At 42.6% G+C, this 72,089-nt stretch overlaps 1 protein-coding gene across 1 annotated transcript; it reads left to right on the forward strand.

The window, feature by feature from the left end:
* Positions 1 to 25,357: 25,357 nt before the first annotated feature.
* ST3GAL1 (ST3 beta-galactoside alpha-2,3-sialyltransferase 1) lies at positions 25,358 to 48,168 on the forward strand. The gene is made up of 6 exons (XM_010223929.2): positions 25,358 to 25,854; positions 34,737 to 34,933; positions 37,695 to 37,874; positions 43,612 to 43,657; positions 45,607 to 45,726; positions 47,419 to 48,168. Exons 1-6 carry the CDS (start codon positions 25,543 to 25,545, stop codon positions 47,590 to 47,592), a joined length of 1,029 nt encoding a protein of 342 aa, XP_010222231.2. The 5' UTR covers positions 25,358 to 25,542; the 3' UTR covers positions 47,593 to 48,168.
* Positions 48,169 to 72,089: the final 23,921 nt, after the last annotated feature.

The raw sequence follows: 72,089 nt of genomic DNA on the forward strand, positions 1-72,089 counted from the left end.
CCTGTGTTTTTTTCCATGTGAAAAAAATAAAATGCCTTAAATGTGGGGGGGGAGTTATGTGTGTATATATATATATATTTTTTAAACCTTGCTTAAAAGGTTCCTGTAAACCCTTTGTTCTCTTCTAGACTCTCTCTAGAAGCTCCACATCCCTCTTGTACTGGGGAGCCCAGACCTGCACCCAATACTCCAGGTGCAGCCTCACCAGAGCTGAGCAGAGGGGCAGGATCACCTCCCTTGACCTGCTGGCAACATCCTCCTGCTGCAGCCAGGATCCCATTGGCCTTCTTGGCCACGAGGGCACATTGCTGCCTCATGGTTAACTTGTTGTCAACCAGGACTCCCAAATCCCTCTCCACAGAGCTGCTTTCCAGCAGGTCAGCTCTTAAGGCTGGGGTTGTTGTTATATCTTAACAGGTTGGCCTTTATTTTGATAGTCTCATTGCTGTTGCATGGATTCAGTGTCACTGAAACAAAAACAAAAAAAAAAAAAACAATTCTTATAGGCTTTTCTTAAGAAGGAAGAGGAAATGCAGAAATGATACTTCTGAAAAAGAGAAACACAATTTCTGATCTACGTCAATAAGATTGATTATTTTGCATGTTTAGTTAAAGTTGGTTCTTCAGTATAGGGAAATGACCACTGCCTTAATGCAGCTGTTGGATGGGGAAAGATGATTCTTGTTCTGAAGACTTTGGATTGCAATTCTGCATCGCACCTCTGCCATTTGAAGCACCGTGTTGTGTGCGTCTGTGCAGTTGGCTTGATGATGCTGAAAGTATTTGTGACAAGCTGAGTTAGCTATAGCCTTAAACATGATGTGATCTAAAACACTGGGGCAGTGAGATAGTTGGAGGTGGGGGACGATGTGGCTAAAAAGCATGTGACTTAACTGGAAAGTCTGACCATAGGAAGCTGAAATGTCTATTAAACCATTTACCTCACTACTTAATTTTGAGCAATTAAGACACTTTGTTTTTTTGTTTTTTTTTAAACTAGTGGGCAGATCATCTGAGGTTCTTCTGTGATAGATCAGCCACAGACTTCCAAAAGACAGATGCTTTCAGGAGAGGGGGGGGAAAAAAAGAAGAAAAAAGGCTAGATGCTATTTTAACAGGCTTTTTTAATCTCTTAAATCAAATTCAGTGGCATTTCAGGTTGCTGTGATTGATGTCTGCTTCACAGTGATGTTTTCCTTATTTCAGAGGCTTATTTTGAACCTTTTGTGAGTATCTGGTGTCTCCCCATTCCCCAAACTCGTATATGCTCATGCACATCTTTGCACAGGCGTCAGTCTTTAGTGCTCTGTGCGCAGCTGTTTCTCAAAGCCAGATTTTGGGGACTGACAACTTCCCAGCACAAAGTGTAATTCTACCTTTGTGTTTCTGTATTCTGAGGTTCTTTTCTGTTTTGTCCATGTCTGCCCCCCTTCCCCGCCCAAAAAAAGCTGCTGCTGACGATTTCAAATCTGTGCCCTAATGTGTATCCTCTGCCAGCCTGAAATCACATGTACAGGAAGCATCTGGTTGTTCCTGTGCTGCACGGGGAATTCTTTTAGAGGATTATCTCTGTTTCATTCTGCCTGTTCTGGTGCAAAGCCCTGGAAGGAGTCATTTGACTAAACCAAGTTCCCAGCAGATCTGGATTGCCCATCTCTTGCCAGGTAAATAGCTGCTGTGTCCACCTGCTTGTTGCAACGGATGTGCAAAATTCTTCTCCCCTTCTCATGATTTCAGCCTTGGTATCTCCCAGAAGAGGAACCGTAAGTCACTCGGAGACGATGAATCAAAATATGTTAAACTTCAGGAAACAGCTTGGGAAGGCATTTTAAAATGTTGTTTCACTAGTTGCAACTGGCAGGTGGATTTCCCCCCCCCCCCCCCAAGCCTCTGTATTTGCAGGCTTTCCTTTGAAGAAAAGTTAGATTCAGTTTTGCAGGTATAAGAGAAAGCAAGCATCCTGTATCTTCCTTCTGATTTTTGCACTGATTTTTGTTTATTGCTTTGACACCACAGCTCTGCACAGCCTTGGCAATCCTTGTCTGTCTGTGCTTTCTTTTGTTGAGTCAAGAGTAAATCTAGCCAGGGGAAAGCAGCTTAGTGGTCTTATAGCAATCACCTAGCCAACAGCTTGGGGAAAACATCCCCTTCCCTCCAACCTGGGTAGCTCCTGTATTCACCTCCTCTCTTCCCTTAGGGTTTGGTGTTTGCATATGCAGGTGGAAGAAAATTGCCAGGTATAGGGTGGGTTGCATGTGCAGAGGCAAGAAGTGTTCAGAAACCAATGGGTTTGCAGTTCCACACCAAAATACCTGTCTGGTACAGCCTTTATATGTGAGTCTGGGCATCTTTTACTTGGGGTGTAGTTACTTTCACTTGGGTAAAAATATTCTGCTCTGTTTTGGACAAATGGGTTTCATTCTGACTTTGGAGCTGCAGCTTGTAGACTTGGAGGTTTTAAGCTCTGTGTGGCTCATGACTGTATTGAGTAGATTATTGTGGTTATCTTATTGGTGTTCTTGCAAAAAGCCACCTTTGAGGTTGGGTAGAAATGTGGGACTGTCTTCCTTTTGCACTTTAACTCATTTTTTTACTTTTTCTGTTAACACTAAGTGTGACTCCAAAAGGTAAGCTAGTCTGTCTATACAAAGAACACAAAATGTAGTGATATCTGAGGCCTGAGTGAAGGGTATTTAATAGCTGGAGCTGTGGATGCACCAGGCCTGTCAGTGCGTGTCCGCAAGGAACAAAAGCCTGTGAGAGACTTGCTCATTACTATGTGTAGTCATACATTAGGAACCTTAAGGTTTGCTTGAAGCGTGGGTGACAGGGACTGCATTTATGCTCTGCTTGGCTCTTAATCATTATGATTATTTATTATACCTCATCTCAAAAAGCAAGCAAAAACCAAGTAAAGCAAGACCTCCTGTTGGGCTGCTGCTGTGATCTGCCCACTAAAAACAGCTTTGGGTTCATTTTAATTTTTTTAAGTGAAGTTGTTATTTACTTACTATAGACCATGCAATTACCTAAGACTATCTTTTTTTTTTTTTTCCTTTTACTTCCTTTTCCGCTTGATGCGGAATCATCCCAAAGCCTGCAAATGAGGTCTTGGAGCTTAGCAGCATTTTTATAATTAGTGCTCTTGTGCTGCCCTGGAAGCAGTGATCATTAGTGAGATGCCAAGGGTCTCCTGGCAGTTTACGGAGGGGCTGTGTAGCATCCCAGTGACTGTGCTGTGCTTGGCAGGCTAGAGATTCTGAAGGGAGTGAGGATAACACCCCAACTTCTATGGAAAACTTATGTCTCCTGACAAGATCTCCTCCTCTGCTCCACCGCTTCAAACAGATCTATTTCTATCTGACTGGAGCCATTGAGTTACTTAAACAGATTGACCTGACTTACCAATTTCTTTAATGAGATATCCCTGGCAACCTCGTCTTGGCTTTCAGATGTTGCTCCTATTAAAGTTTATTTTGATATCTCTTTGTTCCAGGTAGAATTGCAGACAGCCATATGACTGACTTTTTCCCCCTAATAATGCTTTATTTTAGTTTTTAAATCATGAGAAATGGAAAGCAAAGACACTGATAAATTACTCTGCTTGCACACAGAGGATTTGGAAAGTATTTAACTCTACCTGAACAGCAGGGATGCTGAAAGCCCTGCTTTTGTCTGGCTTCATGGAAATAATCCCAGAGAACAGAAGGGAGGTCCAAGATTAAGATGCCTCATCTTGAAACCTGGATGAGATTCCTTCTCCTGGTAGCCTTTTAAAGTCACAAAAGCGACAGATTCTATCTGTCTTAGAGGTTAGAAAGCTCCTGCTGCAGACCTTCAGGTACCAAATGGGGGATATCTGTGATGTCTCACCCAAGTCATTATGAATACACAGAGAAACCAGTGTGCATCTCAGCTACAGATATACATCAAGAATGACTGAAGTAACCCAGATTTACCCCTGTTAAACTGTGTTTTTCCCCAGAGCGTGTCTCTGTCCTCCGGTCTTTCCTCTGGGCATTAGCAGTGTACCCTGTAAAACCTTTCAGTTGGCTACTGTTAGGTTTTGTCTTCCTTTCTTTAAACCAATGCCTATCTTTTATTTATATATATATATATATAAAATGTATATTGTATATTGCAGATCAGCCAGAACTCCTTCAAAGGGCCTGCCTACACCTGAAGTTCTGGCTTTTGAAGACCCATTGAAAGCTATCATTTCTGTGCTCCAGACCTTGAACCTTTATCCAGATGGGACCTCAGCCTCTCCTCCTCTCCCCAGTAAAAAGCATGGAAAGTATCCCTTGGCATTTTCTTCACAGGCATGGCAAATTAATCTGGCAAGTGGGATATCCTGATGAAAATACCCTCAGGTGGAGGAGGAGATTGCCTGGACAAGTGCTGCTGTGAGCAGAGCACTTATGGGGTGGGAAGGGAGAAGTTCCTTAGACCCAAAGAAACTGTTGCAGGAGGGAGTATCCCAGGTGCAGCAAAGTATCAGCTTGCTCATTTATCCTGATAGAAATAAAGCCAACAATACCAACTTGCAGTAGAACAAAGGCCTTCTGCTCTGGGAAATAAAACCCTTCTGTCACTACTGCTTGAGACACCCAGCAGATACCCAAACAATGTTTTCATCTGAATTGTGTGGTTTGATGAGTCTCTAGGGCTTCCCAGCCCCAAATCTTGCATAGTACATGTTTTCTATATAGAAATGCTTCTTATTTCCAGCCCAATCGAGGAGGAAGAGGAGAGAGTGTGTGTGGCTCTTGGCCCAGTTCTGCACTACAAGGGAGTAGAGAAAATGAGCTGAATGCAGGAAAAGAGACCATCCTATGGCAAATGTCCCTGAAAAGGAGGATATTGTATCACACCTACACAGCAGCATATAGCCCAGTCTTCTGACTTGGGAGGAGAGATTACTATTGGGTGCTACAACATTTATTACTGCCTGCTATTGGATTTTTATAGACCTGATTCAGCAGAGCATTCTCATCTGCATTATTTAAGTGAGTGAGAAACCACTCTGTCTTTATAAAGTTAGATGTGTGCTTAAGTGTCTTGCTGAGCTGGGATTAATTTACAGAAAATAAATAGCTGCTGCTTGGCTTGCCTAGCAGGCGGTCTGGGGCCAATGTTAGCAGCCTGGCTAGATTTAGGATGTTTCATCTTGAGTACCTAACTTGAGATACCTCAGTGCACAAGTTTATCAGAAAATACAAGTACCTCAAGGGAAGCCAAGAGCCTTTGCTGCATCAAGCCTGGCTCAGAAACCTGAGAGTTGATTTACAGTGTCTTCTGAAGCGCGTGGTCCAAACAGATAATGAATGTAAAGCTATCTAGAGGGCAGTGTATACTGGCTATTGCAAGACAGGGTTATTGAGTTGTGGTCAAAGTGACCACTGATAGACCTGTTTTCACTCAAAAAAAAAAAAAAAAAAAACATGTGTGAGCCTTTGTGAGAGCCAAAATACATATAATACAGTGAACACTTTCTCCAAAGTATTTTTGCTTGTGCCAGGTGTCTCTGACCCTGTACTGCTATGCCAAAGTCTGAGAAGTCTCCCATTAAAATCAAAGTTTTTTGAATGAATAAGGAGCATAGACTTTATCACTGTGGATTTTAGTTTCTTCTGTTCATCTTCCTTTGAAGTACAATGCTTCATTTTTTTGCCCACTATAATATTTTATTAAAGGCACAATTGTAGCTAATAACGTTTATGAAGAGGCGGCTTTGAGTGAAGCTACATCTGAATGTCACTTAAATAATGAATGGGAATGCCATATATTCATTAAAATTTGAACAATGAAAACTGTATGTCTCTTAGAGTCCCCCTTTTGATGGATGTGGCCAGCAGCCATTAAAATACAGTGGGAATTCTTGTTTGTAGGCTCAGAATGGCTGATAATAACACTCTTGATAAGTATTTGCAGCTCAAGACACTGAATTTACAAAAGGGATTCATCACATCTAACGGGCTGTGAAGACTGAAATGTTACCATCATTTAGCTCTTCTTTTTCTGTTCTTTCTTTTTTGTGTGTGTAAAGAAAAGATTTCACTTCACTGCCAGTCTGTAGAGTTTCTTTATTTTCTGCACACCCCTAGAAGAAGCAACTCTCTGAACTTAAAACCTTGTCCCAGATCCCCAGCTGCTGCAGACTGGCCTAAACCCCATGACCTGCAAGGACTGGTGGTGCTGCAGTCCATGAAGGTGTGGAGCTTGTGGGAAGGACATTGTGGTGGTGTCTCAAGTGACTTGACATACAATTTTGGACCATTGGGACTAACATGGTCCTCTTAATAAACCATCCAACAGACCTTTAAAATGTGACTGTCCTTGCTCTAAGGACACAATTGTGTTTAGCATCCTATCCTGTGCATGTTCTTGCTAGGTAGATGGGACATGCGTAGTTATTTGTGGCCCTCTCAGCTTCTAGCATAGCACAGATTTAAAGGAAAATCTGCTTATTATCCTGTTTTTCAACTAGAGAATTTGTGGAATTTGGAAGTGCAAGTAACTTATGGGGTCATAAAATCCATTTTCTATACCTCTCCATTCTTTCTTCCAAGTGTTGGAGTTTCTGGGCTTTTTAATGTTCACAAATGCAGTGTTTCCTGCTGCTGCCTCAGCTCAGTGATGTCTGGGTGTCACACATCTTTAAGGAGACTGGTTCAACACTTTGAAGTTAGGGGAAATTATAGTAAAATCTTAATAGCGTCTATCCCAGAAAGTGACTTTTCTTACATCACAGTAAATACAAGGTTCTTAAAATCTATTAACTGTAGAGTTGTGTAGATCTTTGCTTAGACCTTCAGAGCTGACCCCATAGAGGCAGTGTAGTACAGCAGCAAAGATTTCTGGCAGGAAGCTGGGAGACTTATATTCCTCATTTTGACCTTGAAAAAAGTCATTTAATAAAGCTCTTCTACCCTTGTCCATTCTGTAGGACAAGGTTTATTGCTGAAAAAATGCTTACTAAGCCTCAGTACAGCACCTGCTGTGCCAGGACTGCATCTAATAAAAATAAGCAACAGATCTTTAAATGAATATTTGGGGGATTGTTTGTTTCTTTATTTTTATATAGAGCACTGGACTTAAGGATTTGGCAAGCCATTTGAATTTATTTTTTCATGTATTTGGGTCAAAGATAGTCTTTTTGCCATACTGTTTTTTTTTCTCCCTCGTTCATATATTAGTTCCGATTCGGCAGCAGGAACTGGAAGGCTTACATCCTTGTGCATTAAACAGGATGCATTTCCTAATTATCTTGATTAAATTTTGTGATTAAGTGTTCCATAATTGCCTGTAGGCTCAGACTTTTCAAGATATTACTCTGTGTTGAGTTGACTGATCATTTGGACAGGGTCGAGGTGGCACTGCATTGATTAAATCTTGCTTTCAGGAGGAAATGGTACACATCGCTACATGCACTTTAGCTTGCTGCAATTTCGTTATATTTCCCTTTGCTAAGCAATATGTTAGAAGTTTATCAAGTCCAAGGCTAGCTAAATAATAAATGTTGAAAAGCTGTCTACAGAGGTATTAATGATCTCTTGTTTTATTTCAAAAAAATGATCTCTTGTTTTATTTCAAAAAAACAAACTAGTTTCATGATAAATTGTCAAAATATGCACCAAAGCCAAGGAAAATAAATATATGATAGTAGCCTAACTTCCCCTTGATGACAAAAGCTACAGAAGAATTTTTAAAGATTTTTTTTTTTTTTAGAGCGAGAGAAGAAGCAATTTTAGGTGCAATTAAATTGAATTCTCTGCCTTTCTCTGTCTTTTCAGACAATTTAAATTTTGTTCCTTTAATATGCTGTGGCACATTGATAAATTGAAAAGAGCAATGCTCATTGTAATAAGGAATAGGTAGTCTGGAAGTCAAATATTGTTTTTCAAGCAGCTTAGACTTAAAAACTTGAATACTGCCCAGTAATAACAGCATGGAGATGAAATCCACTTGTATAAAAAGTACAGAGCAATGCAACTTGACAGACTGAGTCCTAAAGGGCAGCCGTCTTGGATCCAATAGTTTTTCTCATTCTGAGTAATTGCTGTGCAAAATGAAATCAAACCTTTATTGCTGAGTACAGGCACATTTGCTCTCCCTGGTGGCCTTCTATAAGCAAATGCACCATACGATTTTATTACGAGTAGTACATTTCACACCAGCTGTTTGCTTTTCAGAATTAAATAAACCTGGACAAAGGACAGTCAATACTATTGTTTTGCCTTCTTAAATTTAAGTGTGGTGTCCTAGACTCTTCAATAAGAAGCTGGGAGAGAGAACATGTTCTTTCCAAATAATTCACTTAGAGAAACTCACCTTTGGGGGAAAAGCACCCAACATTCCCAAAATCAAGGGTTATTACCTCTCCTTAGACCAGCAATGAATTCAGACTTGCTTTCATCTAACTGGATCGTTTCCATTGATGGCTGGGAAGGATTAGGTTGAGTGGAGAACTCTCAGCAGAAAACTCATTTCCAAGTGGGAAGAACCAAGCAGTAGGGAAGCTTTGATTTTACTGCCAATGCTGCAGTTGCAGAGTGAGACCATATTTGTGGTTGTGGCTGAAAGGGCTTCTGGGAGACATTTGAACCCATGCTATAAGTTTATGAACTAGAAACATCTTTTAGTGCGCAAGGAGATGCCATCTCGGAGTAACGCTGGCCTTGGGAAAGACTTGTCTTTAGGCAGATCGTGCAATAGGCCAGTTATCTTTTCAATTCTGTTTAAAATAAAGGCATCTGGCTACTTGCTTGTCACAGTGACAGCACCACCTGCTTTCGTGGAAGGACATTTGGAGCTACCTAAAGTGCCAACTAGTGCCTTATTTTTTGTGCTAATGTATTCCTGCACTGTTGACTTTTCCCTTGCTGGGACAAATCTAAACTAAGCAGAGTCAGAGAGGTTAATGTGTTTGGTCTTTTAACTTGGTTGTGCTCATAAGAGGGCTAAGACATCCCTAAGCGTTCTGTTTTGTCTCAATGCAATCTTGAAAACTGTGTAGACAGCAAGATTCTCCAAGTCACCCTTAACTGTTTAACTTGTTCCTACTCATTTATAGGCTGACTTTTCCTCTCTCCCCCCATCACTGTGCTTTATATAATGGTAAGGTTGAATCACGGACAATAATTTTGTGTGTGTGTGTATGCAGCTGTGTGTGTATGTATGTACATTTACATGTATATACAGAGAGATATTTACTAATTGATTATGATCAGTCAATGATATCCAGTAACTGGATTTTTATGAGTCTTGGACTATGTGATATAAATGCTGGAGGAGTGACACAGTGGGACTAGCTTTCAGACTTGAGGTTATTCTTTCCTATTACTTCAGAGACAGTGCAGAAAAAGAGAGAGAAGCAGTCAAAATGTTGAGACATTCTCAGCTGCTGCTTCTTCCTTGTTAGCACAGACAAAAGACATCCTAAGGGTTGAGCTCTCATGTGGGTCCAAGCTGGATCAGGAATTTTGGGGGCATTTGTCCTTTGCACTGACCAGAATGAAGCCTCCCAGGAGCAGAATTTGAGCAGAGTGCAGGAGGATGGCCATCATGGACCATTTTCTGAGAGTTTGGCATGGGTCTGGGCATTGGTTGAGTGTGTGGTTTTGTCCTGAGCGAAGGAAGGAGGGAAGAGCTGTGCACTGTCAACTTCTTGGGTGTGTGATCTGAAAGAAAAGCTTTTTTTTTTTTTTTTTTAGCCAAATTATTCTTTGTAGTTATTCATGAGATAAGTAAAAAGAAGAAATCACACATAGACAAAAGAAATGGAAGCTGCTTAAGGAGAATATACGTGGAATTTTCTTTAGTGAATTTGGGTAATTTGTGATGTAGACTGTCAAGACAGAACTGTTGGCACACGACTTTGATCTCTGAAGATATTGCTGCTTTAGTCAGTCAAGAGCTCCTGGATCTTGCCAACTCAGTAAAGCGCTATTGGGACAGGTAGAAAGAACTGTTTTCCAGTGGTAAGCAGATATTATCCAATAAACTTAGCTATGCTAATAAATAAGAGACAGATGTGCTACTTATTTTTCTGTTTTCAGATCCCAGTAAACAGCCATACTGATCATTACTGAATTTTTCTTCTTGTATAGGAAATCACATATAGGGAAGGTAAAAACTCAATATTTAAAGCTCTACTTTTGGTTCCTGTATTGCAGTTGGTAAATTGATGCCAGATCCTGGTATATGCTGTTGGAAACTTTTCTATGGACTTTGGGCTTTGAACCAGTTTGAGCAGTCAAACTATGAGTCATTTACAGAAGCGCTGCTCTGGCTGTATTAAGATTAAAATTGCTTCTGGAGCTCTCACTAAAGTAAATGGATTAGATCTCGGTCCTCACACTATTACTTAGTAATTTTTTGTCCTGATTCCATAGAACATTTGAAGCACGTAATATCCATTTCTTAAATAGGATGAATTCTCAAAATTCTCCTCGAATATGAAAAAAAGGGACCTTTGGATGAAGCAGCTCACTGAAGTCAACTGGAAGGCTCAGTTGGCTTAACTCAAACTGGATCAGGCTCAGAATAGACAGACAAGTCCCAAAGGAAAAAACCTCATCTGCGTTTATTGTTGATATATCCCTCCCCTGCACTCCGGTTTATTCACTCTGCCTACTTTTCAGCACTTAATCTTGACATCCAAATTTGGAGGCTACATAGATTTGAAGGCCAGGCAACTTGTATTATCAAGGCATGCAACAACCCCCTGCCCTGCAGTCACACAGTGGAAGGATTGAAGTGTGCCAGCAGCGCAGTCAGGAGCACCATGGTGCTGGAGGTACTGCTTCCTTTTTTTATCATTTTCCTTTTTTTTTCTTCTTCTGTCTTTTTCACCCTTTTTTCCTTTTTTCCCCCTTTTTCCTCTCTCTGTTTTAGCAGCTGACGCTGGAGCACTTCCACCTTTTTGCCAGCCTTTTCTGCTTCCCAACTCTTGTCCTGCCAGGGGCAGACAAAGTCCTTGGGAGCAGCCGCTGGAACAGCATCCTGCTCCTGCCCTCTCCTCGCCTTGCCCGTGTCGCCTGTGCCAAGCGCGGGCTGGCACGGCCGCCCGTGCTGAATTACCGCGGCGAGAGCCAGATGAAGTGGCGTCGTGTTACCCTCTTCAGGGACCGGCTGCTCCAACCTGCCTTCCCCTCACTAATCACAGTGACAGGAGCCATTGTTCAGTCTTCTCCCCTCCTTGTCTTCCTTGTTTTCTGCTAAATTAGAGCAGGCAGGCAAGGCATCTATCAGTCTGCAACTGCTGCAGCATGTTTTACTTTATTATTTGTGTGTGTGTGCGCTGAATAACTGCATTTTATTGCTATTTACACATTGGGTTTAATGGGCAATAAAATGCAAACTGCGGTGCCCAATGCTTTTTCTTTTTTTGTGCAGCATATTGTGGCAGGATTAAGCAGCAGCATGTAAATTCACTCGGTTATCTTAGTAGGTCTAAAATTTATTTATAATTAATGTCAGGGATGTTAGCCAGTAATACCAATTTCCTTTTTTTAAAAAAAAAAGAAAGAAAAAGAAAAGTTTGTTGTTTATTATTACTACCCCAGCAACACTATCAAGCTGCAGTGAGCTCCCATGGCAGAGGGTGCAGTGCTTTTCACATGTATGCACGGTTATTAGGCATTGGACTGGAGAATCCATAAAAATACCTTCACCTACTTAGTCACCTGTTCGCATGCACACGTGGCTGTTAGCATAGCTAGCCATGCGTTTACAAACCAAATCCCCTTATCGGGAGCTGCGGCACGGCTCTCGCTTCTCTCGGAGCGCTGCTGCTGCCCAACGTGCCGGCAAGTTTGCCGAAGGTGGCGTCACACTTGGCAAAGCACCGCCGGGATGGGACGGGAGCCAAGCTCGTCCTCAACTGGCTCTGCACCCTGCCAGGGACGGCTGCTTCCAAGTGCTTGGAGGAGCCAGGGTGAAGCCGGAGCGTGCGGAGGACAGATGCTGCTTTTCTGTTGCAGCTCTGCCTCCTGACTTGTGATCTGCCCCCGAGCTGCTGCGAAGCTGGCAGGAGGTGAAATGGAAAGGAAAGGGAAACTCGGAGTTTAAATCCTTTTCTACGCTGCCTTTCCAAAGTGCTTTGCACGCGGTCACCGAGCCTTGTGGATGTTCTGGGGAAGGTGTGTCTGTGTAGCAGATGTGGGAGCAGATGCTGTGAGAGCCAAACCAGATGTTGCTGGAAACGCTGTGAAAAGGGGAGACTCGATTTGTGCAATGACAATCTGGAGAGACTCTGGATGGACTTCTTGGGGGCAGTGAGGAGCTCAAGCTGTCGAAATCAGTCTGGCAGCAGACGATCAACATCTCCAGAAACTCAAGCCTCAGACAACTCGAGTTGAGTTTTATCAGTGCCTTCAAATAAAAGCAGTGTGTGTGTCTTCCAGAGTTCCTTGTTTGTGATCACATGGCCAAAAATACAACTCAGTTTTTCTGCCCTCAAGTGTAGAGTTTTTCAGTGCTCTTTTCTTTTTCTTTCTTTCTTTCTTTTTTCTTCCTTTTTTGCACTTGCTCATCGACACAGCAGTTCTATTTTCACTTCCTAAATAGCTGAGTGTTTCTACAAGTCATTTGCAAATGTCTGGCTGACTTAAAATAATGTGCAACACTTGTCAAGTCCTGGACTTTCCACATCAGGGCTAGAGAGCCTGGAGACAGGACCACCCATGCATATTGCATGTGCACTTAAGTGCACTCACCTTTGACCACCAGCATTAGCGCCTTGCTAGAGCGGGTGGCCCGGGCTCCCACCGGTCTTGTTGCTTCTGGCCACGCTTCTCAGCTGGTTTTCCATCGAGCAGAGCATGGAGCAGGTTGTGGACTAGGTCCCTGTGCAAGGGTCCTGCAAGGTTACCCTAAGGCCAAAATAATGATGCTATCTGAGGGGACGCAGGGACTGCTTCACCCTGCTTCATCCTTCACTCTCTTGGCTATGAAGATGCTGTGAGGTTCAGCCACCAAAGATGCCGTTGGCCTTAAAGTTCTCTTTCTTGGGTGTTTCCGAAACCAAAATTACCCTGCTGGAGTTGAGCCTGTTGAGCTGCCAGTTATTTTTCTCCTCACTGCCACCCCAGCTCTGCTCTGCTCTGCTCTTGGTCCTGTTAATATAAGGCAAGAAGAGGGAGACAGGCCATTTCCCTCTCCTTTGCTTCAGCCCTTGCTGTGCAAGAGTTTTTTTTTTTTTTTTTTTATCAGTCTCTGTGGCAGCCGTTTGCACTGTGACAGATCCTCCTGTGGCCTCCGTTCCTGTCAGCAGGGCTGTCAACCTGCTCCTGCCCTTCCCCGCTAATCCAGCAAATCCTCTTCCTGTGTTCTTTCTCCTCTTTCCTCCACCCCCTTGGGCTGAAGAGATGGGAGGGCCGAGGAGGGTTATGAGAACCGCCTTTACCATTTTGGTACATGCATGAAAGCAAAACCTGTCTGCCACGGGTGCCTGTCTCCATGGACCCGGGCTGGTGGTGAGCACACCGGGGTCCTCCTCACTCTGCTGCCTGGGCCCGGGCAGCCCAGGGAATGTCCCTATGGATCCCAGCACAGTTCCATGTCCTCCCTGACACTTGAGGGAAGGGGTAGAGTGCTGAAAGTCTATCCTAGGATGCCTGTGGGTGGAAGGAGGAGGGATGTTGATACTGCTTGCTGCTCTGCGTTGCCATGCATGTTGGGGCATAGTTTCACCTGTAGGCTGATGCTCCCACAAGCAATGCATGGTAGGGATGTTACTCAAGCCTTGTATTTCCTAATCATTCAGGGTGGAAAGGTTCCCAGCATAGTCTGAACAGTGGAATTGTTTCCATTTCTTTCTGTGAAAGTGAAAAGTTTTTTTTTTTTTTTTCCCCTTCTATTGTCTAAACTGATGGTAATTTTGTATTGATTAAAAAAAAAAAAACCTACTCAGAGAGACAGGGGAATTTCCTCTGCTTGGTGTTTTCAGGGCAAGTTGAACAAACATCTGTTCAAATGGTTTCACGTCACTGTTTGATGCTGCCTTTGCCTGGGAGGATCCTCTGAGGACCTCACCCAGCTTGTGTCACGTCTCCTATGCTTTGATGAGCAAATGTTCACAGTTCAAGGCCAAAGCTCTCCATTCTAGACGTCCTAGGGATGTCACATGGGAACTATCTCCAAGCGGCCGCAAGAGGAAAGTGGTTCTCCTGGTCTGCTTTTTCTGGGGATAGCTGCGTGAGCAAGAGTGACCGTAGGTATTCTTCAGACTTAAGCAAGATGATTATATAAATACCTGAGGGGAGAATGTAAAGAAGATGGGGCCAAACTCTTCTTGGTGGTGGCCAGTGAGAGGACAAGGGATAATGAGTATAAATTAAAACACATCAAGTTCTATATCCATATGAGGAAGAATTTCTTAACAGTGAGGGTGACAGAGCCCTGGAACAGGCTGCCCAGAGGGCCTGTGGAGTCTCCTTCCCTGGAGATCTTCAAAACCCGCTTGGATGCAGTCCTGTGCCACGTGCTCTGGGTGTCCCTGCTGGAGCAGGGGGGTTGGACTAGATGATCTCTAGAGGTCCCTTCCAACCTCAACCATTCCGTGATTCTGTGTGTGATTCAGTGATTGTGCTTTGGTGTCCTGGGTGCTTAGTTTTCACTCTGAGCCCCATAGCTGTCTCTTTTCTACCCTCTTCTCATGGTTTCTCACTCAAATCTGGGCATGTAAACTGGACCAGGGTCAATGAAATGCAAAAGTAAAAAATACAGGGGGATGGGTGAAAAGATAAGTTTTTACATCGACTGTGGATTTGTAAACATCTCTGTAGTAGTGATGCTGGCCATGGGAAAGCTCATTTTTTACATAAATATCTACAATCTACAATATCTGACAATCTGTGGTCAGAGCAGACTCTTCCACTCTTCCCTCATAGTCACCGTTTCTGCTGAAGAATGGAAATGCCCCAGGGGCATCTATCACTTCCTGGCTGGTGCCCTTGGAGCTGAGCGTGGGAAGCCAGCAGGATGAAACTTCCAGTGCTGATGACTCTTACTACCCCTTTTTCTTCCCCATAGAGCAACTTAAAAACAATGATGCCCTTTAGTGGTTGCTACATCTCCTTCACAAAAAGTCATAGGTCAATTCCCCTCTGAGGCTCTTTAAACTCTGTTTGTAATGACTTCCTTTTGTATGCAGCCATTATTTTTCAGCATTCACCTTTTTACTTTTTTCTCTCTCCTTTTTTTTTTTCTGAGAGAGAGAGGGAAAGCAAGGTAAAAAAAAGAGATTAAAAACTCATCTTTCTCAGTTCAAAAGACAAACCAAGCAGAATAGCGTATTTTCAAGAGTTCTTGCAATACAGTTCCCAGCAAATCCATGAGATATTTTAATTAAAGGTGAAATAACTTTTCTTTTTCTTTTTTCACTTGCTTAATTGAGACCACACAGAGAAAAATCCTGCAACTCCCACTTGCAAAACAAACTTTTCCACCTGAATCAGTCATTCATTTAAAAGGAAACCCAGTGTTCCAGGGTTCTGCTGCATGTGCTTGTTAGGATTGTTTGTATACTGTGCCCATTAGACCTTATCAGGATGTTTAATGCTGGATCAATGGTGATGGTTTTCCTAGTGGTAAACCCTGTCTTCAAAGTTACTGTGCAACTTTTCATGAGTGAGAACAGGAGCCCTGAGATCCCAAATTCATTGCAATTTCCTTCTCTGATATGAGACACTTGTCCGTTTTGGTGTGATTTGATAGCTTTTTGCTTTCTGTTGCAAGCTAATTTGTGTGGTTGTAATGCCTGTGCACACTGCTGAATGGTTTCTGTGTTGCATCCCAGATGGGGGCTGCTTTGAAGGCATCTTCAAAATGGTATCTATGTGTTTGCCAGCTCCTGAAAATCATTCAGGAAGGAGGACACTTGAATAGGCAACGACAAGATTTAGCACCAAGTCTGGAAGTATTAATCCTCATTAACCAGATGGCCCTTTTGGAGGTTGTGGGTATGTAATATTGCTACTTGGAGGAATTTTTCTGCTGGCTTTCACCTGTGAGACATGCTTTTGAACCTGAAGATAGGGTTCATCTTGAAGCATCATTCCTCTGCTGCGTGCGTACTGACATGGTGCAAATAGGATTACACTCAGTTCTCCATAGTTACCCCTAGCTTCAAGCTGAGGTTTCTGAACATCACCAAACCAGCCCTTGCAGAAATGTGCTTATTGTTGTTCGAAGCAGGAAAGGAAAGTCTTGTTTTTCTAATGAACTAATTGGGTAGATGTCAGTAGTCATTCCTGGGGAAGAGTAAGCAGTGTGGGCTTTCCAGTCTTCGTTTGGTCGTCACTGTCCTAAGGACAGAGCTCTTCCCTCTTCCACCCAAACTCAGAAGAAAAGAGTAAATTCAGGCTGGTGTTTCACTAGTTGGGCTACTACAACTTCATTTCTAGGTAGGATGCCGTTGACGTCACCTCGTTCCCCATGTGGCGTTGACATCATATGGCATGAAAAAGCTTTCATGCCATAGGTGCAACACGCAATTGGTCACACTGTGATAAACTTTCTGCTTTCACAAAAATTGATGGTATGCCACCATTTTAAATTTGAAAGTTGTAGTATATATAGCATAATAGAATAAAATAGAGTAGAATAAATATTCAAATAGTATGGGCTACCTTGGGACTCTCTTTTTTATGTTTTAGCCACATAAGACAAATGGAAAAGATGCTCTAGTTCTTTTCATGTCTCTCTGCGTTTCCCTAGGATTCAATTATCAGCCACCACATAATTCAGTATTAACATTTTTAATGCACTTTACGATGCCCAGGCAAGTTGCTGTATATGCCGCTCTGATGTATGCAAATCCATTTGGTATGCAGCTCTTGACACATTTCCATATTCAGGATTATGGGAAGCCCTGTCTGTGCCACTCTGATGTATGCTAATCTTTGTTTCCCTAAAAACACTTAAAAGGTCTGGACTGAAAGCCATAAATTCTCCTTCCCTGAAATCCTGCAGTTCTTATATGTATCAAGCAGCCACATAACCCAAAGGAGAGCTTCCACTGATGGAGCACAGCAGCAAGAAACTGTTTGGGCTGTAATCAGATCGCCTGGTCATTCAGCTGCTTCTCTCCATCAGGGATTAGAGACAACCCAAGATATGACAGTCATATGAACAAGAAATAGTCAAACTTACTCATTGCTTTCTTAAATGTCTCAATGACATTGTAGCTGTAGGACCAAAGTTGGAGTGGGAACAACACCATATGTATAGAGGCTTCAGGGTGCTCATGCTGGGAAGAAGAATGATCAGTGCATTTGGATCCAAATAGGTCAAGTGCTCCTATTAAGGATGTGTAAATGGTTGATCAATGAAAGTATCTACCTAATGGCTTTGCGATTCTGGCTTGTAACACAGTAGATTACGTATTGCACACATTACTCCTAACTGTGATGTGTTACTGAAATATTATTTATTGACTCCTTATAGACTTCCTATGACAGCTGAACTCTCAAAAATGTGCACAAGAAGTGAGAAACTGGAGGTACTATGTTGTGCTTGCTGTAGCTTGCTGTGGCTGCTGGAAGATGCAGATGCTCATGAATTTCAGTGTGGGCAGTTCAAAGGCTATGCCTTTGTAGCATGAAAAAGACCAACCTCAGTACCGATTTTTCAAGATTTTTGACAATATCAGTGTCATAATTTTCTAACCTTTCTCTAGAATTATAATTATAATACTATAAAGGCCCATGCAGTGTGTTAATGCCTTTCATAATATAAGGAATCAGGGCTCCTTGTGATGTATTCCTTGCTGTCTCTTCTACATGAATTTGTAGTTGCATACACGTTTCTGGAGTTTTAAACATGACATAGGTTGCTGCATTTTGTTAGGCTGGAGGCTGATTGACAGGGTAGCAAAACACCTGCTGTCAGTTTCATTGAGTTATACCTTTAGTTTTCGTTGTCCTGTAATATGAAATAATCCTGTATCCTCTCCTATAATCCTGTAAAACGGAAACTAATGCATGTACAGGAGGTCTGCTCTATAATACTTTGGACTTGTCACTAATTTCATGACTGCTGTGGCCACTGTTAATTTGTCATCCAAAATTTGGATTACCTGAAAGTAGTGTTCTTACTGACTCTAAGGGATTAGCAAGCTTTAAAATATATACATAAAGTCAGCCCAATATGAATTAAAACTGAAAGGAAGAGGTGAACCTTTTTGAGCCTTCTCCTAGGAAAAATGGAAATAAAGCTATTTTCGGTTTTGATCTTCTACATGTTTTGCTTTAATTACCATAAACTGAGTGTTTTTTTGTAAAATAAGTTTTTTTTTCTTTCAAAATGAAAAATAGATTTTTTCATTTCAAATCTGAAAATTTTCCCAAGCTTTCTTTCCCCTTACTGCCTGAAAAATGTCCTGGAAAACTCCTTGCCATCAAAGGTTGCCAATCAAACAGCAGTTTTTATATGTACAGCTCTTGGCTTGGATGCTTTTAAAGAGGTGTTGGAAATACAGCTTTCACAGAGACTACATACTGTGATGGAATATTAATTGAGGATTTTCACTGTAGAGTTGTTGTAGTTATTACCAACAGCTTTAGGCTCTCAAAGTGCCAGACTATATAAAGACAGCATAAAACGTCCCTTCCAAACCCATCGATAGATACTGGTCCACAGCAGGAAAGCTGTAATATTCCAGCAGGTCAATCCTATTTGTCTGTCCAGCATTGCCTGGGAAACTGCAGGATGAGGAAGGCAACAAGCACTTTTTAAGAGCTTATAGAGCCATATTTGTATTTAAAACATGAGTGTGTCTGTGAGGAAGAGGATTTGGAATAGATGGAAGAAAACGTGGTACCGCAACAGGAGAGGAACCATTTCTTGGAGCACATCAAGTACGTGCAGAATCATTAGGGTTTTTGATCCAAAAATCTCCTAGCAAGGCAAGGTCTGTAAAAGATGTAACCTGCAGCTTATTTTTCTACTATTCTGTTTTCAGCCCATTACTGATGAGCTGTGGCAGCCTTCTCCCTCTAGGCTGTAATGTCTACTGGGGTGGATGGTGACCTGTACCAAAGTAGTAGATAGGTGAGGGTAGAGATTTGAGGACCTGAAGGACGGATCAAGACATCTTTCATGTCACTTCCAACCAAATTTGTGAAAATCCAGACAAAAAATTCCTGTTGGCCTGGAGAGATAAGCAGGAGCTCTAGCCTGTGCAGGGCAGCACAGCAGATCCCTGATGGCAACGCTGCAAATTCTCCAAACAAACCACTCCTAGGGGGAGTTGACTGCTGGTATGCAAGGGAGGGAGAAACTTTTGCCACGCCAGCTCTTTTGCCACTCTGGGGGACAAAACACCTTCAGTGCCAGGCAGGAGGATTGCAACATCATGCCCCAGTGTGCACCCTTTCCATAACCCTTTCCAACGTGACCATTAGCCCTTTCTGCGGTAGAGATGTCCCTTCCAGACCTTCCTGTGACATGCCTGACAAGGTCTGCCAAAACAGATTTATTTATTTCAGCTTCCCCACCCAAGTTTCTGTTAACACTATACACATCTTGCACAAAAATGTGTTTGCTTTACCCTGACTGCACAGACCTGTTATCCACGTTACTAGGGAGGGCTGTAGCAGAGTGCTTGCTATGGAGATCCCCTATCACCTAGCCAGCCTGAGTCTGCCAGCAAACCTGATAAGACACGAAGAAGTAATGATTTATTCATCTGAAATGTCATGCACTTACATTCCATAAACCACTTACCTATTTTCTGCTCACTGTGATGGATGAAACAGTGCCCAATAGCTGGCTCCAAACTGAAGAAACATGGTGAAGAAACATGCATATCTGAAGGAACTGCTTCCTTCTGATATGTCTAAAATGACTTTCTCTCGTAGCTTAAATCCCCTCACATAGCTTTGTTTCCTAGGCAGTGTTGGTGTGGTTGGATGGAGTTGGTCAGCATGAGCATGTTGATAGATCTAAGGGGGGGATATACCAGCCAGCTAGCCTGACTTGGGTGTTGTGACCCCATTTGACAGTGGCAGTCAGATGAATTGATTTCTATAGTGAAGGCAGGAATGGGGCAGAAGATATACAAATAATTTTCTCAGTGATTAAAAGGAAGGCTGAACTAGGAGCTGCTTTACCATGACTGTGGACACACACGACAACAGCATTTTTGTCTTCTTCCATGACAAGCCAGATTCGAGAAGAAGAGAAGGAGAGGGGAGCTGGTTATCTCTGCAGAACACAATCCACTCAGGTTTTAATGAAGTTATAAGTGGAAAAGAGGCAGGTTATGTGGCAGCTGGTCACACAATTTTCTGAAATTGCATGCTTTGGTGGCTTTTGGTGTCTAAGAAGGACAGAGCTCTATGTGGTCACTGACACCTGGGAGGTCACCCCATGAAAAGGCAAAAATGCTAGAGACAGCTGCCTACACTGGGTAGGGATGTACACATAGCATCCCCTCGTGTCTACAGGCATCTCGTAGGGCTCAAGAGCCTGTGAGACTGATAACCTGCAGCCAGAGGAGCTGGACCAAAGGCTTTCCAGGGACTCCCAGCAGAGTCTGGCTCAGGAAGATTCGTGTCCCTGCTCTGTGTTTAACTCTGAAGGGTTGTCGCTGTGTCTCATAATTGCGCAATTTATCTCATGTAGTGAGACTCTTACGCTCAGAGGTCTTTGGCAAGGTGTCAGACCAGTGAAGCATTTCTTTTAAATGTCAGCCAGCTACTGCATGGGATGAGGAGTGAAAAGTAGGCAGCAATGAGCCAAAGCAGGGCAGACAAGCTTGTGGTTTTGAGTAAAACAGTCCCGGCCGTTGTGCCTCTCCAGACCCAAGCACAGAACCAAGGTAGAAATTTATGCATGCTTTTGCAGGGGTGGACTTTTTTGTCACCCCACTGGGGTGACATCTTCCAAGACTGCTCTGGACCTTCAACGGGTGCAGTAAAAACAAGATTTAATATCCTGTGCTCTCAGTGCGTCACTGGCCAGAGCTGTGTGACCCAGTGTTGCTCAAGGAGTTACTCACCAGGAATGTGTATGGGAGGGAGTCTCAGTAGGAACAAGACACTTTCACCCTTGAGGAAATACAGTTTGTTTATCCTCAAGATTTTATAACGACAAATCTGGTGTTTGCTCAAATGGTTTAGCTAAACTAGAAAACTAGTCAGTATATTTGGGGGTTGTGGGGTTGAGTCAAGCTAGCCAAGTCATGCTTCTAGCACTGGGCATTTACGGTAATGCCACAGAGGTCTCTAGCACAGCACGGTCTGCTGAAGGAAAATTACAGCAGATCTCCTCTTCTCCTTGACACATATACATTTTGCGCGTGCAAAATACCGTGGGTTGTGTGGTGATCACTGTCTGTAGTGAGTGTGTGAGTGAGCTGCAGTTGGGTCGTCCCACACTGGTCTTCAGTGGGGTGATATGCACAGAGGAGGATGGGGAAGCAGTGTAAAGCACTTTGGAAATGAATGTTGAATTACTCTAGCGTTTCAATCGGTGGAATGCTAGAGATACCTCCATAAGGGGCATGCTGGTCCCTGTTGCCCATGTGCTGGTCTGTCCCATCTACTGGGTCTGCAAAATGTTCAACTAGAGGAACAACAGTTCAACAACTGATGTTGAGGAATGTGTTTTACCCCTGGGTTTTACTATGTGTAGCAAATGCAAAGCCAGCAGCAGTGGTGGGATCCTGAGCAGTCAGCATCTAGCAAAAGCTAGCGAGTTTCTCCTCCAGGGGCACGAATGCAAAGACATCAAAAAAAGGTCAAACTCTACTGTAGTGTGACTATATTACAACTGGGAGGGAAGCATTAAGCATTGTGATGTTTTGCCAGTGTTCATGAATAGTTGAGTCATGCTTTTTGTCTGAAACCCACCTTAAAAAAAAAAAAAGAAATGAAGCATTCCACTGATATTGAAATATTCTCTTGTAACATCCTGAGAATGAAAAGTTTCTAAAGTTTCTATCTTCTATTTAAAACTAACTTCTTCAAAAAGTCTGCATATTTAGAAGCAAATAAAAGTTGTCAAGGAATGATTTGACTTTTATCAACATGAGGCATTTAGGCTTGACCTCAACAAAATACCACCTAGCTCAGATGATCTTCTGTCATTCATTCCTGAAATAGATTTTTTTGAAACTGTGCATTTTTTATGAAATTGCCTGTGTCTGACCAGATTTGCCAGGGCACACAAATATTCCCACCACTACCGTGGCTCAGTAAGACGTTGCATTTTTGAATGAATTTGTCAAATGGTTTATTTCCTGAAGGTATGAAGAATGTGTTTATATTACTCCATTGAACTGGTGCAGTTTCATCTTTGTCTGTTAATTGTGTAACTGGTCTGAGTCCAAAGACATTCTTCAAATTTTGAGTTCATAATACAGTAAAGGTCTACCCTGAAAAGAAAAAAAAGTCTTTCTGTTCCTTCTCTCGTATGTGTGAGAAGACAATGAAGACAATCAATCACAACGGATTGATCTTGGGATTTTTTATTTCAGTTCCTAAAATGTAGACAAAAGACTAGAGCCTGCTCGCCTTTATGACCATATAATCACATTGGAACCATTTCTACCCCCAGGGCATGGCGCAGAAGAACTCTCCTTCTATATTCTTGCCTGGGAAATGTGATTTTACATTTTACTTGCATTGCATGTCACTGGATACTACAAGTTGGCAGCAGAAGTAAAAAAGCTACCCTAGCACATTATGGAGATCCCCTTCCCAGGGGCAAGGTGTAGGTGGGAAGGAGAAGGAAGTGAAAAGGCAGGAGGTGAAATCCAGGCTGGAGATAAGACCTTCAGCATCCAATCCCTTCAGGTCATTTAACCTGTTTCTTGCCTCAACTGAGCTGGCCACAGCGAACTCAATGTATTTAAACTCTGCTTAACCCTCTAGCTCATCTGAGTAGTGGCAAGTCATTTAAGTCTAATGCCTTAAGTCCCCATAAATTACTCATGTATCTGAGCCCAATGTGGCCTGACTTGTTTGTACTGATAAAGGGCATATTGATAAGGGTTGTGATCAGCTGTGCCAGTGCTTTGGAGTGCAGATGTGTCACCAGCCAAAGCAAACTCTCCAAAGTCGGGCTGCTGGCACCAACCAAGGAGGGCTGCAAGAGGGAAAACAGAGACACTTACCTTGGGCTTAGCTGGTGGTTAAGTCAGAAAAGAACAAGCCTGGTCCAAGGTGCATTGGACTCAATGAAAGCATTTTCTGTTCATTTTGACACGCCTGTGCCCCCAGACCTCAATTTTATTTATAATACCCAAAAATGTTCTGTCAGGATAAATATATACATATATATATATATATATTTATCATCAGTGTCTGTAGCAAAATGAACATAGGAAACTGTAAATAGCAAGAATTAAAAGAGAGTATCTTGTGGATGTTTACGCAATGGGAAAAGGCCATGGGAGTTCTGGTTTCTCACCTTGCCATCATGTGCTATAAAAGCAGGTATGATTAGGAGTTTGGAGACACTACACTGCACTGTGTAAACAATACTTTTTTTTTCTTTTTTTTTTCCCCCAAATTCTAAATATATGTTTGACCTCAATTAAAAAAAAAATCCATTGAAGCTTGTGTTTATCTTGGAGGCCTGAAAAACATTCTTATATAAACAATACTCATTTTATAGGCTTTCCTGTAAAAAGCTATTTAATTCTCATCCTTCAGCACTTAAAAAACAGCAAAAGAACAAGACTTAATGTTTACAAGAAGTGAACTGGCTTGGCATTAGCAGTAGGAGTGGTCAACGCGCCAGCATCACAACTCTTAAATTACCCATCCTATAAATAGGCACTCTGCTTTGGGGAACTGGCATCATTTTGGGGGTTTAGAGGCTGTATTTTTGTTTAGGATTGTGACTGCATCCCCATTAGCAAGGGCAATGTGCTCAGGACCATTCTCTGGCTATCTCTAAGACGCCACAGCAAGTCCCTTTGAAACGTGGTGCGACCTGCGGTAGCTCCTTGCGGATCACCTGGAGCTTCTGGAAAGGCCTGTGGAGGAGACTTCGTGTGCTGGGTTTTTTTATTTTTTCGGGAAACCACATGTGTTTTGGCATATGTGTTTTTCACTAGAGATGCAAATCCACTGGAACTACTGGTGTGTGTCTTTATTTTTAAATAACAGTGTAATTGAAGCAATGGCTCTTCAGTTTTCTGAAGAAAATTCTCAATTAAAAAATAATAAGAATAAACAGCAGTGTCTTTTCTTCCCACAATTGCTCTGTCATAGGAAAACAGTGCACTTTTCAGCTTTAAGAAACTTGTTGGCTTGTTTAAATCCCTGCTGGTCTTGCTGCCCACCTCTGGTCCAAGCACAGCAGCACTCGTAGTCTCTGCCCAGCTCAGCATCCCATGGGACCTCTTTGAGATGGAAGGCTCACCTTACCTACCCTTCTTGGGCAGCAATATGGGAAATAGCCATAATCCATCCCAACAAATGGCATTTATGCTTCATCTTCCACAGTTTTCCCTGAGCTCATGAGCCGTTCTTGCTTGCCATTTTCTGCCTCACCAATCCAGCTGTGATCCCTAATCAATAAACCCATTGCGAGAGGAAGGGAAAAGAAGCGATTTCTCTTCCTCCCCTCCTCCCTCCTCCCTCCTTTTGCCCACTGCTGTTTTTGTTCAGCTAGTTTGAGTTATGAATGCGTTCTGTATTTTGTGGTTATCAAGGTCAGCCTAAGGGAATAAGCTGACTCACTGCCATTGAAACGGCTGCAAACTGTAATTCAAATACGGCCATAAAGCTGCAGCTAATTCAATACACGGGGACTCCATGTCCACAGGTCAATGCTCTGCCCTTTTGGAAATCTTGCTGTGAAATTTCTTGCTATGCAAATCCCACAGCAGAAACTGCAGCTGCTTCTGTTCTGAAGGCTCTTGGGTGGTGAGAAGTTCTGCCATGAGGAGAGAAAAGCATGGAAAGCAAACTGTGAAATGCAGAAAACTTTCTGACTTCTTTTTTCTTTCCTCTTTTTTGTTCATATGTGTTTACAGGCTGGAAACTACTCTCCTTGGCTTCGGTGAACATCAAAGCATCTCTGTCTGATGGAAGGTATATGCCGGGATGATCTAATCCTCTGCAAACAAACTTTCTGGAAAACAAAACAGAAACAAACAAATCTGTTCTTTCCACAATCTGGTTTCTTTAATTTGTCTTGGTCCCATGTGGAAAACCTGATTTTGAATCTTGGTATTGGCCACCTCTAAATCTTCTGGACTGTGGAAGAAAAAGGATGAGTTTTCACTGAACCCTCTGTGGACAAGATTAGCTGCAGTTCATGGAAAGCTGAAAGCATTTTGGAACCACCATTAAAAAGGTGAAAGAAAACACTCAGTTTTGCCTTTTTTTAAGCCCACCTGGGGAAAACGAAACTTCTTCCCCCATAGACAGGGGTTTGAGGATGGGTACGTTGAGCCTAAGTCCTTGGTGCTAACAGGCCAGCATTCCCGAAAGCCCAGCAACATTTCCTTTTTGCCTTACTTTGGATCCTACGTTGTCTTTTGGCAGCTGGGACAGCAGAACCAGGGCCAGAAAGATGGTTGCCGTAAGGAAAAGGAACGTGAAAATGTTTACGTTTGCCTTTCTGCTCATCACGATAACGTCGTTCCTGCTCAACTACAAGCATCAGGTGACCATGACCACCTGGGACCTTAAGCACATCATCATGCAGTTCTCTGAGCAATTCAGGAAACTCATCAAATACCCCAGAAGACCATGCAGCTGCAGCACATGTATTTCGGAACGAGGACATTCCCTCTGGTTTGATCAGAGGTTTAACCAAACTATGCAACCTTTCCTGACCTCACGGGATGCATTGATCCCAGAAGATAGCTACAGGTGGTGGCTGGTAAGTGCATGAGTGTGACCTCAGCACGATGCTCCCAGGGAGAGCTCTGAGATATAGTTTCCGCCCAAAAAACCACAGTCTCTGCTGAGAGAGTAGGCAGAGGTGGAGGAGAGTGGATATTCTTGCTGCTGTTGAGCATATGAGCAATTGAGATCTACAAAAAGGTTCAAAAAGCCCAAAAAAGTTCCTGGGAGACCAAGGAAGCAAATCAAGAATTTGGAAATGTCGCTATGGCTTTTCTTTTTATTTCTCCCTCCTGCTTAAAAGATTAAAATTTGAAACCCTTCTTATTTCGCTTCAAAAGGTGAAAAAGGGATGTGTGCTGTCCAAACAGCTAAGAAAGCAAGGGCTGTGGAGCGTGTAATTCACCTGGGGCTCTCCCTGCTACAAGAAATGTAAATAATTAGCAGGATTAAACCCAGAACGATCAGCTCCACATGTGCAAGCTAAGCATGGTCTCCCAGTCCTGGCTGATGCTGGAAAGCAGGTCTGTGGCATGCTCGAGTCGGGTATTACAGGAGTGCATTGCTGAGGACTGGTGGCATCAGGTTTTGGAAGAGGTATCAAGTGTTGGGTGAATATTTGCATCCACTAGCAAAAAAGAGCCACTGGCTGACTCCACTTTCAGTGCTTGCAGCCTCCCTGGTATCCACTTTTATAACAAAACCCACTTTTTTGCTATTAGTCTCACATATTCCAACTGTTGGATTCTTTTAACTTCCCATTGACCCTGACTCGTATTTCCAATTGCTGTGGTTTGTTTGGAGATTTTTGTTTTTATTTTAGTTCTTGCCACATTCAGATGCTTCTCTATGGTCTGTGACAAAGGGAGGTCTCCCCTGAAGGCTTGTTCCACAAGGAGAAGCAGAGCTTAAATCTGCAGACTTCAGCCCTCAGACTGAATTTTGATTTAAACTTATTGCTCAAAAGTGTTTAAAAAAATATCAGGCAACTTTCAATAGGGAAGCCTGGATTTCAGATTATCCTGCTTGTGGTGCAACTGAAAAAAAAAAAAAAGTTCAATTCAGATCAACCCAAAACAGCTTTTATTTTGAGGGTCAGGGTAGTTTCTTTTTCAGCTGAGTGAAAAACAAAATTTCCAGCACAGCTGCAATATATCTTTTATATATATATATATATATATATATGTATATATATGTATATATAATATATATTAAAGCTGTCAGTTACTTCTCAGGCTGTATAACCCTAAATCTATTTTTAGTGTTTTCATTCATCTTTTAAATCCAGGTCAAATTCAAAGAGAATACACTATTTCAGAAAAAAAAAAAAAGAAAGAAAGAAAATCAAAGGAGTTTTTCTTCCTCAGGTGGAACAAATAAATCTTCTAACCTTTCTACACCTTTTTTCCTTTCCGGACAGAATTCACCTTCATGCAGCATGTGTGCAGTATTTCAGTGCCCCCCAGAACTGCAATGTGTATGGGAAATCAGCTACTCATCAAAAATATTTGCCCTGATTTGCTGTAAATGGAAAAGTTGCCCCTTCTCTTCTGAAAGACAATTCAGGGTAACTTGAGGCATTAGGTAGCCTCAACTCCTTGTTGTAACTTAATTCTAGTGAAATGCATGTGGCTCTGCATGACCTTAAAATCAGTCATTACAGTTTCTACAGTAAATAACTCTCAGGAGCATCCTCACTGCACCCACTTTTTGCTCTACTGGAGCTTGTTCATTTTTATTTTTGTCCTAAGTGACCCTGAAATTTTTATTAGTAGTAGCTGAAAGTTTCCTCATGTCACTTACTGTCATTTGTTCTATCAGTTCAATATTTTCTGACTTTTTTTTTTTTTTGGCTATATTTGTGCTTAAGAGATGAAGCCCTGAGGGGATCTGAGTTTGGTAGCTGTTGCTTCCATTTCATTTTGGGGAAGGAAAGACTGCACGCTAGTTTGCAGGAGCTGGTTTAAGGCAGCGTGGAAGTTTCATTATGAGACTCCCATGGCTGCATCAGAGCTATTTATTGCAGCCCTCCGACTTTCGTATCGAGGGGACCCATGTGATGTGGTTGGACTGAATGCAGGCAGAGGCCCTTCACCAACCTGGTCTTGCTCTCAGTGCTCATTAACTTTTTTCCTGTATGTGGGAATAAGGCTCATGCAAGGATTATGCCCAGTAATCCCAAACACTCATCCCTCCCCTCCTACGGAAGTGATGAGCAACTCCAGAAGCCAAGGCCAGGTCTTTGAGAAGAAGCATTACTTGGGTCTAAAGGGAGGCCATAGACTCACCCACTTGGAACTGACCATTCAGGTTGCTGACCAACCACTTCATAGTATGTTTGGAGAAAATAGATCTGCTTTAAGCCCTTACAGCATGGTAGGACATGGCCTTTTGTGTGGAAAAGTAGATAAAATAGATGAGAAGGCCCAGACCCTACTGGCTATAAATTAGTTTTTTCGGAAGCATGCTGCAGGTCTTCCTTCGCTAGGTAGACTGCAGATGGGCAAGGCTTGGTCTGCTTGTTGTCCTTGTTCACAGAAGCAAAGAGAGCTATTTACTTACTTCTCTGCTTAAATCTGCCCAGCAAATAAACTAGCCGGATAGTACTTTATTCAGGTAACACCTAATGGTTGAGATTCTCCTCCTAGTTACACCCCTGTGGTTGCTCTGTGTTTTTGTGGCTTCCTCTTCTCAGTTATAATGAGGTAGACCATATTGAGCTGGCTTGCTTTCCTATTGCCTTCCTTCCTCTCTCTCTTCTTCCCTTCTTCCCTTCCTTTCATCTTTCCTTCCTTCCTTCCTTTCCTTCCTTCTCTTTCTCTATTTCCTTCTCTTTTTTCATCTCTTCCTTTCTTTCTTTCTCTCTTCTTTTGCTCTTTCTCCTTCCTTCCCTCTTTCCTGCCTTTCTTTCTCCTCTTCTTTCCTCTCCTCTCACTCATCCTCACCCCTTTCTCTCCTTCTCCTTCTTCTCCTCATTCTCCCCCTCATTCTCCTTTTCCTTGTCTCTCTGTTTTCACTATCTCTGTTTCTGCCTGTCTGTCTTCCTACATCTCACATTCAAGGACTGTGAAAGTCTCAGTGTTCTGGAAGTTGGCACTTTATGGTATGTGATGCAATTCTTTTCTGTTTGTGTTTTCTCTCTCATCTCCCTGGGCTGACTCACCTGCAGTTTCGTTAACTGTTGTCCCACAACACGAATGCTATGGACACGTCCACCAAATCCAGTAACCTGTATATAAGGAAACAGTAGAAGAACTGTGTGTTGTAACACTGCGTAGCATTCATTTATAGTTTTCTTGGTTTGTTCTAAGTTGCTTTGATTTTGGTGGTCAGTAAACATTAAAAAAAAAAAAGATTAAAGTTTGCACTTCTAATTCCAAAATAACTCCATTGAAGTTGATGGATTAAAACTTTGATAAGTAAAATCTTATCTGAAGCACATTGTTCATAAGCCACCACATCATAACAATTTTTGTCTTCAGTCTTATCATACTTGAGGGTTTGGCTTTTGAGGGTCCAGCTCTTGGTGTCATATGATTATTTGATAATCTCTCATCCTGTTAATTTTATGTTAGTTTTTAGTCCTTGTGGTCTTGGAGACCTTTTAGTCCTTATTTAGTCTTCATAGTTGTGGGAAAAAATATAATACATAGCTTAGAGATTTGATAACCAGACAGCACATAAAATGGCATGCCCAATGCAGGCATTAGGGAAGTCATAAAAAGTACTCTTATTTTTAAGACATTGTCGTGGCCGTTTGGGACATGAGTCATTCCTTTTGAATGCTTGTTGCAAATACTTTGCCCAAGTACTTTGATCACAAGAAATTTTCTCTAGCTCTGGGATGCTCTCTTGAAGGATTCTCTTTATTCTTGAAGGAAAAACAACAGTTTTCTTCCCAGCTCTTTGGAGAGAGCATGTTCCCTTCAGGAAGGTAGTACCGAGAGAGCCCAAATAAGGTCCCTGCCCCTCGCCTGAGTGTCAGTACAACTTATCCCTGGGGGCCAATAACACTTGGACAGGCTTTGGACATCCTGAGAAAGACCACCTGAACCTGCACTACCCTTCACTTGTCCATCACATGGACATGCCTTGGATAGTCTGAGAATGAACACATGATCCTGCACTACCCTTTAGCCCAGCCTACTGTCTTTGGTATGAGCGGGTGGGTTTGGAGGTGGCCCAAGCCCAGATAGCCCCTAAGTTCTCTAACAAGCTGCAGGCATCCTGGAGCTGGCCATACGGGCAGGCAGAGCAGGCAGGACAGCCTGGAGTTGGCCTGTGTCACCCATATAAGTGAGAATGGGAACCAGCAACAGTCAGCGGTATGATTTACAAATCACACCGTTTGCCCTATGCATATTATTGCATGTTATTTGCATAATATGTGGACATTATGCTCATGTTTGAGAAGATGTGTTATTTAACAGGCACAAATCGTAAAACAAAGCCAACCTAAATACCTGGAAGTCACTATATTTCTCACCTTAATCTCTCCGCTTTGGAGTAATTGCAGGCCATTAAATATCACAATAACAGTGTCATCCTTTCCAGGCCAAGGAGGCTTTTTTAAAATTGATGTTTTCCCTCTAACGTCTCCTTCAGCCTGCAAAACAGAGATTACCTGGGTTTGCCCCGCCAGACTGCAGCTAGGATTAATCTTTGTACAATGTTTTCTAGCAGGGAAGGGCTGCACAAACACTAATTCCTCAGAGCTGCTCCCCTGATGCAATTAGTCGCTGCGCGAGAGAGCCTCATGGGGCTTTATTTCCTCTTTATCTTTTAAAACCACCCCCCCACCAAAAAAAAAAAAAAAAAAAAAAAGAGTAGGAAAGACATGAATAAGCTGTGCCAATGTATCTGCTTCCACCAGTTTTTTATATTTAGTTTGTAAGCTCCTCAAGGCTGCATGGGCCGTGTTGCATAAGGGCACCCCATTCAAAGCCCGTCCCGGTGCCCTGGTGCCCATGCCAATGTTTGGCAGCCACCAAGCAGGATGATGTCCACATGCTAGCAACTGGGAATTTGGGGGTTTATGTTTTATTAATAAGAAGCTGACTGGAGAGCTTTCCTTCTCATCATTAGCTGTTTCCTTGCCACTCCAAGCAATTCATTTCGGGCAGTGTTGGCTGAATTTATAAATTCTGCAGGCTCCCCTTGTGATACTCATTAGGCATGTGAGGGTTACGATTTCTTGGCGATCACTGGTGATGTGACAATCCTAGAAAGCATTCCAAAGAGTTTATAAAAGCAAAAAAATCACGAGGTCCCTGGTCACTCTTGGTATATGTGCATGCACTGTGGTATGAGAAGGAGCAGGAAGCTTTTCCTCAGGAATCTGCCCAGACATAAGGAATGGAAATGAAAAAACTCATTTTTTTTTTCTCTCTCTCTCTCTTTTTTTATCAAGAAGATGCCAAAATAGCTGTCAATAACAATGCAGCTAAAGAGCAGAATAGAAAATCAGTTGTGGCTCTGGTAGAGCTCTAGATGTGAAGTGAAATGTGTGAGTTATTTGTAGGGTTGAGAGGAGAGGACAGTTTATCTTCCCTTGGGATGATTAGGAAATTCCCCCTGGTCTTGATTCATGTCTTTTTTTCCTTTTAACAGTGCAATGGAAAGAGCTGGGCGCCGAGCACATATGCGTGCATATCCCCACCACATGGCACGCTGTCGACGTATGCTGCACCATGCGTCTCATTGATTTGTGCATTCAAAAATAATAATGATAATAATCAAATTGCCACTTTATTAAAAAAAAGTAGAAAAATAGTGTGGGAAAAAGAATTGACGTGTAATTGTGACACTTATCAAAATGAACTTTTTAAAGGTGTCAATAAACATTGTGCAATAAGGAGCTGGCAGCACATTGAGTCTACAGTTGTAAAAGTTATCTGCTTTGGACTTAGCCATCCTCTTTGCCAGCTCTGCTCTGCTCTGCAGAAATTTTAAATATTAATTGGGTTTCATTGAAGGTTAAGCTTGGGAAGTGCTGTCCAATCAGATAACCATGGAGGAAGTGGAAACAAAGCACTTTTAATAAATGAGTTAGGGACTGGTTTCTTATTGTGTGCACATTTAGTACTTTAGTACTTAGTACTTACTTTAGTACTTACTTACTTACTTACTTACTTTAGTACTTTAGTACTTTAGTTTTAGCACAGTAATATCCCCATCCTATTCAAGGTCTTTGAGGGAGTTTCTAGTGTATGCAATGATGTCCACTGTTCTGTGATCCCAGGGAAGTGGCGTCCTCTTTTCTCCCTGATGGCAGTTTGATAAGCTTGGTTTACTCCATATTAGTAACAGTACAACAGAGAGAAAATTCAGATCCCAGTTCTCTGTAAATGGAGGTGACAGTCCAGGGCAATGCTTCTTACCATTTTAATTCATCAAAAAGAAATGGGGAAATACTCTGGTTTCTTTCTCATAATGATATTATTATTATTATGGTTGAGAAAGCAATTTTACCTCAAAGGAGGTGCTCAGTATCTTAGAAGTTCTGAAAATTAACTTCATCTGATTTTTTCTCAGGGAGAATCAGTCCAAGAATAGATTTATCTTTTCTAAACCAATTCTTTTCTTTAAAATGTCTTGGGCTGTGTTTGGTACTTCTTTCATACATATATTTGCAAATATATATATATATATATATATATAAAGACAGTTAAAATCTGTTAAACTTTATGGAAAGAGCATGTGCATGTACATGTATGTGTCCAGATAACTCAAGTTTATTTTTGAAAAAGCTTGGGATTTTCTGAATTATAAGCCTGATCCTACAGCCTGTGACATGTATGAACGTCTCCATTTATTTTGAAGGCTGCAGCATTAGGTCTTCTAACCTTAACTATTCTTCATATATTCCAGTTAGTTCTGAAAATAAGATGGGTAAGTTGGATTTATAAAGAATTCTCCAGGGCTTAGATATGCAAGCATACTTGCATTCCACACGCAAACTTAGAAGAAGATAATCTTTTCAACTGAAGTAATTGAGCCCTTCACTGAATACTGACATACCTTTATGGTGGAAACTGAGGTACAAAGACCACACATGGCAGAGAAGATACTTGTGACGAGAATTTTGCCCTGCTGAACTTTGTATTTCAAGTTGCTACTCTTTTTGCTGGTGCCAGGAGTACCACGTCAAGCTCCCCAGCCCACACTCTAATCTCTCAAACTCCTATTTCCCCAACTGAAATGGGTGGCCAACCTTTGTACTAATGTTGGCCGTGCTTATCAGGGTATCTTAATTGATTCTTGATACAAACACAACCATTTGGTTCCTCGATCTGGCTTTTCTGCTGTGTTGCCCTCAGAGTAGGTGAGAGGAAGGAAATTAAGGAAAGGAGTGACTTGCTCTTTTTTAATGTAACTGCCACAGAAGAACGCAGTGATTACCTTGGTGTGACCACGATCGATTGGTGGCAGTGCTCAGTGCTGGCCCAATCGACTGAGAGCTGTGGGGTCACCCATGCTCCAGATCTTGTTTCTAGTGGCGTTTGATGTTAGCTCTTGTGGAGGAAGGAAGAACCCAAATAATAAAAGCTGCTTAATAACTTGATCCCAGAGACGGTTTTGTGATTTTGTTAAATACAAGACCATCTTATGGAGGCTGTGCGTAAGCATATAGGTTAGCAAGGATTAGCAGGAAGATTAGGTCTTTGTATGCAGCCTTTCTTCAGCTTCTTTGTTCTCAGTCCTTGGCTTCAGTGTTGTCTTGTACTCCACAGACCTGTTCAATTCAGTGCAAGCATGGTTGCTTCACATGGGGCTGCAAAGAGGCAGCATAGTATTTTTCTAATCAAGCAAGCAAACAAAATATACAGGGAAACATCTGTTAGTGCTTGTGTGTGTTTGCGTGAGTGAGAAAGAGAAACAGCAGGGCAAACTAACAGACTGGTGCAGGTGAGACAAGTGCATCAGAAACCAAAGCCAGATCCCCCAGGGGTGTTGGGAGTCATGGGAAAAGGGATTCTTCCTTGTTCCCTCCCTCCCTGTCCCTCTTTGCCCTATGCTTAGTGCAGAGACTTTTGGCAGTTGTTGCATCAAAAGCCGATCTCCCTTTGGGATTGTCTGCTTGCAAGCAAACAGCTCCAAGAAGAATGGGCAATGTTGTTGTGAGCTCGCCAGCACTCCGAAACCACGTAGGAGCCCTCGGAGAGCAGAGCCACAGGAAGGGAGTGCCTCGCCATCACCTGCCTCTCCGCTTGGCACCTTCCAAATCCAACCATTGTTCCCACCATGCACCACAGAGCTTCTACAAAAGAGTTTCCCTCCATGGCAACAGGCACAATGACCCAGGTCCAGGGTGGTTTTCTTCATCCTGGATAATATTTTAGAGAGTTGTAGTTCTCCAACTCTCAGGGCAACTCCACTCTACTGCAGGTTCCTGTTCCACTAGCAGCTGGTTTCTCCATGGCCCAGAACAGCAGCAATGAGATCTCTGACTTCTGACATTCACCAAGAGTTGTAGGAAGAGGGTATGTGGCTACTTCAGCCTGCTCTGCCCTTCTTCAGTGCTCCATCCATTTCCCTGATACTTTTCTGCCCTTTCTATGAGGGTAAAGAAAAATCTTACATATGTCCTAGCAGGTTATATTAGGGTTGAATTAGGCTTTTAGGAACCAGAAGAATATCTGTTTGGCTAGGTTCCTTTGCTTGGGGAGAATGTGTGATCTTTTCCACCATAGAAAATGAAGGGGTGAGAGAGTCTGAGAAAACAGAAATAGTATTAAAAGTCTCCCACTTCCTTTCTTCACACTGCTATTACCATCATGAAGCCTTGTAACACATATCACTGGAGATGCAGTGCCCGCAGTTAAATGCGCAAGGATGGCCTTTGAGGAGACCATTGAGTTACATTTTGCTCATGCAAAATCTGTTTTGGTAATCTAGACTGACTTTTCTTCCCAACAGAGATTGCAAAGAGAGAAAGGTCCTAAGAATATCAATGACACTCTCAAGGAATTGTTTGGGATCATTCCTGGGGATGGGGATCCACTGCAGGAACGAGACATCTTCGCCTGCAGGCGATGCGCTGTTGTGGGAAACTCTGGCAACCTTCGGCAGTCTCAGTACGGCCACGACATTGACTCCAATGACTTTGTGCTCAGGTAAGTATGTACCGCCAGCCCACGTTGTTTAAGAAACGTCAGTATTTTGGAGGGACAAGTGAGCACACAAGATTTTAGGGGCTATCTATTAGTGAAATTTGGTACTTAGGTCCAGTCTAAGCACCGGGGAGGTAAGCATGAGTTAGAAGAGACTTCTAGATCACAGAATCACAGAATGGTTGAAGTTGGAAGGGACCTCTAGAGATCATCTAGTTCAACCCCCTTGTTCAAGCAGGGACATCTAAAGCATGTTGCACAGGGTCACATCCAGGTGGGTTTTGAAATAGGGGAGAAATGAGGAGACAGTTGGATGGCTGCAGCAATTTTATAAAGGCTATAACTGCTTCATTGCTTCTTAGGGCAATGAAGGGGAGATATTTTGTCCCACTGAAATCACAAGATGGGGTTCATTTAGGCAGAGCTAAGCACACCGAGGGCACCCAATATGTCTGGGTCAAATAAATCTATCTTTGCAAAGCTGTCAGAGGAACTTTACCCCGTAGCCAGCATTTGCCAGGTTTCACACCATAGTTGTACAGCAAAACTCAGGGAGTGATTTGGAACAGGCCAGATAATCCGAAAGGGAAGGACTGATACTGAAAACACAGTATCTGCGATTGTCGTGTCAGAAGCGATTTGATAAACTTCAGCAACAACCTGTCCATGGAAATTGACAGTGAGTCAAAAAAAAATCATCTCTAACTGAATGGTTAAGCCCCATTTGCCACTGAGCTTCCGGGGTGGCTTTAGGTGACACCTGAATGTTCACACTGAACTAATTTAAGGAGTTGTCCCCATCGGTTGCTTCCCTACCTGTGGCCAAAGGTACATCTCCAAAAGCAGAGGCAGCCGACACGCTCTTAGATCCGCCTGGGCTGCTGCAGCTCTCGGCACGAAGGCTCCTGCACTCACACGAAGAGGGCAGCCTCGTACATTAATGCTGCAAATTGTAAGGAAGGCAGCTGAAGAACATCTGTGCTTTACCTGCCTTGTCTAAACTTCAGGACTCGTGCAGAAAAGTCTCACTAGATTAAAAGGATATTTTTTGAATGGTAAATTAAGAGCAACACACTCAGATGTTTGTTTCAGTTCAATGGCCTTACCCTTGCCACAGCCATGCATCCTTGAACAGGGAGAAATCCCTGTTCCAAATTTGATTTGCAATCAGATCTTTCTCTGATCACTAGTTTAGCAATCTTTTGAGCTTTCTCCACTCAAGCTAGGTCTGAAGAGACGGCACGAGATTTTTAAGTTTTACTGCGGAAGCTTGTGCAGAAGAAGGTGACCCTCCTGCCTGTTACTCTAACAACAAAGTCTTTCATGACCTTAAGTTTACTTCCTTGTGCTTTGGCAGTGCAGCCAAGCGTGGTAAGAGCCAGGGAGTCAGAGGTGATATCTTCTGTTGCAAACACAACATTTCAGACTAGTTTTATTTATTTAACCACCCATTTGCATGACTGAAGTAACTCACAGTCTTTCTGCTCAGACTATGGGTGCACAATGCTTTCCACCATGCCGTGCTGCCGTGCCAAGGGTGGGGAAGGTACAGACCCGAGGGCAGGGAGTGAGGCTGTAACTAAGATGTCGCCTTTGTCTTTTTGTCTTCACAAATTAGGTGATGCCCTTCGTTTTTTTACCATAGGCTGACTAATCTCAAGACAACAACATAGTGAATACTATGCCCTTTAGAGTATTTCTACACTGAACAATGCAGATCTCTGAAGATGTCAGAGAAAAAGCTAACTCAATAAAAAGTCCTTGCAGGGTGGCAGGCTAATAATTACCCTTTAGGGAGGAAAATTAAATTCACTTGGGGGAGCAGTGCGATATTGTAGCCAGGAGATACTACCTCCTTTGTTATCAGTAGCTTGCATATTGTCTGGCAATATGTGATGTTTCTCCTCGTCTCAACAACTGTATCCTTCCTTGAACTCCCCACGCTTCTGCTGGGACCTGAGCTAGTATCTCTGCAGGAGACCACTGGATTGCTGAGAAACCCTGTTTTGCTCAGAGCCAGTTTGATGGTTTCTCCAGTGGCCGACACATTTTGGTGGAGCCCTGAGCAGATCTTCCTGCATTGACCCTAGCATTGCTGAAAGACCATTCTGCTGGATCTAGTTGACATAAAAGCAGACTGTGGAACTGATTTAGGAGTGACTTCTCATTTCCTTGGTAGATTTATCAATTTGGGGGGGCATATTATAAAGTAAGCCATGAGTAAATAAAGCATCAGTGCCAGAGCATGTGCTTGTCACCATGGCTTTGGTGCCTTTTCATGGAAGGGCTGTAAGGAATGTTTACTGTTTCTCATCGCACATGAGGCTGTTTATTACCTAGTCATTGAAATACATCTGCACAGACAGGGTGAGAATGAAATTGCAGGAGGTCTAGTTGATGAACTGCGGGGTACTATTTTTCTACCTACTAGGTGAAGCAATTTCAGGATAAAAGAATCATGTCCCTGTAGAGCCAGTCTCTATTGACCAGCTACCAAAGTGACCCAAGGACTTGCTCAGAGAAACACTTTCTTTGCAAACTTTCTCACTAAGTTGGAGGAATCCCATGGTAAAGCCTAGTTTTCATTCACACTCTATGGTGATGGTCATTTAGGCCTGCTTGAGGACCTCTACACCCTGACAAGTCTGCCTATAGCACTCTCCTTAACCAAGGTAGTTTTTTCCTGCCACCTCAAGCAACACATTCTTCCTACCTAATTTCTCTTCTGCTTTCTCAATCCCTCCCTTTTTTTTTTTGGCCATAGAATGAATCGTGCCCCAACTGCTGGCTTTGAATCAGATGTTGGCAGCAAGACCACTCACCACTTTGTTTACCCCGAGAGCTACAAAGAGTTGGCAGAAAATGTGAGCATGATTGTGATCCCCTTCAAAACCCTGGACCTGCGCTGGGTTGTCACTGCTCTCACCACCGGCACCATCAACTTGTGAGTAACGGCAGCCTGCAGTGGGCTGGCAGAAGGGCTGACAGTCCATGCATCTCACATGACCACAGAAGAAAAGTCCACCCCAGGCTAATCCCAGCTTCTGAGAAAGGCTAAGGGAGTTTTACAAACCCTCTCAAAGCAGAATTTTACCTGAAAATTCGCTTTCTAGGAACAGTTTGATGTTAAGGTACAAGTGTTTGAGGTGGGGATCCAAATCCAGCTCTTCTTTGGCCCCACAAAATCTCACAAAATAAAGTAGGTGAAGTTAGTATGCCTGTAGCCAGCAGAAAACCATTAGCAAAATCAGTAGTTTGATGGGTTCGAGGGCAATTTTAGACACCCAGATTATCCCGCTCAAGACACTCTGAGTCGTGTACGAGAAGTCTTCCAACATATGTTATCCTATTTGCAGAAGATGACTGGAGGCAGAGAGGGGTACTAGGGTTGCTCTCCTGAGACAGTGAAAGCTGAGGCAGGAAAAGGACCTCAGCACTTTGACCCTGTAGGATAGGACGGTGGTTCATCTTTCCTGATGGCAAAACAAGGATGCTGGTGAAACATTTATCCCTTCAGAAGGTGTCTGAGGGCTTCACACTTGCAGTGTCTCTCTGGCTAGAGCTATGCCCATCTACTAGAGAGCTCGCTCTGTGCTGAGGTATTACTTTTCTTGCTGGATGCAGTGCTAATAAAAGGAAGGCATTAACGTGAGAATTGCTCTCAGGCTGGAGAGCCCCTTCAAAGCCTTTTTCTTCTCCCTGTCAGGCTTAGCCTCTCATCCCTACCCTTCTGCCTGCTTCAGAGAGCAAAGCCAGCATTGGAGTTATCCATCTTGTATTATTTTAATTTCCTGCTTGGAAATGGTCTTTCATTCAGGTGCTCTGGCACCAACCCATATCAGAGCTTAAATGTACAGGGGGAAACGTCCTTTGGAGATGGAGCTGGATTAGGTCTGTGGCTAACGGCCAGCTTGAGGAATGAGTGACCAAGGGAGCATTCAGGGTAAGTCACAGCAGAGAGGAGGAGAGAGGGAAGATGAAGCACTTGTAAGCATTGCCTGTGTTATTTGGATCCTTCCCAGGGGTCCAGATGCAGGAGGAGCAGCACTGTCTCCACCTTTCCTGGGAAAAGCAGGGTCTCCTCCTGGGACCTTGCGATGGAGGAGCATGGGAGGGAGGGAGCCAGGCCAGCGTGGTTTGCCCCTGAAGAAAGAGGGCAGAGGGACCATGCCTGCTTAGAGGAAACATCATAAACAGCATTCCATATGTTTGCTCAAAGCTTTGGCGCAGATTGCTGAGAAAACAAGATTTCTTTTTCCTGAAATAAAGGAAATCAGTGGGGAGAAAGTGAGGGAATGTGAGGGCAGTCAAATGACAAATGGAGGGCTGCACTGTTGACTTTTTCCTCTTCCTTTTTTCCTATTCTTTCCATGGTCTCTGCGCTAGCCTGAGCTGAGCCAGGTGAAAGCCATGGACTTGGGTTGTCCTCCCCGGCAGTGGAGAGAGCTGCTGCCTGGAGTGATAAGTGAGCGGCTGCGAGGGGTAGCATGTGCCTATCCTTGCTTCATGTGCCTTTTGTGTACCTTAGCCTCAGTTTGTCACATTTTACCTGGCAATAATGGGACACACTGATACTTAATTCCCCATTTCTTCTTTATGAGTGCTTTGGGACAAAACGCTGTCCTGCTAATACATTTTTGGCAGCACTTGTGTTTTGGTCCTATTTCTAATTCAAGTGCTGTTTCTTCTGGACACCCACTAGCAGATTCTCTCCCTTCCTCTGAGCTGGCTTTCCCTAATTCAGAGAATGAAATTTTTCGACATTTGTACTCTATATGAAGTTATCATCTGCCATGACCTTGTGGGACTGCTCAGGAGCACCCTACTTCCTGCTATTCGTATAAAGCAAAAGCATATCAGACTATTTTATTTCAGAGGAGAGTATTTCAAAACATTTCAACTTTTTTTTTTTCCCCCTAATTTCAAAGTCCCAGAAGACTAAAAGCTTGCAAAAATATGTCCCTATGATCTGGTGATTAGACTTGCTTCACATTTTTAATTCTGATGGGACAAACGATGGTCTTTTATTCCTTCTTCTGTTTGCAAAAACACTTTAGATCCTTTTCAAGTCTTAGCATATTAAGATTCTCTTAAACTGCAATAAATATGTTTTAGATTCTTTTTATTGCCTTTTCTTTTTTTTTGGCACCAGCACTTGGTACATCCACTTATCTTAAGAAATCCATCTTCAGGCAAGTTTAAAACACAGAAAAATCAGTCCACTTACTTAGAAAATCAGCTAAAAAAATATCACTGACCTTTTTTGCAAGGTTTACGCTTTTTCTTTGGCAAGCTCTATTGATAAAAGTGGCTGAGAAACTCTGCCCTTAAGCCTGGCTCCAAAACCTAACTAAATTCATGGGAAGCTCCTGGCTGCTTTATCGGGCTTTGAATCAAGCTCCTTGCTATGTCTTTGGCAAATCAGTGAGTTGAGTCTCTAGAGTTACTTGAGCTTCTGCCCCATGTGAAGAGGTTGTCCCTTCAGCAGCAGCTTTATTCTGATTGCCGGAGAACATAATGGGATTCCTTAATCTGCTTCGTTAACAAGGAGCGTTGAGCGAGGAATCAGTTATTTGCTGCTGGCAATTAATTGATAGTTTCCATGTATTACAATGCTTTGAAAACACCATCATCCCAGCAAACATTTACAACCAGCTGAAAGCAGCAGGAATCACTTCAAATCATAGAATCATAGAATCATTATGCCAGGAAAAGACCATCAAGATCATTGAGTCCAACCATAAGGCCTTCAACATCATGTCCCTACACCTTACTACAGCCTCCTTTCAGGTAGTTTCTGGCTGCATATTAAAGAGATGCAACATGGCTGGAAGGGTCACACTTTCAGGGGTGCAGAGCTCTTGCATGCAAGCTCCTGTGCCACTTAATGCATGATGATGCAAGTGATCCTCCTTTCATGTCACATCAGTGCCCCAAGCCCACTCCAACCACCACAGCCTTTCAAAGGCATCTCACAGTGCCCACAGCATGGCCTTCTACACATGGTGGATAGAAGAGCCACAGAGGGATCCTTCCGCCAGGACCACCCATTCTTGTTTTGGTCACTGTCACTCTTCTGTGCAAAGCGGTTTGCTATGTTTTATGAGCACTTGGCTTTAGAAGTTGGTGCAAGCAGGTTGCAGCAGGAAAGCTGAGCAAGCCCTTAGTCCAGCTAGAAGACACAACCAGTTGCCTACAAGGCAATCACAAGAGCAGAGATCAGCACACACAGGGAAGACATTTTTGTTTAATAAGATATAGGGTTTGTATTTGCAATTACATGCTATCACATGGTTTTGATGAATATCTGTTCTAAAGCATTGTATAAGTATTTGACTGGAATAAATATTAGTATTTTAAGATTTCTGCTAAATTCAAAGCAGAGAAATTGCATAATTAGTAAGCTGGCTCATGTTGGAGTAATAAAAACAAAAAATCATAGGGACACTAATCATAACAATACATTTAACATGATTTTTGACTAATAGACTAAACCAATGAGTATGCATTAAGGAAACACAATGACATGCACAATATATAAGGAAATTGCTGTATACGTTTGTAAAGGAGAGGAGGAATCAAAATCAAAACCCATCAGAGGCATCTCCCATTTGGTTGGGGGGATCTCCCATTTCAATGTGACTCTTTGGAGCATTGTCCCAGGAAATTCCTGAGGAAAGTCTGGAGAAAAAAACTCCAAGCCATCATCACTCGTATATTCAATCTAGTTGCCATGGCAGGGAGATTCTGCAAGTCTGCTAGGAAGCACTGTAGTGGAAAAAACAAAAAATATATATTGCCACTTGTTTTGCCAAAGAGCAGTTTTTGTCTTCCTTAAAGTGCTTCATATGTTTGTCCTTGGTTAAGGGTACCATAATGTCCTCGGCAAAACGGCCAGTGATTTGGCAGACTTTGCTAGAGCCCTGCCAAGTGACTCACTGGAGACGTTTCCCACATTATATGAAATCCACCTGCAGCCACCTTCATCGCAGGCTTCACTCCTTGTGTCACACCAGTATGGTGCTAGCTCGCTGGCTGCTCTGCATGCCAGGTTTTATATGACCGTAATGTTGTAGCTCTCCATTTGGCCTTAAGCAATACGCCAGTACGTCTTGTACAGTTGTACGAAATCCAACAACTAAGCAACAGCCGGATTTGGGTATTGCTTTGGGGAAAAGAAAAGGATTAAAATGACTAACATATCATCTGACCAAAGCCACAAAACTTTCTTTGTTGGATTAGAGCTATCTATAAATACTATCTTTAACATTGCATATAATTCTCACTGGTTTTCTACTGCACCTGGCTAGTCGGCAATAAAGTATTCCTTTCTTTTTCCTCTTCCAGTAAATATTTCCTCCTTTTTCAAAGAGATCAGCTGTTTATTTTTAAGGTAGTGATAGGATTCTGCCAGGAAAAAAAAAAGAAAAAAAGAAAAAGAAAAAACACTTTTGTCTTCATAAGCACAAGAAGAATATGGAATCACCAAGCCTGCTTCTGCCAACTTTGCTACCCAAGGTCACGCATGGGAAGCAGTTGCAAGGGCAGATTTGCTGAGGGCAAATGGAGAGGTCCGCAGGTGGTCCCTGTTTGTCCCCCTTTCCCATTAGTGCTGCCCACCCTAGCGTGTGCCCCATGTCATATTCTGGCGACTGGGATACCCCGTCACCTTTCCCACGCCGCCCAGCCCAGAGCAGGGATTGTATTTTCAGGGAGGCTTAGGGGAAACAAGAACAGTGCTGGATCACCGCTGTTTTGGAGTGTATTAAATCTTAATGATAGGATCCTTCTTAGTACCAAAAATTGAGCTTAAATATTTAGATTGAACTAATGTAAGGCTCTGCTGGTTGCCTGTATGAATTAAAGACCTGTCTAGAGAGCTTGCAGAATATGTGTGGGGACATAGGCCAGGTCACCGGTATTTTTGTACTTGAAACAAAGTCAGGGTGGTTTCCAAACACTACACATGTGACCAGCCATGCAATGCCAGCGTGCATTGTGCATGGGACGTGACAGAGAACAGCCTTTTTGTTTGTAAGATGTGGCTCGTGATTTCAACCCAGTCATAAGGTTTGTCTTGGTAGGAACTGCTGGCAACCTTCTGCTTCCCACCAGGCTTGACGGGAGGGCACGGCTTGCTGGTGAGGGGCCATGGACTGGGCATGCAGTGGTTTCACACGAGCACGGAAATCATGAGCTCTGCTACCACCTACTCTGAAAATCATGTGTCAACCACAAGTATTGAAAGGGGAAAAGTCTCCCTCTGGTGGGAAACGGTTTTTCTGACATGGAATTTAATGGAAAGCCGTTCCTGTTTTTAAGTGCAAATAGCAGACTTACTGCAACTGATGGTCTCAGAATTAGAGTCTTGGGCTCTGTGTGATATTGACTGCATAATATATTACCAACTAAAGTCATAATGTCCTACTGTCAATAATTACCCTTAAAATTAAAAAAGTAACATCTCTGTATAAACTTTGCCTCAGTGAAAGCTCATTTTATCATCTCATTATATAATTGCAGTCACATTTTACAACAAATTATCTGATGCAGGGCTTTCTAGTCATTTGGGAATATTATTCAACATGAAAAATGCTTTTTGAAAAACTTGAAAATGATAATATGTTGCGCTTTCACTAATCCAAGTGGTTTTGTTTTGTTTCATTGTGTCCTTTTAACAGCACATATGTTCCAGTTCCAAGGAAAATCAAAGTCAAAAAAGAAAAGGTGAGCCATGCAGGTCTGGTAATTTGCTCTGCTGATCCAGCTGTAAATCTTTTGCCTCTTCGGGAGACTGCAAGCATCCAGGGGAGCCTTTCACATTCATGAGAAAGGCAAACAAAAACACACACATTCTTGACAAGGCTTAGCTATACTAAAGTTTATTTCCTGGTGTGCCACTCCAGCCATAAGTCTGCCACTAAATAGCTGAGGCTGGAAAGAAGTGGCTCCTGTAACTATGTTATTGCTGAAAGTTGAATTTCTCCCTCGTGTACCTCTACAGGAGAGAGCAGGCGCTCTGCTGCCTAGCAGTGCTCGCTGCTCAATGTTGCAGCCACTGGGATGTACTGATATTTTGAGCTGTGGAAAGGTTTTGGAGATACTTTAAAAATAACTCCAAGCATGCTTCTTGCTCTTGGGTTGCTTTCTTACAGTCAGGAGCTAAGTGAGCACTGAACTATTAGAAAGACATGTATTTTCAAGTGGAAGCTTGTGATGGTTTCAGTGACTCTTGGAGAAGGCTCATTGCCCACAAATGTACAACTGTGTGCACCAAACTGAACAATCCTGGGGTTTGGATTAAGCCAAGTCTTTGCTGCGTTTGACAGTCTGGTTCCTGGTACTGTTTTGTTCTAAAAGCATTGATGGTCTCCCATGCTAGGAACGTGGGACATTCAACAAATAGCAGGTAGCTAGCTCCCTGATTGCTAAAATTGCAGCCTGTTTGTAAATACATGCCTGAAAGCTGCATTTGCTGATCTCAAGGCATGTGGCCATCACTCTGATGGCCAGGCTTTGCCAAAGACTTCACATGAGACCTTTCAACTAGTATCACTTAATACTCCTACACCTCTCTTACGGGCTTCTATGGGATGCAAAATAATCACTTGTCTGGTTCCTACCTGTTGTGAGGGACACATTAACCCACATTAACCAAACCCTGTGAGATGCCCTCCAGCACATCTTGTTGCCCTCTTGTCGCCATTTAACCGCTAGCACCAGCCTAAGATATAGCCAGCAGCATGGAGCAGCATCCCAACCAGGCCAGCCCACTCGTACTTCATCCCACGCTGTGCAGCGCAAATGGCCCCATGAGAAGCGATGACACGCAGATACAATATCAGCAATTAACCTCTGACTTCATAGAAAGGAAAGCCCTGCAGCTAGCCAGGCAGTGCTGATACGCTGCCACTCTAATGACAGACGCAGCGTGGAGCAGCAAAGCCTCTCCTTGCCTGGTGCAGGAAAGGGGCCTGAAACCTGGAATTCCCGCCAGTTATTGGGTTCATTGTTCATGGTCCTGTACTTTCCCCACAAGATAATCAGATGAAATGTATATCTTGCAGAAAATAATATCTTGAAGAAGAATGTGCTTGGGAAAGAAAAGTGCAGCTGATACAACCTGATATACCTCATACCTGAACTCCAGGTTCCTCTAGACCTGTCCCTACAGAGAAACCAAGATATGGCTGGGATATTGCTCCTGCATTCTCACCCAAATCTAACTTTGTCATTTTACACTTCTTTCCCAAGGCCTCAGGCTCCCTATAGCCCACCCTTGTTGCAGCAGGATGCAGAGCGACAGTTCGGGCTGCTGCTTTTCACAGAAGCAGTTAAAAATGAATTCCTATTTTTATTCTCACTTGTGCCACCTCATACTCCTTGATTTCAATAGGGATCACACAGGATTCACACCAATGTAAGCAGGAAGAGTATCAAAGAGTATCATAGTCTTAAGGAGGAGTAATTATGTGTATTTTCACATGGGAAATGTTTCTGAATACATTTAACTGTGATTTTACATTTCCCTTGCACCTGCTCTCAGGGAATAGCTATCATTCCTGTCTCCTCACTATTATCCTGGTGTCCTTTAGGGATTAACTGTTACTGTTTTGTTTTGTTTTACTTCCCCAAGGCATTGTATTAATGAACTCATTTCTTTACTTTTTTCCTAGATCCTGATTTATAACCCAGCTTTTATCAAGTATGTCTATGAAAACTGGCTGCAGCGTCATGGAAGATACCCTTCCACAGGCCTTCTGTCGCTAATATTTGCACTCCACGTATGCGATGAGGTAAAGACAGGCTGGGCTTGAATACCTAGATAACACAGCAAGATATGTTTATTGCTGGGATACCAGGGTTGTGCCCAGGTCACTCGTTTACTCTTTATTGGCACAGATCCATGTTCTCTGCCATTTGCTTCTTAAGCCAGCTTGCAGAGATCTCAGTAACGTGCAGATGTGCCTAGTAATCAGTGATTCATTCTTTGCCAGTAGCACTTCAGATATATTTCAGATAAATAAAATTAAATATAAAGGGTAGAATTACTTTGGTATTAAGATATCTAGCTATTTCCCTGAGCTTGCCATCTGCCTTCAGATGCCTGGCCAGGAGGCTATGGGTCTCTTGGTCCTGTGTGACATCTTCCCGCCTTGGGTAGATGTTTTGAATACCTCAGGGCATCTCAAATGACATTTATATCTGGGCAGTTGTGTTGAGCTGGTATCAATAAAGTCAGTGGAACTGAGGGACTGATTCAACAAACCACACCAACCCATCCGTAACATATTGGGGGAGCAACATCCTTCTCTGGAGAGTGCCCAATCCATCTGGATAATTTCCATCAGGGTAACAAACCCTTAAACTTAATCCCACCTGAAGAACATTGGTTAACAACTCTATTTGGAAATGTTTATGGCCCATTTTCAAGTTCCTTTTAGTTTATACAGCAGGTTATGGTAAACCTTCCACTGCAGGAGTTACTTGAAGAAGTTCCCAGGTTCAGGGATGTGAGGTGCTCCTAGGTGATCAGCCTTAGCTAGTTAGCATAAGGCCAGGTCAGCTCTATAAAAGCCTGTTAGCAATGAGGATAAATTCATTATGCTGGCAAAATTCCTGTCCTGGAGACAGCTCTGCTGACTGCAGAGAGGTTTTGTTATCATGGCCTAGATTGGGTGGAGAGGTGATGGCACCATGCCAGTGGTAAAACTCCAAATTATGCTGGCAGAAATTGCCACAGTTAAGGAAGACAGAAAGGGCAGCCTGGGTGTTGCCTTGTTTCTGGCGAGCAGGCAGGGAGAAAGGCTTTGACACTACCAAAAATAATTTAAAGCCAGTTTGTGCTTGAGTGGGCCCAGGTGTGGATGGGTTGGGTGCTCCATTACCCATCCAGGTGCAGCCTTTAAATAAAGTCAGCTGAGGTATTCTGGCTTTTATCACTTGAAGAGACAGGCCTAGCCATTGATGAATGAACAGCTGGGAGAGGAGAGGCTATGGGTGTGTATCCACAGAAAGAGCATAGTACTCCTCTGCCTCTGGATCTCATGGAAGTGACTGTAGATGTCATGTAATTAAGCACCTAAAAGTGGCTCCACATAGGCTGTTATTTTGAAAACTAGGAGCAAGAGAAATATATTTTCACTCTTTATGGCCATAATCCATGGAAGAGGAGATCATCTTCCTACGATGCTGACCTTCTGAGGTCAGACATCATCCATAGGTGACAGGACCATGTGTTCCCTGTAAAGAGAGGTCGTGGATGGAAACTTCCTCTGCTGTCTGGGTCCAGGTATGGAGACTTGATGATGATCTCAGGATGGCTTAAGGTGCCCCTTGGGCAGGCCTGACCTCATTACTGTGTGGTTGCATCACCAAGTGGAGTGGAACAGTTTGACCCACCACTGAGGTTCTGCTGGCTGTGGATAAACTGAGAGTTTCTCCAGCATTTCTTCAAACCATAACAATAATTCTCTCTCACTTCCTAGGTGAATGTGTATGGTTTTGGAGCAGACAGCAGAGGACACTGGCATCACTACTGGGAAAACAACCCTTCGGCAGGGGCTTTCCGGAAAACAGGTGTCCATGATGGGGATTTTGAGTTCAATATTACTTTGACTCTTGCCTCCATTGAAAAAATAAATTTTTTTAAGGGCAGATGATGTTTACCGTGGGGAGAAATGGGGGCTGCAATTTCCAGCATGCAGCAGGACAGAATTTAGTGAAGAAGATCTGGAAGCCAACCAGGTTTAAGTGTCTGAATCGGTGGTGGATTTGGTGTGTCTCACTGCCGCAGTGGTCACTGCATGGAGCTCGTCCGAAGACAGGGTTCATGGCTGCACCTGATTTCCTTCTACAGATAGCTGGGACCTCCCAGTCAGTTCTGGGGATAAATGGTATGCAGAATCACTGCTTAGGCTCTACATCTTATTTCCTGAATTACTGACGAAAAATCCGCCTGTTAGAATTGAAGGAAACTTGGACACAGGAACTGCTATTTGTGTGTCCATTCTTTCCTTGAGTAAAACAGGAAATTTTTGAAGAAAAATACCTTCTGCGATCTGATACCCACTAGGGTAGCTGTGAACATCATAGTAAGGATTACCTCAAAGAAATGATTTCACTTCTGCTGTTGATCTTCTTTTTGAACCATCTCTTCAGTTTTCTCACTTACTTCTGGGTTCATGCTGTATTAGGCAAGAATGTGATGATGTTGTTTGGAGTAGTAACTCTTCCTTCCAATGTCTCAGTCTTGATCATTGATATGATCAATCAGCATTGATAGGATCTGGAAATATGAATTGAATCCTCTCTGATCATGTATTATTTAATATTGCTTCCTATACAGCCATAATGAGAGGAGAAAACAATACTGAAAATTCCAGCAAAAAAGAAAAAAAGGCCTTTTTAGCTACTTGTTTGTTTGTCTTCTTTGGTTATATATGTATTTTTAATTTTTTTTGGTGGAAATACTCTGGAATGCTGATTTTTATTTAATCAATCCAGCTTAAGGTTGGGAAGTGGACTTTTTTTCTTTCAGTCGTTTACATGTGCCTTTTACAATTGTGCAAAGATGTGTTTTTTTTTAAGATGACAAACCCTAAATTAAACTTTTTTATAAAAGGGGGGAAAAATAACCAAAGTTTAGCCTCCATGTGGTATATTTTGTAGTCAAAACTAATAATAACTGTTCCTATATTGTACTTGAACAAATGCAAACAAGGCTAATTTTTGAAGGTAGCTTTTACCTTTTTTATGGGAAAATGCCCAAAAGTTCCAAGGATTTTTTTCCTCATATTTTTCTATAAATTTAGAAAGTGCTATCTCTTTACAAGGTCTCTATTTGAAATGGAAGAAGAAATCTCATGGGTGGCGATATAAAATAGTTAATATAACAGGAATATTTAGCACTGTAGCATCTACAAGGATGCACTCTACGCATGCTGATTCTGCAGTGTAAGCTAGTTTTCCAAATTCTGGGCATCTCTGAAGGTATGAGTATATTAATGTCAGTACCTGCAAGCAGTGAGAAAAGGGAAGTGACAATGGAGATTTTATATCCAGAGATTTTGGTAGAATCAATACGTTTGATTCTCAAGGATAATATTAAGTATGGCCAAGAACAAAGTGCAGATGATGGACCACAAGGAGCTGTTTTTTAATACTATGATAATAGGATTCAGTGATAATTGACCCATTTCCTGTGGGAGTCTGCCTATTCCCAGCCTCAGCACCACTCGCCAACAGTTTCTTTATCAACATGAATATTTTTATTGGATTTATACTATATGAAGCGCCAAGGATGCCAAACTTCTATACAAGCAACTGAGCTCCCATGCTGCACACATGTAACCCTTCAGTTTAGCAATATAGAAAGGGAAGGATTCTCCAGCCTTCTTCCAGAGACCGGTTCGTTAACCTTATGTCACGAAATTCTTTCCTAGCATGGTGGGTAACAGAACTACTCACTTGCATGTTGCAGGAGGAGAAAATTCAACAAACTTCTTATCTGCTAAATACCCTTTGTAAAAGAACAACATTTTTCTACCTGAATCATACTTGTTTCTTTCTTTTACACATTCCCAGTGTTGAATCATTGTAAATCAATATGTTTCTGGTGAGAAAATAATAAATAGGTTTCAAGGAAAGCAGCTTTATCAAGATAAAAAAAGACTCCATGGAAGATGGCAGCAGTATCTTCACGCTGTGGTCAGAGTTTGGAAATAGATGAGCACTTCAAATTCTTCAATTTTTTTTTTTCTAATGGAGGAATGTCAGTAATTCAGAAACATTTCATTGCTGTTTGCTTAATTTTCAGAAAAACTTGGAAGAGCATGCATGGTGGCTTGGTACTCAGTTCCTATTGATTTTTGATCACAGGTGGCCATTTGGGGGTTGAGAAAAATGGTCAAAGATCCACTAATTTTGATTGTGTTGTTTGAAAGTACTCTTCCACAGTCCAAGTCAGGTTTCCATTTTTTTCTCTGAATATTCTGTGCCTGACAGTACATACACAGTATCTTGGCTCATACTGTACTGATCAGGTCTAGCATTTAATTTTTCTGCTGACAGCAAGCAAAAACTGTTCATCTCTAATGCCATTTTTCAGAATATGTAGAGAGCAGAAAGTAGACCTGACTATATGTAGGATGAGGAAGAGTTTAGGCCATCACATTTCTATTCCAGGAGAACTTCCTAAAGTTTGTTAGGCAGCTAACTGTTGTCATGTTAGATCTTTTCTTACAGTATCACCACAATTTCTCTGCTCAGTTTAAAACCTTCAGAATGAAAAGATACCAACAGATGATGCTGGAGGAACAATTGATTTCTACTGCCAGAATTAAAAACTTTCTGTTTTCCTGCTAGAAACTCTGGATTTATTTTGTTTAAAAGAAAAACAAAAGAAGAAAAAACAACCTGCCAAGGCTTCAAACTCTTGAACTGTATTTGCCACCGCTGCAAAGTCTCTACGGCACTCTTGGAGTGTGTTGTGTTTTTAACCAAAGCCAATTCTTTTGAGCACTTTTTTTCCCATGACTAGATTTTCCTTGTATTTTTCTTTGAATACATTGTCGATTATGATAATCATTTCTTTGCTCTGATTGTGAGGAGTCTCACTCAATCATTCTTTGACATTTTATTTATTTAAGTTTTCAGTATGATATGAATCAAAATAAATTTTTTATTGTAATCAAAACTGCTTATGAATGTCCATGCTTCATCTTCTTCTCATATTTCCAGCTCTAGCACTTCCTTTTTCACATGACTGTGTAATGAAGCTTTATCCCTCCTCCCCTTTTCCAACACAATTCTCCCCCATCAAGAAAGCTACCACAATTATGTTTACAAATCCTTCCCCTCTGTCAGAGTAAAGCTAAAGTTTCAGCCCCATCAAAGCAAAAATAACACTGGCAGATTGCTCTGATGAACTACTTTGTACTTGGCTTCATGTCCAGTCACAAGAAATGCACTGAAATGCAACTTCCAGGTCTAAAATGATTTTGTCAGCAAAGTAGTTTGCATAAAACTACAGATAAAAGACTACTGGGAACAGTAAGACATTCATCAGCAGCAACTGCAGCGTCCAAACAGATGGACCAACCTCAGGAGTTGGGCAAAGGACTTTGCCTATCCCATCAACTGAAGACACAAAGTACCGACAGGGGAACAGTATGACTTCAGTTCATGGCGTGGGCTCCTTTGATGGCTCAGATTCAGGACAGCAATTAAGCCCAGCAAATGAGAAGGCAGGAGAGTCCCTTGCCACCTCTAAAAATCTCGATTTTCACTGTCTTTCATACAGGCTTGCAGGGAGCAGAACTCATTACAGGTTACTATCCTCAGGCAATGGGAAATAAAATGTGTTTCACTCAGTGGAAAGTTCTGCAAGGGTAGGTCCTCCTTTGCAGAGGTACATTTCTATGTCTTCCGTTTAATTTTCTTCTCTAGACAGTGTAACAGGTTGCTTTGCTCCTGAATTTCCAAAGTAACCTTTGGTCAGCAGAACATCAAGATATCCATATGGCAACTTGACCAGACCGGTGGCACTAATACTACTAAGACAGAACATTCCCCAGAATTTCCATATAACCAGAGACTCCAGTGATAAATAGCTGCCCAACAGCTACACCACCAGATACCAGAAGGCATTTGATGGCCTCATGGGGTTCATGTCAAGACTATGGAGAGCTGTCTAAGCTTTGCAAGCTGACAGGCTTGCATTTGAAGCTTTGATTTGAATAAATAGACAAGCAAATAGACATAGGTAATGGTCAAAACTGACCAAATACAAATAGTAGAACATCTAGAAAACCTGTCGAAATGAAAGTATTTTAGCCATTTATTTTGTCTATCAAAGTACGTGGGCCAGTGTTGAACTGGGCCAGCAATAGCTTTGGGACAACACATGTGAACAAAGCATCATTCAGCTCCTCAAAACGCAAGTCCTGGGTGCTTTTCATATCATCATGGCAGGAGATCAGGCCTTGGGTCTGAGCATGCCCTAGAATACAAGATTAAAATAAGCTACATGCCTATAAAAGTGTATAAATTCGAAGGGTGCCAAGACCTTTTCCTAAGGCTAAGAGTAGTTAATACTGATGCCACCTGTAAGAAAATCCACTCTTTGAATGCAACTACACCAGGCTAGCTCAATTACTTGTTCTGCCCAACATCATATCCCATAGTTCCCATTTGGATCAGGTAAGATTACCACTTGTCATTGGCAGGAACTACATGATACAAAGAAAACATTAAAAAAGAGTTTCTTCAGAAGGAGTGCAGGTGAGGCAGTTTACCTGTCCTTGCAAAAGCTACTTCTGATTTAGTAGTGAAATCTGTAGTAGAAGATGAACTGTAGGAGCTGGGATGTTTTCTTAAATCCCCATTTCCAGCAGTGAATGAGCAGTCACTGTGTCACTGTGGCTGTGTTTGCTTCCATCCTTGTGTCAGCACACCACCTCCTTCCCCAAACATGTGCCATCTCTTCAGTAGTAGCTCCCTCAATGGCAGCTCCCCCAGGGCCAAGGGATGTTTGCTGGTCATCACACCTTATAAGTCTGGCCCACAGGCCTGTGGTTTTACAGCTAAGTGGGGAGATCCAACAGACATAAGTAAAGGAACCTGGAGCAATGTTTCTTATTTCCAGTGATAAGCAAAGGAACGGGAAACATTTGCATGCACACAGGATTGACAGGTCTCTGAGCAGTGAGATGTGATTAACTCATTTCAATCAGAACTGGAGATCTAAATGTCTCATCATCTGTTTCATTAATGGTTACGACTGATAGATGATTAGGGTCTCAAGTTAGCCAGCAATGAGTTCTCCATGTTAATGGCATCTTCCACTCAGTGACAGCGGGAAGGGAGAAGGACCCCTCCAGTCTCCAAGCTTATGGGCTCCTTGCCCTTGCATTAACCGATGCATTCATCCTCCCTGCACCCATGCAACCAGCCCCTGCGCTCTATTGGGGACGTACCTGTGCTGTGCCAAGCACACACAGCCAGCCTACTTTAAGCCCGTGATGAAAGCATGTGAAAAATACAGGAAAAATATTTTTTTCCTGAATAATTTAAGTAGGAGTCAGGATGGAGTCTCTACTAGGAAAATCTCAGGGTGTCCAGGGAGTGGGAAATCTCAGGCATGGCTCGATAAGCTACTTTTGGCCTGTATTTTATTCCCTTGCATAAGAGGCAGAGGATGCAATAGGTGCCTGGAGATGGGTAGAGAAAGGAGGAAAACTGAACAGAAACACAAAGATGCAGCTGCCTTAGCAGAGAGTACTTGGGCAATGCAGCAGAGTGATTTATTTTCTAGTAACTATTAATAATTTCCCCACTAGAGCGTGCTATTTTCCTGTGCCCGTGAGTTACTCAGTCACTTCGGGCGTGCGTAAGCCTCCTGCAGCAGCATGTGTCCCATCACAGGGAACTGACTGCTCTGTTGCATCTTCACAGACTTAATGCTTAGTATTTATTTGTTAAGCCTCTCTACTTCGGTACCGGGGTGAAACCTAGCTGAGAGATGCAGATGGGAGCTCAGTGACCATGGAAGGGGTAGGGGAGCATGCGGATGGAGGGGACGTCCCTTAAGGCTTCACACCATGAGGGTTTTTTGCATCAATACTTGGTTATTCCTGCAATTTTTCTCTCCTAGTTTGACAGGCGGTAGCACTCCCAGTTATGCATGTGCTGTCTTTTGTATTAATCTTGTAGCAATGATATTAATTGCAAATATATATATATATATATATATATATATTCCTTTGAAACTTAATTCCCAGAAAAATATTCTGGGCTTTGGAATATATGGTAATGCTCATACATATTTTAGCTAGAGTTGTAAAATGCTTTAGATCGAGGGTGGGGTAGGGTCTATTGCAGCCTATAAGGACTACTCAGCTGTTTATAGCAAGAGTTGCATGTTATGCTACCAATATAATTAACTGGGGTAGTTTGAGATTTGTTTGCTCTCAACTGTAGCACTCAGATGTTAAATGAGAGGCAAGGATGTTACAGAAAACAATCAATGCAGCAAATTAATTAACTGGGTTCAATGCAAGCAGGGGCCCTATGTAGCTGCTAATTGGGAGCAGTGCATGTGCTCCCACATACACTGTGCCCAAGCTTCAGCAAGGGGGAGCCACATGTCCCACTTGGCCAGATGCCCACTGGGGACCCGGGGTGCTGCCTCCTGTGCTGTCCTTTGCACCGGTCCTGCTGGATGACCATACAACCTCAGGGTGTCTCATATTCCCCACTTATTCCCCAATCCATGTTGTTGTTGGGAAGGGCAAGAACAGCCAGACGAGGGAGAAGGCAGGACCACGTCTTAACACAACCCAGGTTCTCTGCTGCTGATGGACCAGACTCTCGCCGCAGGAGGACTCCTGTGGATTGATTAAATGAGAATTGATTAAATATCAGTTTACCCTTTGGGTGGCTTTATTTTTACAAATGCTTTGTTTTTTTTAACACATGCTTTATTCTAGGGAGGCAAGACTTGTAGGAGATAATATTACTTTTTTTTCTTCCCTCTATTTGTGAGATGTTTTCCTAGATGACCTTCTGATTATGTCATTCTCCATATACCCAAGCAATAATGCTGGTTTGTACTATATGCTCCTATTTTGACTGCCTGGTCTGGGACAGAGAGGGTGCCACTGCCATCAAGACCCTGCACAAAGTGGTGTATGGCCTCAAGGAGTGGCAAGATTTACACATATGACCTGATTCACACAATCAACACTACCCACAGTCATCTGGAAGGGTCCAGCATATCCAGTGTCTCTTGGTGTTAGCAGAAATTGGCTGACTGAATGCCCAGTGCAGGACTGAGCTCAGCAACCTTCACTTTTAAACCAAATGCTGCATTTGCACCCTGAAGTCATTCAGTTTATTCCATGTGTAAACACATCTGAAATAGTATCTCACTAGGAGATACAGCCCCGAGTTGTTTCAAACTTTTTACCCCCTTGAGGCTCTCATTGTCTTTACATAGTGGACACAACATGGGGATAAGCATTTGTTTCACATGCTAAGAGAAGGCTAAATGTCAACCTAACTTCAGCCTACAACTATTGGAAGGAAAGGTAAAGATAGAATCATAGAATCCTTAAGGTTGGAAGGGACCTCTAGAGATCATCTAGTTCAACCCCCCTGCACACGCAGGGTCACCTAGAGCAGTGGTGCAGGGCTGCGTCCAAGCAGGCCTTGAAGATCTCCAGAGACGGGCAGCCTGTTCCAGTGCTCTGATGACCAAGCCAAATGCCTTTTAGTAATTACGGATGTCATTAGAATGAAATAGACTGTATTGCAGCTTGGGAGATTCAGCCTGGATGTTAGGAAATATTGCAGCAAGGTAACAGGTCAGCCAGAGAAGTAATGGGATCTCCATCTTTGGAGGACATTGAGGCTTAGCTAAAAGAAGCCATGACCAATATGATCTGTCCCTAAGCATTCTCACCTGGACTCGAGATGTCCAGAGATCCTTTCTGGCAATGTTTCTAGGAATCTCTGGTGAACTTCAGATTTGCAGCATTTTCCTGTAAAACGGTATTCTTTGTGTCTGCTTGCAGCACTGGGATTATGTCTGGGCAAGTTGCCTCTCTGAGAGAGGAACAGTGCTGTTACGTAAGTCAGCTGAAACTGTGGGGCTTTGAACAGAAGACAGAAGGATTTCCATAAACCCATCAGCAAAAACTCTCTGGCATATAGCTGTTTCAGGAGAGACAGTATTTTGCAGGAAGAGTGGAAATGTTAATGTGCTTTCAACAGCAAGGGTTTTCTCAAGGCTGGTACAAAACAGCTTTAGATCTTAGTCTTTCAGCTACTTGTTTCCCTTGGTTACAGCCCCCTTCAGACTGACCTCTCTGGTGCAATCATACAATATACCAAAACCAAATCCCTAAACAAAACAAATTATTCATCTTTGAAAACTATATTTGCACCTATCAGCCCTAATTATCCATCACATTCCAGCACAAAATAAATTGACACTGCTGGCATTAGCTGACATCTCTTTCTCTGCGGACTTGATCTCCTGGACCATATTTTATGGATTTATGAAAATGCCATGTGGCATTTATGCAAACGCCATACCCTGCCCTTTCCCAGTTTAATTCTTTGCACCTGAATTTTATCTGAGATGCATGGCATGGTGGAGCTTGATCAAATCAAATACCTTGATCAGAGGTATTTGATCTATTCAGTAGCCAGGAGTAAAATTACCCAGTAAAAACTCTCTATCAGTCAAAATTTCTGCTGCTTCCTCACAGCATCCTAACGAATTATATCACACAAAAAACATGTAGAAGAGCCACGGGTTCTCACTAAGATAACAGAGAAAAAGAACATTTTCCTTCTTAACTGTTTGGCAGCATTTTCCCGGAGGTTCAATAATGAAGTGTCCACAGTACCATGGGGTACACAAACTGGGAACAAAAATGATTCCCATATCCAAGAACTTACAACCTAGGTAAATGTTTAGCATGTCAATTATGTTATCGGGAATAGTCAAAGAAGTATCATTTATAATAAGTTTTGAAATTATCTCATGTCTAGTTGATATGCATACATATAGATAGGTACATAGGTAACATCTTCACATCTGCCCTTCAATTTGGATTATTTACATATTTTCTCGATTTTTCTTTCCCTCCTTCCAAAATTTTGGCAGTGGAGGAAGAATTTTATAAGTTAAAAAGAAAGAAGAAAAAAACTAGTTTTACAACATAATGCGAAAACACTGAAGACAAGTGAATACATTTCTTGGAAAAAAATATTCATTTCCCTTTGGAAACAATCCATATCTGCCAAGAGATAGTATGGAAAGACTGCTTTAAGCATGGGTTTAACAGATTTCACCCATGAGAGCTTGCCATGATTATGGCTATAAACTCACATCTCACATGCCACTCACAAACTTAGTTTCTGAGAAGATCCTCACCTTGCAAAACTAACTCCTGTGTTGAAAATTCATCGGAACAGTTTCACTGACATGAGTCTAAAGCTGCTCATGTGATATTGGTCAGATTGGATCCCAAGTTGGCCTGAATTCAATTTAGGACATGACACAGACTACTGAAATCGCTGGAAAAATTTTCCATTTTCTTCAGTGGGCTTGGATTAGCATTGAAGGTGCTGTCTGTACTAGCAAACAGAACAAGTTATGGGCCTTTCCCTAGCTTTGATGCTAAGTGAGAGAGCACAGCTTCCACCTACACAGCCAAACACTTTTAGCTGCAAGTACCAGCAATGGGTCCATGGGAAATGTCTGGGAAGCTGCTAGTCATCCCAAACAAAAAACAGAACAGTAAATGTGCAAATAATTTAACAAAGAGGACAACTGTGGGCCATTCAGCCTGAACATTGCTTTATTTATCAGGACAGACACAACCTGACTCAGCCCAAACCTGATGACTGGCTATGGGTGGACTCCTGAGCTGTGGGAAAGATCAGCCTGCAGCAGTCAGGCAGGTCCTCCCACTGCTTATGGCCATCACCAACATCATTCCTCCCCAAAACAGAGCCGTTATTGTTAGTTTTGGCTCAAAGAATAGGTTAAGCATTTCTTCTTTTCTATATAGGCAGGAGAGATGAAAAGAAAAGGCTGCATGCGTTTGCTTTTCCACTGAATACTTAGACTGGAACAATGGAAAGTGATTTATGCTGGAAAATAATTTTAAAAAGCAGAAACAGAAAAACAACTCTGAATACAGTAGCTATCAAAACGGGGATGGGAAAGGGAGGGCAGTTCATGGTGCACAGGTTAGCAAAGTAGCTTATCTAGCTTAAAAGACTATCTGAGGATGTGGGTGTAGAGGCCATTTCATGGTTTCATTCACTTTTTATATAGAAAGGACTACTCCTCTCTCTCTCAAAAAAAAAAAAAAGAAAAAAAAGAAAAAAAAAACTGTTAATTTAATAGCACACTTATAAAACAATCTGTGGCAAGACAGCCCTGGGGAAGGGAGCACAATAAACTCTCCCACCTGACCTGTGACTCCATTCTCAATTAAATCTATATCTGCTTGACCTCAGGAGAGAGCTGCAGGTTTACTGTCCTCCTCCCATGTTACCTTCCCCTCCCTGTCATCTCCACCGTGGTCAGCTCAGCATGGTGAAGACCCACAGAGATGCTTTGCTGCCAGGCAAAGGGGGGGCCTCAGCTGGACCATCAGTGAGAGGACCCCTCCATGTCAGCCTGGTGTTGGTCCTGGCTGATGGTTGTCATTGACCTTGGCCAGATAATGAGTGAGGAAGTGAACTGAAAGCTGAAAAGCCCCCCACTCCCTTCCCGGTACCCTGTTCCCTGCCATAGCCTCAGGGAAGGCTGATGCTCATCAGTTTGCTATCGATCGATGTTATTTACAGCAGTTGTAATTGCAGAGGCAGAAGCTGCAATTAGAGCAGTGGGAACAACATAAGCTGTCATCATGCCATGGCCACAACAAGAGGAGGCAAAGCTCCACTGTAGGAGGGAGCAGAGGCAACCCAGGGACCACCTGGTAAGGAACAGGGTGCCTGACCTTCCATTTCCCTTGTGAACCATGTCTGCACAGAGGCCACCCTGTTTTCGTCTCCTCCATGGCTTTGCATTTTGTGGTCTCCACAGAAGTGAGACATCTCTGAAATGTGTGGCATGTTCAAGAGCAATCGTGAACCCATGAGAACCAAGCAGAAGTGATAGGCCAAAACTGGTTTCCCAAACAGGAACAGCCTAGGATCTTCTTTGTGAAAAGCTAAAGAAGCAGGTTTTAAAACACATTTCTTACGGAACAGGGAAAAAGAAAGTAGAGAAAGTAGAGCCCCAGCCACTCTGAAGCTTTTTTTTTTTTTTTTTCATCCCTTCCCAGTCAAGGAAAGAGAGACCTGCTGCAAGAAATGCAGTGGTGTGAGTTTGGGCAGGAAAAGAGGAGAGGACAGAAAGAGAGGGAGCGAGATCTGCCCCTTGGAGCACAATGAGTTGCTGTATTGAATCACCCATTTTGTGTAGCTGCCCCCTAAATACCAAGGAAAAGACAGCTGCACAGTCACATCATTTGACACAAGAGAAAACCGCAATTGCCAATGATCATGAGGGGCCCAAATCTCCTCCTTTTCCCTGGTAAATCTGCACCAGTGCTAGCACAATCTTGTTTGGTAGTTCCAAGGAGGTACAGGGGCCAGCGATAAATAAATCTAGGGGATTGCAGTATAATAAACATAATTAGCAGATTACGCTGTCCTGGTTCCAGCAGAGGAACCTCTCCTGCTCTTTATGGTCTTCTCCCAGGAGGGCAGCACCAGAGACAAAGACACATGGCATACAGTCCCATTTATCCTGCCCCTGTCCTGCATTTTGGTCCTGATTCTAGCCTCTTCTGTGCTAAAACCTAACGAAATCCCAACGTGTCTTTGTTCAGATTTTCTCCCCCTCTCGTTTTTGAAATGTCCTGAAAAGAATCCTGTTAGCAGGAAAATAAACAGGACGTTACTTTTGATGGCTTTCAATTGTATTCTTTCTTTCCCTGATGTCAGCCCCTGGCAGAGGCGGAGAAAGAGGAACTCGGAGCCATCAGAGAAGCTTTTCTGGCACAGATGAGCAACCTGTGTGCTGCCAAACTCTCCACTATTGTTCAGAGTGCACCCTGCTGCTTGTTTGCGACCTGAAAAATAAACGCCTTACTGTGAAGTCGTTAAGAAAAAAAAATAAAATAAAAATAAAGCAGTGCATAGGGAAGGCAGGTCAAGCAGCAGAATGAACTGGTCCCAGGAGTGGACGTTTCGCCTTCTGTGACAGCTAATGAAAGTGAACTACAATGGGTATTTTTCAGTGGCTGTTGTGGTTTGCAGTTTAATGTCATAGGGTATTAACAGAGCCTGGGCAGATGCAAACTGAAGCCAAAACCAGAGAGCTGCATCCTTTCAAACTCCATTCACAGGGCAGCGTTTAAGCACTGGTCACCCGTGGGAACAGCTCTCCATGGTGGATCTTCTGTGCCCTGTGGGCTCTTGGCTCCCGCTAGCACTGAGATACCTCCTCAGCTAGGCAGCCTGTCTGCACCTGCAGGGCTTGAGTGTCTGCTTCTCTCTTCAGATTTACTTGCTTTGAGCGAGGCAAAGGTCTGCGTGCTGTGGGATCAGTTCCTTTGCAGAGAGACTTTGATTGACTGCACTCGTATTATGTCAGGTAGGTTGTGTCACATCTTCGTTAAGCTTTGGAAGGACTTCCGCGAGGCAGAGCTGTCACACTGCATTCACACCACACGTTCAGGGCTTTCCTCACATCCCTGCAAGAGTTTGGGATACACTAGCCTGCTACAATAAGGAGGAAGCAGCTTCAGATTCAGCTGAGATAACTCTCTATCTTCAGAGATCATTGTCACCCACCTCTGGCTTTATTTTATACACGTAACACACAAATGTTCACAGTTAAACCAAGTGACAGGCCACACTACCTAGCGACAACAAGAATGACAGTGAGGGAGAGATACTGCTTGAGGTGACACCCCACACTGGATGGAGCTGCTAGGTACAGAAGGGCCATCAAGCCACTCCAGCTGGAAGAAGCCAAAGACGACATCGTAAATCACCCTTTTTCTTTCTTACTCGGGGACGAGAATCAGGCCATTTTGCAGCCTGCCAATTATATTGCAATGCTTCCACTAACCATGATTGCTTCTCAAATGCCTGAGACTTCCCCTTTCCCTTCCAGACCTTATCTCATCTGTGAAGATAAGCCTGAACACACGGGGCCAAACCAAAGGCTCTACTGTCCCAGGACATGTGCCTGAACCCGAGGTTCAGAAAACAGGCCATTTATTCCTTCTCTTCTCCCTCAGCTTCTGTTTTTTTTGCACACTGTGCAAGCAGTTACGTTTTGCACCCACTAACTATCCTATTCTACATGGATTTCTCTTGCCTTTTGAACTCTATATATATTCCAAAACGTCAAACATGGAAAGAGGTCCAAATTCTTCCAATCAATAGAGGGCAGTGTTGTCCTCGTTGTCACAGCACAGGGGTACGTGTTGCAAGGTAAAGTAATATGTGTTATTAAAGGTTGAGGCCTTTTTTGGCACAGGTCTGTGTTTTGGTCTCCTAGTAAACTGTCTTAAGAACCACTGGAGTTACAAAAGCCAGGAGTTAATCAGTAACTCAGATGTTTATCTGGATGTGTACATACTCGCGTACCTGCATGTTTAACTATTTAGTCCTCCCTTGCAATACTTGCCTGTTTTTTATCTTCTTTTAATAAGTAACTACTGGGATAGGAAATAAATACACCTGTTCTCGCAACAGAATAGGGCTTTCCTTTGGTAGCCATTCTGAATACAGCAGCCATAGCCTAAATCCATTGATACGCAGAAATATAAGGGGTTTTTTTTAGAATAAAATAAAATAAAATAAAATATCCCTAAAAGTGCAGACCTGTGCTTCTTAAAAATGAGTCTGGCAAGTTCCTGTCTGCAGCCCTATGCTATAGGTTTATCTCTCCCCATATGCCACAACACAGTTGTACTTCTGCAAGCAAATTGCATGCTCTCTCAATGCCTTCCATCATTCTTCCCCTCTCACCTTTTATAGAACCACAGGAAAAAAAAAAAAAGAGAGATGGAAAGGATCTCTGGAAGTTCTTAGTTCATGCATACCACTTCACTTGGCTCTATCCCAGTGCTTACATGGACTATTGCACTCACTGAGAGAAGAGCAAAGAAGTGAATAAATTTGGTTGAGCCATGAGCTTTAGATGAGATATTTTCCATAGGGAAGGGCTCATGACTGCTGTTCCTGGTTTTGTCATCATCTCTCGTGTGAATAATGGCAAGTCAACACCTGCATCTTTGCATGTGCAGCCTACAGCAATGCCATCTATCCCTGACCACTGCAATTAAATCAGCTGAGTACAAAGTGCTCGAACATCTAAAAAGGAACTATATTACAGGGATGTTAAGCATTACTATCTTCTTATGCAACTCTTCCTGTGAAAGAGATGGACTGACCTCTCCATGCCCCTTCCCGTCCTCCTGCTCTGATTCCTTCTTGCATTTCATGTCTCCTCCAGCCCTCACCATGTTTGGTTGGTTAGCTCTGTGTGTATTTAAATTGCAGCTCTTAAAGTGGCTGTGAAAATAGTTCACCATGTCATAACTTTGCACATATTCAGAAGCCACTCTTCTGAGTACTCACAACACATTTTAGCAGATTTAACTCTTCTTTATCTCTGTCTTTCTGTATCTGATTTCCATCTTCACAGTTAGGGATGCCTTTACCTCAAAACCTCCATTCAGCCACATGACCTCCAGCACAGAAGTAGGCTGTAGAACATGGGAATACCTAAAGTAAAAGCTAGGAGCCTAAAACTAAATGAGAGCAGCACTGCTTCCGCGGTCTTCTCAGGGCTGTTGGCTGAGTCTGAAAGCACAGAGCTGGATGCCAGCAGATTTTAAGGGAAGGGTTTGAGAAGGAAGGGAATGCAAGGATGGGTAGATGGACATCTTCCTGTAAACTGAAAAAGCCTGACCACAAACATAAAAAAAACGTATCTTTCTGGCCTATGTTAAACGCTAATTAAAGCCACCTACCACAAAAACAGCCCTAGATATATAGTACTGTTTATCAAGCTCCTTGAAAAGCACTAGCTTCTTAACGGGACAAGAGGGAACAATATTTTCATATATATATAGTTTTTTTATTAACTCTATCTGTTAATATGCAGTCAGCTTTGCAGCCTGACTAGATCAGGAAGGCAAAGGTAAAGAGTAAACAGGAGGGAGACATCTCAAAAAAATGGGGTCAGTAGTTTTCCATTTGTCATTTGCTGGATGCACACTAGTAATCTGGTCACAGAGTACAGATAGATAGATAAAGAATAAGTGGAGCACAATGGTTTGCAGTATAAGCAGAAATTAGGCTCGACAGAACATGCCAAAAAAAACCTTTGACCCCAGTGAGAAGCTAATAAGAGTTGCACAGATTGATCTTCCTTATCATGCTTTGTACTGCATGCCCAAATGACATGCAAAGATATTTGTCAGGCTGAAGTGTGTTAATTTTGCAGTTAAATATGCAGGTGGCATTTCACTGAACCAAGGTATCCAAGCTCTGATCAACTCTTTTTGTTTGCACCTGCCCCAGAGGATGCACACAGGTAAAGTTGCCTTGCCACGGTGCAACAGCGCAAGTGGCTCCCTGCCCGCTTGGGACGGCCCTCAGTAAGTCAGACAGGGTAAATGCAAGACAGGACAACAGAATTTGAGCTGTGTGCTGGCCTGTTTGGGCCACCTCACTCTGGTGACAACAGAAATGACTGTCATTTGACAACAGAAGCCCAGACTGTCCCAAAGTTGCTGTTTTCTGCCTATTCCCTCTCTGCAGAGCATTAGCAACCCAGACTCAAGTGGCTACTAGTGTTTAATTGGGGAGGCTCCCAGGTCAACTCACTGTGTCCAGGCTGAAGTTTGCTGTGAGGTCATCTGCAGAACATCTCAACACAGAGGTGGCCATTCACAAGCTGCCCATGCAGCTGCCTCCCCATTTGGGTGCAGATAGACTGGGGAAATAGCAACACTTGGGAGGGAGGGCTCCTAGTAGCTGGTTCTGGTTTTCCATAGTTAAACTGTGAAGGCATCCAGGAAATGAATGGAGGGGGAGGGAGGACCTAGCCCAAGGGTTCAGAGAAACTACGGGTGGTAACCACAGGTTACAGGTACTCCTCAGGTACCCAGAAATTAGCATGAAGCATCTGCCCTCTTGGTGTTTTGGAGATACTGGCAGATACAAAAATAAAAGTGTTTTCCTACTCACTGATTAATAAACTAATCATACATGTGTACATGTCTATGCAGAGTCCCTTACCCTTTCTGCAACTGATACATCCTTCCTCTCCAATTTCTAGTATGTCATTACCTAGGTAATCTAGGTATCTAGTGGATACCTTTGGTTGAGTCTATCAGGTGACTCAGGTCATCCCTGTGGCACCCTGTGACACCCTGACACAGTCAGGGTAGAAAAAAATCTTCCTTTTAAATCTGTGGCTTTCCTGTCAGTGCCTGCTAAGAGGACATGCAGAATGATCTCAGTGGAGGCAGGAGAATTGCTGGAGGACTGCATGGGAGGACTGTTGGTCAAGGGATTTGGTCAGAAACACCTTTTCATGAGGATAGACCTCAACTCTTAAGAACAATTGAGAAGGAGAGAGGGAGGATGAAAGGGAACGGTTCAGCAAGTTTAAACAAGCCAAACAGCATTGTTTTCCTTTTAGCACTAAACTTGGAAATATCACATGAAAGGTGTGTGCTGCAGTGAATAGGTATCAGGCACAGGAGTGAGACATGATGGACGAGTGAGACATGGTGGACGTGCTTACAGGGAAATTCATAGATCTCAGAGTCAGCTGCTGATTCATCACCGTGATTTGGAGAGGTTAAAATTTCACCTTATTTTTCTAGTACCACACAGCTCAACATAGAGCCCACCAAACCTAATAAGATTTATAATCTGTTAATGTTCAACTTTCCCTGCCCTTTCCTCCTTGATTCCTACCCTGTGCTATTAACTGTGTTTTATTTCCGGAGAGCTGAAATCAGAGCCTGGGAGAATTCGACAGTCAGACAAAGAGTTTCCAGTTCATGCCAATGTCAGACACAGAAGCAGAACTTCCCAGCTATGTATTTACAGCTCCAAGCAATCTACTAGGAGCACAAGAGCTGCTATCTGGAGATGATTGCTCCTGCTAATATCTGAAAGGCATTTCTAGGTCCATTTTTTATCTTCTCAAGTTCAGACTCCCATCAGGTCTCAGCCTTTCCAAGTCCTCCATTTGATTTAAGCCAAAGTAGATTCTCAGCAGAATCCCAGCATTTCCCTTGCCTGAGACTCTAGGTACACTCACAAATGAGAGCTGCCCTAATACAATCTTGATAATGCTTGCATGTATTTTCCCCTGGACCTGATGGGGAGCCTTCAGAGTGTTCTTATCCACCATTCTCATTCTGGGAGATGCACAGGGGAAGTATGCAACATATACATGTGCACACACCAGCACAGAGGACTTTCTCACAAGAGTTTTGAATTTTAATTGAGTTTTAATTACATATCAGTGTGATAAAAAACACAAACCTAGACCCAAATGAGATCCAGAAGTGAAGGTCTCTGGTCATATCCTGCGCGGCAATTTTCTGATTTTGCAGGTGACTTTTACCTTCCCTAATAGCAGTTTGTCTTCTTGATAAACAACGCCCACTCTCTTCTGCTAGGTGGTTCCCATGAAGCTCTGTACGTTCTTTATTCCTTCTTTTTAAAACTCTCTGTACTTGCTTTTGTCCCTTAAACTTCTGTGGGAGATTTTTTTGACCCTCAAACTGCCTTTCCATCTGCAAGAAAAAAAAGACTCAGGTGATCTCATGACACTACCTCAAATGTGGATGGAATGAACTCACCACGTTCAGTGACTCACCTTGCTGCTCTTGCAGAAACGAGACACCTCTTTCGTCATCATGAAAAATCAAGATATAGCAGCTTCCTCATAAAATGACAGAATCAGTATGGTTGGAAATCACCTTCAAGATCATCGAGTCCAACTGTAAAATACTCATACCGGAACCATAGCAATAAACTATGCAGTGCTCATATACTAATACCAAAAATGACACAGAACAACTCTGAGCTAAGGGATTAAGGGATTTATGACTATTCAAGTTGGGACTCAAACCATTTCTGAAAGACTTCATCTACGAAGTCTGCAGGTCTGATTTCCATCAACAAAACTATCTGTCTGAGCACACGACAAAGGTGAAAAGAGGACATGATCTTCTTCCTAAAGAATCAGGATACAGGCCTTTTAGTCAAATACGAGTTTTACGGCATACATAGACATTTTTCAGATGAATCCAATATTATTACCATGCTTGCTATTGGTCTCCCCTAAGAAAACTCTCTTACTGAAAGGTAGAGATGCTGTGTGAGTTGGGATGGGAACTCCATAATGATCAGTGAACTTTACTTTTTGCTATACAAACATTCAAAGTCATAACTGTAACATGAACTCCCCTGAAGAAAAATTAAATTCAGTAATGCCCAGAAGGATGTACTATTTTAGTTCAACCAGCAGCACAAAATCCAGTGGGCAGAACTTTCTTTAGATAGCTGACATCTGAGGACCTTATCAGTTGCAAAGTAGTTTTCCTCCTCCTTTTTCTTTTCATTTTATTTTCTTACATATTGTTTCTTGAATAAAATAATCAGGGCCCTGTCAATGGGCCAAGAGATCAGTGTCACAAAAGTCACTGTAATGTGGGAGTCTGAACTCTCTTAAATAAGTAAATAGTTTCTGTTTGAATTCATCCTAAAAGAATTCTCCTACCTCTGGGCAGCAGTGCTACAGGAAGTCCTTTAAAAAGCATGGAGAAAGAAACATCTTTCAGAGGCAATCAAGATGAACTGTCTTTAATTCCATATTTCAATGAGGTGTGTATGAGAAATATATTCAATCTATTGCAGAAGTCAGGAAACACTGGGATATAAAGATCTATACATGTAGCCTGGGATACTATGAAGGACCTATGAATATGGAACAGATTCTTCAGGAAATTACCATATGAATCCATGGCATGCACAATACTATACAAAAAAAATGTCATTTAGAATGATTATGTCATTTTTTGTGGAAACAAAAACTGTAAGAAATGGGCTAGAATCAGAATACTCAAGCCCTTCAGAAATGCAAAGCTTCCTCAGTGTTACATGGCAGAATCATGACCTCTTTGCAATGCAAATATTTTCTGGGAAGATGAAAGTAATAAAACATGATCTCAAGTCCCTTGGTTTCCACTGGAAGTCTCAACTAGCATTAATTAACATTCCTGTAAATTGGAATTCAGTGACAGGGAAAGAAATATTTAACCTTCAGTGTAAGGAAGATGCAAGTTACTTAAATTAGCTGTTATCTAGCAAGTAAATCTTCCCTGCAGCAATCTTTCCCACAAAAAAAAAAAAAAAACTGGCTGCCATGCTGTTTTTCCTGTCTTCAAAGAGCTTCACCCAAAGAAACTGAAAAGCTGTGTTAAGAAAAAAATAAATCTTTCTTCTCCACCCTTCTCTATGGGCTTGCTTTCCATTCTTCAGAGCGTCTGCCCATTGCTGAGGCTTGAGTGAGGCAGGACAGATCATACCAGCCCTTCTAGCACGGAGCATCCTACTGAACCAAGCTGTGACTGAACAAGTCACTTCCACGGAGAACGAGGAATGCACTGAAGGAATGTTGCAGTGGCACGAAATCCTGGCATTCTGCCCTCACTGACGGAACTCCACAAGAGGAGCTGGTTCTCTGCAAGAAGGAAAGACCAGCTCCTCTGTGTGCTACATCTTAGCATGCCTCCTGTGAAATACAGAGCAAGAAGGAAAAATTCTCACAGCTATTTCAAAGTCTACTTGCAAGTGTATAATTTTCAACCAGATCTAACAAGTTTCTATATGGAGATCAATCCTTTGAAATTTAGTTTCTCCAGGCACCAACCCTTGAGCTCTCTCCTAGGGATTTGTCTCAGGTCTTTCTGTATCAGACGCAGGTTTAGCCTTACCTGCTGAGGACTGGGCTATTGCCTTCAGGATTCACTCAGACAGAATCCCAGGTTCATTCCTGAAATACTTTTTGGGTGGATCAGACAGTTTCGGGGATCCATTCTGCTTGAATATGTAAAGGATTCCAGGCATATCTGGCATGATACTTGATACACTACCTGCCTGTGCTCTCCTGTCTCTCATACTTTACCCAGGACCTCCCATTCTTCAAGAGCAGATAGAAAACTGCTGGTGGTGCCAGCTGCTGCTGCTGGTGGGACAATGCCTTTCTCCAGTGACTGCTCCCACCAAAGACCATTAAGTTCGAGTGCGTCCTCACTAGAGTAAACTTTTATTACAGACCACCACAGGCAGTCTGCTGAGGATAGAGTCCCATTCCCATAACAAAATGGTAGTAATAATTAATAATTAATTATTATTAAAATAAATAATAATATTTAGTAGTTCCTGATTACTAGAGATCATCTTTGCAGTATATAGGAGAAATAGTCCTTTCTTTCAAGGCATGTTGTAGAAGTGGGGAATTTTTGTGCTTCTGCAACAAACTGTAGGTGCTTCATGGTGGTAATTATAACATGCTGGGAACCTTCAGAGAAAACCTTGTCTTTCATGGGAAATCAGACAGACACATAGACTAAAAACATATCTTAGGAAAGGGTGACTAAAGGATTCATCAATCCACGACAGAAGTATCAAGAAGAAAACCTCCAACTTCACCTAAGACGCACAATTTTTTTTTTTTTTTTTTTTTTTTAAGATGGAAAAATCTGGATTCCCTGTTCCAAATGGACTTTTGTTTCATAAGGCAGAGTTGCTTCCTGGAGCTGGGGTTGCTTCGGTCTAAACACGGGCTAGAAGCAGCCCTCAAAGATAAGAAAGCCAGCGGCTTAGGCACTCCAGTGCCCTTTGCTGCTGCTGGATTTTCCCCAAGGTCTCAGCGTGGAAATCCTGACATTTTCCAACTTGGGGGACTTTTGGGTAGCAAGTCAGGATCTGAAGGGAAAGTCAAGAGGAAAGTTTTTGTGGAACAAGTGTTGAAACACTTGGGTGTGGAGCTGGAGGAGAAAGAGGACCAGACAATGGCTGGTGTCACCATAAGGTCCTCTCTCAGCCCACCCTGCCCTACGCAGTGGGAACCTGTTGTCAGGATGCTGATGATGGAGTGAAGGGTGGTGGGAAAGTCACAGAAGGGCAAGGTTTGGCCTTTCTCTAGTTTAGTAGCATGCCCTATGCCAATGTACTTTTTTCCAGCTCTAGCAGGTGGAAATATTTCCTCTTTCTACAGACTCTGACTCACTCATATCTGAAGCCCTGCATGGGTATCAAATAACTTCTGAAATTAGGAGCACTGGAAAATCCTAAGAGCAGTTCCCTACCTGGCAATGAACACTCCAGCATGCCTACATCCCAGGTCTTCAGCAAGTTTTCCTTGCTCCATGTATTCAGTGTTTTGGGGTCTTGTTTTTGGTTTTGTTTCCCCAGGTATTCCAGAAAAGTCAAACAACAGATCAAACAGATTCCTTAAAATATAAGGAAATATTCTAGTCCTGTTTGTTCCTCTGTGGGGTACAGAGGAAAAGCAATAATTTTCTGGGAGCCATGGATGACTCCTCTTTGTAAACCATATGTCTGTCAGTCATATACAGTGATAATTCCTATTGCAGAGGAATATAAAACCTGAAAGCCCGACATTTCTCTTCCAGCTTTAGGGGTGTTTTCAAGAGGCTATCGAACAATCAGCCTAGTAAGTAAATCTTGTGACTTGCTTTCTCCCACTCACACTTACCAGCTCCAACAAAGGATATAATAATGCTCATTGTTCTGGTTAAAAATAACACAAGGGAAATAATACTTCCCCTTAACTGAATCAGCTTGAGGCTTTTTTTAAATTATTATTTTTAAAAAATGATGAATCCTTTTACAGGACATTTCAGCTTCTGAGAAATACCAGTGCAAATTCTCAACAAACGTGGGTCTGCTCCCATCAGGCCTATCAAGCAAAATCAGGGGGCTTTCCAAGCAGTTGCCTAGGATTTCAAAATACCAGGAGCCAAGCGACCTTCGGGAAAGGTTAGCTTGGTCAGACTCTGACGATTTGGACAGGATGACAGTCCCTGGAGGCAGTGATGTCCCAGTAAATAGTGCAGTTAAGCAGTTTGGTTGAATAAGTGGTGTGGCCTTTCGGTTACGGGCTGATTATGTGTTTGCATTGCTGCAGAAGCTCCAGGCACTGACAGATATGAACCTGGTTTGTGCCTCAGGTCTGAGAACATCTGACCTTGTTTCCTCCCCTGTCCCTTCCAGACCAGGTCCTGGAATGGCAGAATCAAGTTCCTGCTGGTGGCGGAATTCGGGCATTTTGAAATTGACCCTATAGGGTTCTTGTTGTTGTTGGGTTTCTTCCCCTGATCTCTTGCTCATCCCTCTCATTGCTGCTGTTGCACAACCATATGAGTTTTAGTGCTGAATAACATGATCTCTGCACACAGCTCCATTCTGCAGGTGGGTGATTATTATAGTGGCCACTATTAAATCGTAAAGGACAGATAAAGGCATGTGCTTCAAAGCAACAAAGGAACAAGATGGCAGATACATAGAAAGCAGCTGGGTAGTTACCACTTATTTATAGATAGATTTTCTTATCTGAAGTCAAATTTACATGTTTACATTTTTAACTGTCATAAATGCCTACAAGCAAAAAGCAAAGCACAATAAAACAATGCTTAACTTCAGCATGGAGTTGACCAATCTTTGCCACATCCCGAGGCAAACTACGGAGTGTGCCCCAGAGCTCTCCTAGCTTAGTCATCTATTACAAGTGATAATGAGAATTTAATCAATAACTGATTTCCAGGCGGCTTTCACCAGACATTTGATCTTTGCTCAAGCACGTGACTGGTCTGAGTAAACACATGCAAGGAAGTAAGTCCAAGTGCAATAGAAGTCTCCTGACCAGTAGCAGGGAAAGTAGCTTGTCTCTTGGTTGGCACCTAATTGCAAGGAGTAATCAGCAACCACTTACCTCAAAAAGAGGGGGCTCAAGTCTCTAGTTAGCCCTATCTTCTTCGTGAGTTCAGTCATGGGTCTCAGTCAACCTGCATTTCTTGTGCAGAGTTGCTTCGGAAAAGACTACAAACCATCATCTTGAAGAAGAGAAGCTCACCTCTCCTAAGAGTTCATGTGATACATACTCTCAGGTACAGTTTGAGATGGGCTTCAGTCAGGCATAGACATTATATTCCTTCCTCACTTCAGGTCGTTATTTCCCTGAGTTACTCTGCTAGTCAAGAGCACTGGGACAAATCTCCAAATCCAGCCAGTCTGGACCGGGAGAAATTTCTACCCGGTGCTGGAGTTGCATAATGGTCTGGGGCTGTTTCATCAGAGAAATACCCTTTACAGAAGCATGTCCTAGTGCCCTAACAAAGAAACTTATGCTTGGTCCCAGCTAGCAGTAACAGAGAGCCCTGAGTTTAGTTACAGGGCTTTACATCTCTTGGCCTCCACTATTGCAGACTGCCCTGCATGTACAAATACAAACAGAAACAGTTTTGGCTCTGCCGGTTGTTTTGCTGTTTTCCCTCACTTGGTTGCTTGGTTCCCTTGCCTGTTTTCTTTCTTTATTTTTTGTTTCCCTCCCCCTCAATACCTACCGTGGCAATATTCCATGCCATACTAGCTGTAATGTTCAAGCTCCTCCATTTACAGGATGATGCGATGGAAGGAGCACTGGGCTGGGACCCAGGAGGCATGGGAAGCTGTTGGAAGCAGCTCTCAACGTATTTTCAGCCTGTACTTGGATCTGTAAGCCTCAAGCTTTATGTGAGAGCCCCACAGGCTGCAGCTGCTTGTGGAGACGGGGTAGCATTAATGGAATGGCTGGAAAGGAGTGGAGAGAGTCTTCCCTGCAACCTGCACCATGGAGTCCTCCTGAGTGTTGGAGTTTCTAGGCTCTTGTAAAGGTACTTATAAAAGTAACCAATAACAAATAAAAATTGTTCAATCTTACAAATGTTCAAAATAAAGGGAATTTCATATATAGGTGCCTTTTCTTCCCAAATCAAATATAGACTTCCACAATGATGACGTGATTTTTTTCATTTCTTTACCTTGTCTTAAAAAAACAGGCAAGATGTTATGTAAGCAACTTGTGACTCACCTTCTTCTCAAATGCTCTATTCCCAACACTAGGAAGCCTGGTAAGCTGAGTTAGATAACATATAGCAGTATTTTGCAACCTTACATTTAAAACAGCTCTTGTATGATTGTCTCTTGAAAAGAAAAAGCAAAAACATACATATCTATATATCTATATATATTCCATTGAGAGAGTGTAACTTCTTGTTACCATTTTTACTTTAGATTTTAGCCAAATGGAGGCTGCACTCCATCACACTGGTGATGGAATCAGGCATTCCTCAGACATAAACCTGTGTCTGAGAGTAGAAGAAACCAGAAAAGAAAGGGAGCAGGTGTTGTCTGCATGCCCAGACACTCTGCCTTGAACAAATCCATCTCCTAAACTTTATTCAAGCTACTGCCTCTATGTCTAGGGCTTTAGAGTTGCTTCTCTTTCATTTTCTTTAGGTCTTTCTTT

This window comes from Tinamus guttatus, unplaced genomic scaffold, assembly GCF_059628265.1.
Source record: "Tinamus guttatus ecotype Peru unplaced genomic scaffold, ASM5962826v1 Tinamus_guttatus_pri_ptg000038l, whole genome shotgun sequence".
In the NCBI taxonomy this organism is placed as follows: Eukaryota; Metazoa; Chordata; class Aves; order Tinamiformes; family Tinamidae; genus Tinamus; species Tinamus guttatus.

Excerpts from the sequence above, each read along its gene's own strand:
- ST3GAL1 (XM_010223929.2), top strand. The coding sequence starts at position 25,543 with ATGGTTGCCGTAAGGAAAAGGAACGTGAAAATGTTTACGTTTGCCTTT. Across the intron at positions 37,875-43,611 it reads ACCACCGGCACCATCAACTT|CACATATGTTCCAGTTCCAA; the intron begins GTGAGTAACGGC and ends TCCTTTTAACAG. Across the intron at positions 45,727-47,418 it reads CACTCCACGTATGCGATGAG|GTGAATGTGTATGGTTTTGG; the intron begins GTAAAGACAGGC and ends CTCACTTCCTAG.